The sequence below is a fragment of the Bombina bombina genome, chromosome 9, assembly GCF_027579735.1.
Source record: "Bombina bombina isolate aBomBom1 chromosome 9, aBomBom1.pri, whole genome shotgun sequence".
Taxonomy (NCBI): Eukaryota; Metazoa; Chordata; class Amphibia; order Anura; family Bombinatoridae; genus Bombina; species Bombina bombina.
This window is the reverse complement of record NC_069507.1, coordinates 102,040,323-102,112,411: the sequence shown is the minus strand read 5'-3', so window position 1 is coordinate 102,112,411 and position 72,089 is coordinate 102,040,323. Positions and strand designations below refer to the sequence as shown.

The following is a 72,089-nucleotide window of genomic DNA, read 5'->3' as shown; positions in this document are numbered from 1 at the left end:
GGTCCGCGGCCGCGATGTTAAGCGATGTTAGGCGAGTGTATTGCTGCCGTCGAATGCAAGAAAGTTGGTGGCTTGATAGATAGGCCTCTTAAAAGGTAGATATCTTATCTTGCAAGGTCTACTATTTGGGCGACCTATTACAATAGTTAACACTTACTTTCCTAAGAAATCACAAGGGGCCTTTATGAGAACACTGTCAAATCACATACTAGACAACAAAAAAGGCTCACTCATCATAGGGGGGGATTTTATACCCCTTTAGACCCTAATCTAGACACATCAGGAGGAACATCTAATGTGCCAAAGAGAGACCTCAAAACCGTCAACACTCTCCTTAGAAATTTGTTGATGCACGACGTGTGGCGCTTAATAAACCCAACCAAAAAATATTACACCTTTTTCTGGCATCCCCACCACATCTATTCGCGTCTAGATTATTTTTTTGTAGACCCCACGATTCTATACAAAATTAAACCAGCCGCAATTCTACCAATCACCTGGTCAGACCACGCTCCAGTTGTCTGTACATTGGAGTGACCTGAAACTCCTCTTACTCCATTCCAGTGGCGACTGGATGATCATCTCCTAGAATCTAGGAGATGATCATCCAGTCACCACTGGAATGGAGTAAGAGGAGTTTCAGGCCACTCCAATGTACAGACAACTGGAGCGTGGTCTGACCAGGTGATTGGTAGAATTGCGGCTGACTCTGCAGTGGCTTTTCTAATTCTAATTTGACCAATGTGTCATCTAGGACATAAAAAAAGATTAAGATGGCAGTAATAGCCCAGTATACACAGGGTACTCACATTTATTGAAGGCACTCACTTGTACCTATAGAGACGGGCTGGATTTTAGCAGCAATCCAGCTGGCTGATCCAGGGGGAACTGGCAGGTTCGTGGGTGTTAGAGTGCAGATACTCTAAAGTAGCATAGCAAGGCAGTACCATATATAACACTGAGAGTGGGTTTATATAAAAAATGAATTTATTTAAAACATATAAAAAGGTTTACCACTCATCACAGTGTTAAAAAAGTAATTGGTACATCAGGAATACATGCGACGCGTTTCTCAGTTAAAAACTGTTTCCTCAGGATGCCTGAGGAAACAGTTTTTAACTGAGAAACGCGTCGCATGTATTCCTGATGTACCAATTACTTTTTTAACACTGTGATGAGTGGTAAACCTTTTTATATGTTTTAAATAAATTCATTTTTTTATATAAACCCACTCTCAGTGTTATATATGGTACTGCCTTGCTATGCTACTTTAGAGTATCTGCACTCTAACACCCACGAACCTGCCAGTTCACCCTGGATCAGCCAGCTGGATTGCTGCTAAAATCCAGCCCGTCTCTATAGGTACAAGTGAGTGCCTTCAATAAATGTGAGTACCCTGTGTATACTGGGCTATTACTGCCATCTGTACCACCATTTACCTGCACCATTGGCGCCTCTATCCCTGCTTATACTTTTTAGATCTCCTCCTACTGGATGCTGATAGAGAGCTGCTTCCTTGTTCAGCCAGCTGGATTGCTGTTAAAACCCAGCCTGTGTCTACCGGTACAACTGAGTGCCTTCTCATATTGTGAGTACCCAGTGTTCACATACGTTTTGGTATACTAAAAATCTCCATTAGGGTCTTTCTTGTTTCTTTTTCATAAAAAAAGATTACACCTTTTTCTCGCATCCCCACCACATCTATTCGCGTCTAGATTATTTTTTTGTAGACCCCACGATTCTATCCACAATTAAATCAGCCGCTATTCTATATCCTCTTTCATACGTCACTGTAAGCGGTGCCTTCTGATAGGTGGATAGCGCTTTCACTCACTTTATGGCAACCAATCCAGAGTGAAGGATACGTTCTTCAAAATCAGCTTAGTGCCGTAGCTGTGCTCGACTCTTAAAGGTCAGGTAGATTAACAAAAAGAAGTGAAGAGGAGCACCGGCTGTATAAAACTTAATCTTTATTTCAATATCGTTTAAAAAGAAATGTCAACATGACAGCAATAAAACCACAGAGGTCAGATACAGCTATATCTGACCTCTGTGGTTTTATTGCTGTCATGTTGACAATTCTTTTTAAACAATATTAAAATAAAGATGAAGTTTTATACAGCCGGTGCTCCTCTTCACTTCTTTTTGTTCATCTGATTGATTCTTTCCCATACCTGGAGGCCTATTTATCAACCCGTCAACTGTACTGCATTCGACTGCACCAATACGCTCGCCTGACATCGCCTAACTTCACTGCCGCGAACCTGAATACGCTCTCCATATTTAACAAAAAAGCTGTCAAAAAGCTGCGCACCAAGTACAGGGCGATGAGCAGCGGACTGTTGTTAACCAACAGTCATAGATTTTGCTGCTCTTCGGCTTTTTCACAGCTTTATTTGTATACTGTCACTAAACACCCACACTATACTAAACTGTTTAATCCCTATCCCGCCGCTCCCGGAGCCCACCGCCACTCTAATAAACTTATTAACCCCTATTCCTCCGCTCCCGGAGCCCACCACCACTTACATTATACTTATTAACCCCTAATCTGCCGCCCCCTACACCGCCGCCACCTACATTATGTTATTAACCCCTATCCCTCCGCTCCCGGAGCCCACCGCAACTAAATAAAGTTATTAACCCCTAAACCGCCAGCCCCCCACATCACCATTAATTAACCTATTAACCACTAAACCTAACAACCCACTAACTTTATATTAAATATTAACTCATCCCTATCTTATTATAAATTTAAACTTACCTTTAAAATTAAATTAAACTATATTAAAATAATAATTAATCTACCCTAACTTTTAAGCTAAAATTACATAAAACTACAAATTAAATTAACTATATTATATATTTAAACACCTAAACCTATTTAAATAATTTAAATCTCCACTAAAAAATTACAGTTACAAAAAAACTAAGTTACAAAAAATAACAAACACTAAGTTACACAAAAAAATAAACAGTAAGTTACAAAAAATAAAAAAGAAATTATCAAAGCTTTAAACTAATTACACCTAATCTAAGGATCCTATGAAAATAAAAAAGCCCCCCCAAAATAAAAAAACCCTAGCTTACAATAAACAAAAAAAAATACAAACAACCCGCCTACAGTAAAACCCCCCACCCACACAACCAACCCCCCAAATAAAAAGCTAACTAAAAAAACCTAAGCTCCCCATTGCCCTGAAAAGGGCATTTGGATGGGCATTGTCCTTAAAAGGGCATTTAGCTCTTTTGCAGCCCAAAACCCTAATCTAAAACTAAAACCCACACATTCATCGAAGTGGCAAGAAGTCCTCCAAGAAGCCGGCCGAAGTCTTCATTCAAGCCCGCAGAAGTCTTCACCCAGACGGCATCTTCTATCTTCATCCATCCGGCGCGGAGCGGGTCCATCTTCAAGACATCCGACGCGGAGCATCCTCTTCTTCTGACGGACTAACAACGAATGAAGGTTCCTTTAAATGACATCATCCAAGATGGCGTCCCTTAGATTCCGATTGGCTGATAGAATTCTATCAGCCAATCGGAATTAAGGTAGAAAAAATCCTATTGGCTGTTGCAATCAGCCAATAGGATTGAACTTCAATCCTATTGGCTGATCCAATCAGCCAATATGATTGATCTTGCATTTTATTGGCTGATTGGAACAGCCAATAGAATACCAGCTCAATCCTATTGGTTGATTGCATCAGCCAGTAGTATTTTTTCTAAATTAATTCCAATTGGCTGATAGAACATCTGTAGTGACGTAAGCATCGATCTGTGTCGGATTGAGACTGGCGGATCGTATGTTACGTAACAAAATTCTACTTTTGCCGGTCTGTAGGGTTTGATAACTAAGGGGAATCAAGCTCGCCACAATTAAGCTGCGGAATTCCAGCGTATTTGCGGTTTACGGCTTGATAAATAGGGTCCCATGTGTGTAGCCTCTCCAATATAGATAACCTTACATAGGTATGTGGGCACACTGCATATATAAAATTACATGTGTAATATCCCAGGATAAATTATTTTTCCGTCCTTGGATGAGTGAATAATTGTCCAAGTTCTCAACATAAGCAACATTTAGAATTTGACCTATATGTTTGTTCAACCATAATTTACCTCTTTTACATTAAGTACACCCACATTTTATATATTTTATTTTTTAGAGGACAAAACAGGCTTTCTTTTGAGATCAAATATTTATATATGAACTATAATTTAATAATTAATATAAATAAAATCTGTGTGAGAAATTAAGAAAGTTTATTTTTTAAAAACACGCAAACATTATTTATTGTGAATATCATAACCCACGAGTACAGAAATACCCCCATGTACAGGTTTTATGAGGTTTTGGGAAGTTACAGTGTCAAATATGGGTCCTGCTCATTTCAGTCTTCATACATAGAAATTGGACACATTGATTTAAACAGCACTGAAAGGGTTTATTTATTTATTTTTACTCCTACCTAAAACTAGCTCCCTCAACCCACCCTAGAATTTTAGGGACCGTTAGTTTTGACCAAACAGATTCTTTATTTCCAGCATGTATATCCTTACGAGAAGTTTTAATTGTCCTTATTATTCGGGTATTTAGCACTACCGGCTTTAATGGCTGTGATATAATTTTTACTTTTCTTGTTTTTAACTAGCTTGGCCAAAAAAAATTTCAGCGCATCCATAAAACCCTCGATAATAGCAATTTATTTTAATATACTCTAACATAGAGTGCTGTTTTTTTTAAAAAAAAATCTCTTTCAGACCTAGCTAATGAATATTTATCCCAATTCATCTTGGAAGGGTCCATTCTATATTTCCTGAATGCATTTTAACCTGAGAGGCTAGCTTCTGATGCAGTAGTAGGTAATTGAGAGTCTGATGAAAGCACTAAAGCATCCACGCTGCAGGGAAATTACCCCTTTTATAATAGGGGATCCCACCGGCTGTGGCTCCGAAGCATCCACTCCCAAACTCTCAGGTACTGGCTGAAGATGTCTTCTATTTTAGCTTGAGACAGTCCCTTCATCAGTAAGGACTACTTATGACCTTGGTTCTGGGGAGCATCCTATTACAGTGGCTGGCGTCTTCCATTTGTTTTCATCATCTAGTTTAACTCACTCTTGCCCACATTCAGCACCTGCAAAGGCCTCACAGAGTGTATTCTGTCGTAAAAGAATCCCTGTTTCGCCTCTTCTTTCCTCCTAAGGACCTCCTTCCGCGGAACAGGGGGGCTGACTTGAACACACCCACTGAAGGTAGAGTGGTGCGGATCTGTCGTCCTAGCATCAGCTGTGCCGGGCTATAAACCGTGGCTTAGATAGGAGTCACCCTATAGGCTAGGAGAGCTAGGTAGGGTTTAGATTGCTTTAAAATGAACTTGGTGGTTTGAACCACCCTTTCGGCCCATTCCATTAGCCTGCGGTTAATGTGGACTTGACGTAGAATGAATGAAGTTGTATTCACTGCTGAAGGAACTGAACTCCATGGAAGCAAACTGCATAGCATTATCACTCACTAGCTCCATCGGTATGCCCCACCGGGCAAAAAAACTTTTAAGGCGGGTGATGACAGCCAGACTAGTAGTCTTACTCAGGGGGTGTGATCTCCAAATACCTGGAATAATAGTCGATCACGACCAAGTGTTTCTTTCCATAGAGTCTGCACAAATCTGCGGCAATCTTCTGCCACGGGCCTGCAGGCAGTGGGGTGGAAATTAAGGACTCTCTTCTCTGAGTGGGCCAGCGTTCCTGGCAAAAGGCACATTTTGAAATGCCCAAGTGGCCATTGTGAATTCTGCTTATCATTTCTTGCCGCATGCTGACAGGTATAACAATGCGGTCTTGGAACAGCACCAAACCGTCCAGCTGTGAGCTGTGCCCTCTCTGACTGGTAAGAGCTCAAAAACATCCAGGCTGCCCGGCTCTCAGGCCAACCTCCCTTTATATACTTGATAACTTCCTGAAGATCTGTGTCAAGGCGTGTCTCCCTTCTTATCTGCTCTAACTTCCTTGAAGAAATGGATTTAGATGCCAGAACTGAATCCACATACACTTTTACATCTGACTCAGTCCAAGACCCTTCAGCAGCAGCCAGCGGGAGCCTGGAAAGTGTATCTGCCACTTCCAGTTTTTTCCCTGGCACATGCACTGCCTGAACGTTGAACCTGAGCAGCCTCATCAGAAGTCTCTGACATCTTAGGGGTGTCTTGTCAATATCATAGGAATTCATTAGAGTAACTAATGGTTTATGGTCGGTTTCCAGACTGAACTTCTCCAAACCCACTAGGTAACTTTGGAAGCGCTCACAGGCCCAACCCGCAGCCAAGCATTCTTTCTCAATGTGGGCGTATTTTGATTCTGCAGCCATCAGTGTATGGGAGCAGTAAGCGATGGGCTGTAGTTTGTTCTCATTTAACTGCAGGAGAGCGGCTCCTAACCCATAACTGCTTGCATCAGCACTAACCACAGTCTTTTTGGAAGGGTCATAGAACCCCAGCATCGGGCAGAGCCCAGCAGGGACTTGACCCGTGTAAAGGCCTCTTCTTTAGGTGGTCCCCAGACCCAGGCAACATCTTTTTTCAACAATTCGGTGATAGGGTGTAACACTGTAGACAAATCTGGTAGGAACTTGCCCACATAATTCACAAGGCCCAATACTTGTCTCAGCTCATGTACGTTTGAAGGACTTTTCATCTGTTCAATAGCAAGGATTGTGCTAGATTCCAGCTTGATACCATCTTTATTAATGATGGGCCCAAAATAGCATAATTCTAAAATGGCATTTTTCATTATTCAATTTTAGCCCGGACTCTCTGATAGTCTGTAGCACACAGCTCAACCACTGCTCGTGTTCTTCCAGGGTGGACTCATACACCAGGATATCATCCATGATGACTACCGAGCCTTTGCGATCCCTCTAGGAGGGAACTCATTTCTCTTTGAAAAATTTCAGGGGCAGAGGATATCCCACAGGGAAGTCTGCAAAAGCAAAACCGACCTACCGGTGTAATGAAGGTAGTTAGTTTGCGGCACTTCGGGTCTAGAGGTATCTGCCAGAAGCCGCTGGATGCATCAAGTGTGTAAAAGTATTTTGCCCCAGACAATTTTGGAGCTTTGTCTTCAAATGTCGGCAGCACATATCTCCCTTTTCACAGCCTCATTCAGCTGTTTCAAATCTCTGCAGATGCGTACCTTCCCGTTCTTCTTTGCAACAGGCACAATGGGAGCCTTCCAGTCAGTTGCTTCGGGCCACTTCTTCAATAACTCCCATGTTCTTCATTCGCAAAAGTTCCTTCTCCACTTGAGGGATGAGAGGGAATGGAATTCTACGAGGAGTAGTAATACTGTATGGGACTGCATCAGCTTTAAGTAATATTCGGACTTGCTCCCAGTTCAACACGCCCAACTCACCAAACATGTCTTCCGTAATCTCATTTACTCTGGCCACAAGGCCCAGAATACAGGCTGCTTTCCTGCTCAATAAGTTGTTAACACACTGCCCTCTGATTACATAAACCCACATGGTGAATTTCTTCTGCTTGTACTCGCAGCTAGCGAGAATATTTTCCTGCACAATCAAGTAGCCTCCAGGATTGTGAACCTTCATTCTGACTTTCACAAGCTGAGGCTGTCGAGGCAGTTTCATGAATGCTGCAAGGGACATAATTGTAATGTCTGCTCCTGTGTCAATCTTAAAGGCAACCTTGGCTCCCATCACTGTTCTACAACAGACCCTATACCTGCATCTCTTTAATAGACTCAGTTTTACACACCACTTCTTTTTACACTTCCTACATCTTTTGACTTTAGTGGGGCATAAAACATTTGCTTCATGGGTACGGTTACACCGCGTGCAATGAGTCTGCTGCACCCACCCACTTCTGGGCCTATCTGTTGCCTCGGTCTACCGCTCACACTCTGCCTGTAGCCTGCAGCTCTCCTGAACTGCTGCACTTAATCTACAATACTCTCAGACCTCATGTCAGCACTTTGCTTCTTCACCAGTTCACTCTCACGGGCCATCCTAATAGCCCCATCTAGTATCAATTCCACATCCAACTGTAACTTCAGTGAGACCTCAGCAATACCTATAACTATTCTGTCTCTGATTTGCTCTTCCTTAGCAGCTCCAAACTCACAGAAAACTCCAAACTCACAGAAATCAGCTAATTCATACAGGCTGCATACAAATCCCTCCACAGATTCCCCCACACGCTGGGCGCGTTTGTGGAAACAAGCCCTCTCATGAATCACATTTTTTTTTGGCACAAATCACATTTTTTTTTGGCACAAAATGGGCACTGAGTTTATTTATAACTATCTTAAAATCAAATTCTTCCCCTTCTTGAAATGTAAAGGTATTATACACTGGCTCCACATCTTTCCCCATAGAGTATAGAAGATAATTAACTTGTACTACACCACTATCCTTGTCCAGCTTGGAAGCAATCCTGAAGCATTGAAACTGCTTTCGCCATGTGGGCCATGCTGCAGGCTGGGAGAAATCAAAAGGCTCAGGTGGAGTCAATTTCGACATTGTCATTCATCAGGAAACAGAAGCGCAGGTACGTACTTCTGACACCATGTCATGAGATGCAGGACACAGTATGGAAGGTATAACTTGATTTTATTGCAGAGCATAGAACTAACAGACTGCATAACACATCCAGCTTGATAACTGCGACACAGATTATAATGGACTCAGGCCACGCCCCATTCCAGTGAGATCACACCCCCACTCTCATCACAGAACCCAAGAGAAGCAAGGGCAGGGTCCACAATATGGGAGATCTGTGGGACCCCTGCCGGGCCCCGCCTACAAATTGCAACCGGCAGCCATCAGGATACAAGGGCCAGCAGGCCCGCTGGGAGAGTCACAACCGCCTCCGACCTGGTGTATCATGCCCCTCCCATTAGCTCCACCCTCGCACCAATAAGCACAAACATTTTGAGGATCCTAACCCCTGCCAGCTGTACCACAAAGCACCAACTCAAAAGGGCAAAAATTAAGGACTGTGGACTTACCCTGAGCTAGCACGAACGTAACATGTCTCTGCCACAGGAACGATGGCAGCCCAAACAACCTTAACGCCGCTTCCAACTGATCTACTCATAACATAAAAAGGGGAGGAGGGAAGGGAAAAACCAGCAGCAGAATCAACAGGAAAAGAGGAAGAAGACTTCCCTGCTCAGGCTAATATCAAGTAAGATGAAAACCCACCCCATAACTGCAACAATGTTTTTAACCCTGGCTCAGCCTTGCTCTAGGGTAGGTTAATCCTTAAGACCCTCCAGGTAAAAACTTGTGCTTACATTTCCAATAGTAGTTGCAATCTAACATAGGTTAGAATTCAGTACACATTGAACAAGCACTGGTAGATCAAGTGAACAAGGCTAGTGATTAATTGATTAATCAAGTAGGAGGGTTTACCTCATTAAGATGGATTAACTGTGAAGAAGTAAGCACTAAAGGTGGTATTTTACAAATATATACAGTAATACATTACAGTCACATTGTATGAGTAACTGCCTTTCACTGTGGTCACGTGACTCTAAGAGTGCTGATTGGCTCCATGGTACTGCTTGCGTTGCCAGGCAAGTCCCTGATCCAAGAATGTAAGTTTCACGGGGGGAGCAGGGGGGGGCACAGAAGTTAGAACATTCTATACTGTCCTAACTTTGTAAAGGCACAGTGTTTTTAGAATGACATGGAACACTTTAATTTTGTTAAAGGGTTAATTATACTACTACAATTGGAACATCCTAAGCAGGGGTAACCTCCTTTTCTTTGGCTTGTTAAATAGTGTTATTGGGCTCCCTTACTAGACCCTAAATCTGCCCTCACTAATTTATTTATTATATTACAGGGTCACCTGAAAGCATGTGTGAGATAATGCTGAAACCCATCACATACAGGATTACACTGACTTAGTAGAAACCAATGTTTTCTAATAGTCTTCAATATTATGTTAGTCAACTGATTTAATAGTAACTAAATGATAACATCTCTCATTTTGGTCTTATATAGTATCTCATGCCTTGGAATTTAGCCTCTATCCAGAAAAAAATTGACCAATCTCCATAAGCGGCACATTTACTAAGGTGTCATCTGTAAACATTCTCTTAACCTTCAGGAGTTGACTATAAGATTTTAGCACAGATGGAGGATTGGCGCTAGAGAAATGTAACAAGCTATTAGCTTTTTTCTTATATAAAATCAGACTAAAGTATCTGTCCTCCCTTTTAAAACCTTGTGTCTAGACAATTAATGGATACATCACTCCAGATTAATGTAAATTTAATATGACTCGAAGTTTGATTTAATCCTGTACAAATGCATAAGGGGATCTAAGATCACCCACCTACATTTAAAAAAAAAAAAATTCTATGTGTCCTACAAGCATAGGGATAGATTATAAGTGGCGTGCTAATGATAGCGAGGAACACGATAAGCAATATCTCTGGACCACACTAACATTAGCGTTCAATTTGAAATTACAAGTGCATAGTAAATCCCATTTACCAGAGAAGGGTTAGCTAAATATCGTTCATAAGTTGGAAGTTATAGGCTAGATTGAGCTAGAACTTTTAGCGCAACTTGAGAACTGAAGTAAAGAGTAAGAGGCCTACTTATCAAGCCGTCAAGTGTGCTGCATTCGACGGCACCAATACACTCGCCTGACATCGCCTAACATCGCAGCCGTGAACCTGAATACGCTCTCCATATTTAACAAAAAAGCTGCGCACCAAGTACGGGGCGATGAGCAGCGGACTGTTGTTAACTAACAGTCATCGATCTCACTGCTCTTTGACTTTTTCACAGCTTTATTTTTATACTGTCACTAAAGCACTGTCACTATACTAAACTGTTTAACCCCTATCTTGCTGCTCCCGGAGCCCACCGCAACTCTAATAACTGTATTAACCCCTATCCCGCCACTCCCGGAGCCCACCGCCACCTACACCGCCGCCACCTACATTATGTTATTAACCCCTAATCTGCTGCCCCCTACACCGCCGCCACCAACATAAAGTTATTAACCCCTATCCCGCCGCTCACGGAGCCCACCGCAACTAAATAAAGTTATTAACCCCTAAACCGCCAGCCCCCCACATCGCCATAAACTAAATTAACATATTAACCCCTAAACCTAACAACCCGCTAACTGTACATTAAATATTAACTCATCTCTATCTTATAATAAATTTAAACTTACCTTTAGATTTAAATTAAACTATATTAAACTATTAGTTAACCTACCCTAACTATTATCCTACAATTACATTAAACTATATTAAACTACTAATTAACCTACCCTTAACTATTATCCTACAATTACATTAAACTATATTAATCTACTAATTAATCTACCCTAACAATTAGACTAAAATTACATTAAACTACAAATTAAATTAACTATATTATATATTTAAACACCTAACCCTACTCAAATAATTTAAATCTACACTAAAAAATGACTAAGTTACAAAAAATAACAAACACTAAGTTAAAAAAAACAAAACACTGAGTTACAGAAAAAAAAAAGAAATTATCAAATATTTAAACTAATTACACCTAATCTAAGAGCCCTATGAAAATAAAAAAGCCCCCCCAAAATAAAAAACCCTATCCTATAATAAACTACAAATAGCCCTTAAAAGGGCATTTAGCTCTATTGCAGTCCAAACCCTAATCTAAAAATAAAACCCACCCAACACACCCTTAAAAAATCCTAACACTAACCCCTGAAGATTCACTTACAGTTTTGAAGATCCAACATCCATCCTCCAAGAAGCCGGCAGAAGTCTTCATCCAAGCGGCCAAAGTCTTCATCCAAACCCGCAGAAGTCTTCACCCAGATGGCATCTTCTATCTTCATCCATCCGGCGCGGAGCGGCTCCATCTTCAAGACATCCGACGCGAAGCATCCTTATTTGTTCGACGTCTTCTTCCCGAATGAAGGTTCCTTTAAATGACATCATACAAGATGGCGTCCTTTAGATTCCGATTGGCTTCTTCATTCTGGAAGAAGACGACGAACGAAGAGGATGCTCCGCGTTGGATGTCTTGAAGATGGAGCCGATCTGCGCCGGATGGATGAAGATAGAAGATGCCGTCTGGGTGAAGAATTCTGCAGGCTTGGATGAAGATTTCGGTCGCTTGGATGAAGACTTCTGCCGGCTTCTTGGAGGATGGATGTCGGATCTTTAAAACTGTAAGTGAATCTTCAGGGGTTAGTGTTAGGATTTTTTTTAAGGGTGTATATGGTGGGTTTTATTTTTAGATTAGGGTTTGGGCTGCAATAGAGCTAAATGCCCTTTTAAGGACAATGACCATACAAATTCCCTTTTCAGGGCAATGGGGAGCTTAGGTTTTTTTAGTTAGGTTTTTATTTGGGGGAGGGTTGGTTGTGTGGGTGGTGGGTTTTACTGTTGGGGGGTATTTGTATTTTTTATTTACGGGTAAAAGAGCTGATTTCTTTGGGGCAATGCCCCGCAAAAGGCCCTTTTTAGGGCTATTTGTAGTTTATTGTAGGCTAGGGGGGTTTATTTTGGGGGGCTTTTTTATTTTCATAGGGCCTTAGATTAGGTGTAATTAGTTTAAATCTTTGATAATTTCTTTTTTTTTTTGTGTAACTTAGTGTTTGTTATTTTTTGTAACTTAGTTGTTATTTTTTAGTGTAGATTTAAATTATTTGAGTAGGGTTAGGTGTTTAAATATATAATATAGTTAATTTAATTTGAAGATTAATGTAATTTGAGTATAATAGTTAGGGTAGATTAATATAGTTTAATTTAATTTTAGTATAATAGTTAGGGTAGGATCATTATTAGTTTAATATAGTTTAATGTAATTTTAGTCTAATAGGGTAAATTAATTATTAGTTTAATATAGTTTAATTTAAATCTAAAAGTAAGTGTAAATTTATTATAAGATAGGGATAAGTTAATATTTAATATAAAGTTAGCGGGTTGTTAGGTTTAGGGGTTAATAGTTTAATTTAGTTTATGGCGATGTGGGGGGCTGGCAGTTTAGTGGTTAATAGGTTTAGTAAGTGCTAGTGATGTGGGAGGCCAGGGGTTAATACATTTATTTCGTTGTGGTGGGCTCCGGGAGTGGCGGGATAGGGGTAATAACTTTATGTAGGTGGCGGCGGTGTCGGGCAGCAGATTAGGGGTTAATAACATAATGTAGGTGGTGGCGATGTCGGGGCGGCAGATTAGGGGTTAATAAGTATAATGTAGGTGGCGGCGATGTCGGGGCCGCAGATTAGGGGTTAATAAGTATAATGTAGGTTTGCGGCGGTGTAGGGGGCGGCAGATTACGGGTGTTTAGACTCGGGGCTTATGTTAGGGTGTTAGGTGTAAACATAACTTTTATTCTCCCATAGAAATCAATGGGATATCGGGCGGCAGCGAACATGAGCTTTCGCTGCTTTCAGACTCCCATTGATTCCTATGACATCCGCCACCTCCATGGCGGCGGATTGAAAACCAGGTACGCTGGGCCGGAATAGTGGCGAGCGTACCTGCTAGGAATTTGTTAACTAGCAAAAGTAGTCAGATAGTGCCGAATTTGTATTCGGAACATCTGTAGTGACGTAAGCATCGATCTGTGTCGGACTGATCGTATGTTACGTCACAAATTTCAACTTTTGCCGGTCTGTAGGCTTTGATAACTAGGGCGAATCAAACTCGCCACAATTACGCTGCAGAATTCCACTTATTTGCGGTTGACGACTTGATAAGTAGGCCTCTAAAGGTTAAAAAAAAAAAGTTGCACAAAATACATCAAAAACATATTAAAATAAACTATTACACTCATATATACACTTTTTAATAAAAATAAGTATTTGACTTGAAAGCGCTCTAATGTATATCAGTACAGGTGGCCCTCGTTTTACAACGGTTCAATTTACACCGTTTCAGAATAACAACCCTTTTTTCCAGTCATGTGACTGCTATTGAAAAGCATTGAGAAGCAGTGCATTTATTAAAATAGCCAGTAGGTGGAGCTGTCCGCTTGTGTTGCAGCAAAGCCAAGCAAGCTGAAATTATCAGTTTAACCAGACCTGAGCTATCGAGCAGATTTCAAAGGAACAAGATCTTCCTGTCTATAAATCAGTCCAGATAGGAATGCATAGAAAGAACTGTTTGCAGAAAAATGCAAGTGAAGTCTATGTTGTGATTATTGTATTCATTTTATAATGCTGTTTATCAAATGTTTTTGTTAATTTAACTTAGTTTAATTATATATTCTGTGTTGTGTGATTATTTTATAAGGTTTATAATGCTGTTTAGCATTTAAAGTCTTCATTTCAAAGCTTTAAAAATAATGTATTAGGTATTACTTATGACAATTTTGAGAGGGGCCTGGTACCTATCTCCCTCACTTCCCATTGACTTACATTATAAACTGGGTTTCAATTTACAATGGTTTCGATTTACAACCATTCCTTCTGGAACCTAACCCCGGCGTAAACTGAGGGCTACCTGTATATATTTTTCAAGCTCTCTGAGCTGAAACGTGTAGCTTTTTGGTTGTTCAAGGCTTCCGTAGTCTGACCTGCAAAGAACGCTGTAACTAAGTCCAGATAGAGCGGACGGAGAGACGAAAGCCGATATAACACAGAGGATCCTTTGTACATACGGCATAGTGACAAGCATCAGGGCAAACATACAGTATAAGTAAAGAGTGACACCTCTAATATACAAAACTTTTTATACCAGTGACAAGTCCCCATGTTTTTTCAGCTTGCTAACTATGGACTTTGCACAATAACAAGTCTACTTTTTATGCATGATTTTTTTATGGTCTTAAAGGGACACTGAACACAAATGTTTTCTTTCATGATCCAGATAGAGCATGCAATTTTAAGCAACTTTCTAATTTACTCCTATTATCAATTTTTCTTCATTCTCTTGCTATCTTCATTTGAAAAGCAAGAATGTAAGTTTAGAAGCCGGCCCATTTTTGGTTCACAACCTGGGTTGTCCTTGCTGATTGAACAGCACCAATAAATAAGTGCTGTCCAGGGTCTGAACCAAAAATTGTCTGGCTCCTTAGCTTAAATGCCTTCTTTTGTAAATAAAGAAAGCAAGAGAACGAAGAAAAATTGATAATAGGAGTAAATTAGAAAGTTGCTTAAAATTGCATGCTCTATCTGAATCATGAAAGAAAAAATGTGGGTTTAGTGTCCCTTTAAGTATTGTGTAAAAGGTTTTACTTATAAATGTTAAGATTGTTATATTAATACATTTTGTGATTGACACTTGTTTACTTTTAGTCAGTTGATACACTTATATTAGGCTATCAGAAGATAGAACTTCAGCTGTTGTCTGGACTTTTTTGTTATAAAATAAACAAAAAAAAAACCAGAAAGATGTTTTTCTATGTGAATCATTAACACTTAACACAGTTACTACAGACCTACAATGCAGTGACTCCCAGTAATTTAATGATGATCAGCGGCAAACAGTAAAAGCAGCCACACCACCTCTGGCTTCCTTCACTTGCTGTTCTTCTCAGATTTAGACATGTGCATGGCGAAAAAATTCGGTTCGGTTCGGATCGATTCGGAATTTTTCGAAGTTCGGTTCGGATCGATTCGAATTCGGAAAATTATTAATCGATTCGTTTCGGATTCGTTTCGGATTCATTCGGATTCGAAGAAATTCGGCTGGATTCGGTTCGATTCGGTTCAATTCGGTTCGTAAATTCGGCATTTCGGTAAGTGTTAGGTGGGATTAGACTAGTATTATACTGTATATTAGGTGTTAACCTAACATACTGTACAATACTAGTGTAATCCAATGGCCATCCGAATTTACGAATCGATTCGGTTAGATTCGGAAAATTCGGCAGAATTTTAATTCGGAAATTCGGTTCGATCCGAATCGCCGAATTTGCCGAATTTTCCGAATTTCCGAATCGAACCGAAACGAAACGCACATGTCTACTCAGATTCTCTTCCTCCACTCCCGCCACAACTCAAGCCAGCATAGTAACCAATTAGATCACATCATACAAAAATCAAGCCCTGCATCTGGATCCAATTAGAATCTAAAACACTCCAAACGCAAACAGGAAGTGACTGGACTCAGGCAAAGTTGGAGTGGTGCCAGTAGCAAACGGTTTAATGAAAAAAACATATATAAGAATAGTAGATATGCTCAGGTGGATAACAATGAGTCGCTGTGCACCTGACCACATGCTGGGAGGTAATACGGGACTGAAGACTGTATCACCGGAACAGACCAATGAATTCAGGACTGTCCCGCACAAAACATTTTATTTTTAACTTGTATTATGTGCACTAAACCGGCCATGATCATTTTTTACTTTGAGCTCAGTTAGTACTTGAAAAAAAAATAGTGCGTCACTTGTAAACTGGCCCAAAATTGGTTATCACAGACACATTTTCTTCAAAATTATTCATAAATATATTTGAATAGGATTGGTGTGACATTTGATCCTATGGCAGCCACTTATTTTTGCAGGTAAAAGTTTGCAGGTAAAATCCTGAAATAAAAAGGAATTGCAAAACAGAATAATTCTTAGTAAGTTAAACAAAAATTCCCTCTGTTCATTTATAAAAATATCACTTGTGGTCAAAGTCCTATTGATAGCTCCTAAGCCACTTCCATGCCTAATACAGGTATATCATTTTACAATATCCAGAGTCAAACAAATATTCTTCTGTGGGGCAATGACTAGACACTCACGTTTCTGTAATTATTCTATAATGTATGAACCTCCCTGTTCAACAAAATAGCTTATCAAGATAAATAGATATATTCATGAAAACAGATTCTGTGCTAGCCGCAATATGCCTACCAGGGGGACAGGACATATTTTTATGACTCTTTGACAGTGTGTAAAATACAGGGGTTAAAGTCTCTTGCTGAATTAAGTATTTCTCTATTTAAAATAAAAGAGATTTAGTAGCACAACTCGGTATTCCTCTTTGTGCCTTAGGGAACTACTATTCTGTCCCCAGAGCTTCTATTGAGTGCCATATAAATTGATTTATGGTACACACAGAGCTCACTACTCTATACACACAAAAACACAGGAGGACAAAAGCACTGCAATGGTAATCTATACAGATTCTGCTGAACCCCCCCTACCACTGTGCACTACCAGACTGGTTATTGTGAGAACACAGCCCCCACCTGAGGTTTTGACAGTTGGGGGTATTGGTCACGCTGGCAGTGGCTGCCTCCCTCGCCCTCTTCCCTCCTTGATCAATAGCAGGCACAGCACCTATCTCCTGCCTGCAACAGTTATCAGGGGGAACAATCACTATAGCTAAAGAGCAGCATTTCTGCAGTCATTACTGATTGCCCCAGTCAGCTTTCCCCAGCCAAATTCTGTGAGGTCTGGCAGAACCCAGTAGTAACATTGATCTCATGCCCAGAGCAGACACTTAAGTGAGAACAGCACCAAGGAGCATTGTGGCAGCTGTCAGACTATGAGTTATATCACCCAGGAGGAAACTTGAGTGTGGAACCCAGAGGGGGATTTGCAAGGTGAACTCTGTCTTGCTTTAAGGCAAGTTTACCTGAATAATGCCATGAGATATACTCTTCATATTATACGCAGCTATAAAACACAAATAATCATTTCTTATAAATGCTCACTAACCAAAGCATAAATAGGAATGCAAAATTACACATATAGTCACATATGCACACTCAACATTATTTACTGTGAAAGGACCTTTCAAAATTAATATTTTACTGCTTTTCTTTTTTATTCTGTGCTTAAATAGCAGGTACCCCAGGCATTTTCTATAAGAGGAAACAAACACAATCAACCTTTATCATACTTTATATGCCCTCACCCTCTTTAGCACTATAATGGATCCCCACAATTAAGGGCAAATATTCTGGTCTGTAACCTCAGTCACAATAAAATGCCAATATGTTTATCCAAGTTCATCCATGTTTTCTAACTGCAATGCCAAATCCTTAAAATACCACAATAAGGTAATCAATTTTTTGTCATATTCAACAAACCCCAATAACTGCTGCATATTTCACTCTGCAAAACATAACAAATCTTCAAAAGGATCGCATTAAAAGCAACACATATTCTAAAGTTTTCCAAACAGAATAAAAACATGAATTGCAGTATAACAACAGTAACAGTATATATAATTTCCCCTATAAATAGAAGCCCATATGTTCTCCATATAGCCTATAAAAGCCTTAAAGCTGTAACACATAGCTACTCCTATAATAGTACATTTAATGTAAACCAGTAAATCTTAAGCCCCCAGATGACTTCAGTTACCATTAACAACACATTATTAAACATAACCTTATTTATCCAGACACCGCAATCACCATCAACTATGAAAATGTCATCCTCCCCACCTCCCTATCCAAAATAATAGTGTTTAGCAATGTCTATCAAACTCCAAATCATACCTCTAAAAAATGTACAAAACATGCATACAATATAATTTAGCCCTTATGCAGACTTCAACAATAACAATCACACCTACACACCCCAAAACGGACTTAATTACTGTACCACTCAGCCAGTGTCAGTATGCATGCTAGCCTACAATTAATAAACAATAATTGAGTAATAAATAAATTTAATTGAGTTGCGACGAGCTGGTGGTACTGGTACAGCCTGGTGACGGTCAATGGTCAGTTAGTACTACTGTCTCTTCTAATGGACTTCACTAACTTACTTGTTCACAGAATCACATTCACTGTTCACAACAAATTCAATAATAATTTATAAAAAAATAATATTACATACATGATCATGAACAGTGCCTGCCTCTGCTTTGCTGCTGCCCAAGAAGTTGCCAGCCACCACCGGTCCCGGACCCGCCGTTGTCTTTCTTCAGTCCCTGCGCTGCTCCCACACGTGACCCCACGTGGCCTGCTGCATACAGTACTCCACCTCAACAACGGCTCGGCTCACTGACGCAGCCGCTCCCAGGCTGAGGCTCCCTCCACTTAGTGTTGTGACGTCACGTAATGTCAGGGTTACTGTGCCTTTAAGCAGGGATTTGCATAGGAACTTTCTCAATGGTTGCCTAGGTTATAAGTTCCACCATTTCCTGTGGCTCCTTGCTTAGTATTTTGTAGTGTAATCTACCTTTACCTGAGCCCAGCTTGTGTTCCTATTGCAAGCCTCATTTTGGATTACAATTTAAAGTTTTTATCTATTCTCAGTGGAAGTGGACTTTAACCTTTTTTCACCTACTTCTGAATTTGTTTGCCAGTTTTCAGAAAAGGAAGTCAGTGTTAATTTTTTGCTACAGTTTCCTAATTTCCACTAAACCTTTTTCAACTGCACTGTTACTTGTGCTGAATCAACACTGAATCTGCAGCAGCATCTGCAAACTGCCACTTCTCCCTCTGCTGCAGCTAATTCAGTTTACAGAGCCTCAAGCATCAGACCGGAGATTGCCGCACAGATCAGCTCACTTCTCAATACTCTCCCCCTGCTTTGTTTGCAAGTACCTTTCAGGAGTAACGGCTATCATTGTCAGCTGACCGGAGGGCGGATTAATCAACCTGTACCGCAAGTATCTTTTGTTGCTTTTCTTACAAAGTATCATTTCCATATTTAGTTGAATAACTGCAAGCAAGTCTAATCCTCTTAAAGTGATACTCCTCAGTTAAATGTTACCATACTAAGAGGTGCTGTAAGACTTTGTGTTATAAAATCCTATTGGAGTTATAAGGATTACCAATTTCCTGAATTGACATTGTCAGCACTCTGTATCTTTGTATCTGTTTTCAGTCTGCAACATATTGATTGAAGTATTCGATAAACTGTTTATGCTATTATTTTTACATACCTTATGTGTTTTCAGTGTTCTTAATTAAGGAACATTTGAATCAATCCACATTGGGATATTTGTCCATCATATTGATTTGCACTATTCTTGCTGGGATTTCACTCCTCAATAGTGAACTCATATTTGGAACAGTGTTACATTTAAACATTTTTACTCTGCAATTGAGTTCCAGAATCTAAAGTCAATTAAGTTTGAGATAACCTCACACGTAAACTGCCAGCCCGCCTAACCTCACCTGACCCAGTGACCCGGCACGCAAATGATCATTGATGATTTGATGATTCCACCCTGCCCGGCGCCAGCCTCAGTGACAGTCAGACTGAGCCTGTGACTGACAGTGTAAGTGACAGTCAGACACAGACTCAGTCACTGTCTGAGTGAATTCTGGCAGAGAGGGGGTTAAGGTTGGTATATAAGTTTATTTTAACTTATTTACTACTAGACTAGAGTCTGCTGCAGTCACAGAGTAAGTGGGGACTAAGTCAGTGTGTAGCAAAAATTAAATATCTAATACAACAATATATTTATACAGCAGCAGCAGCCGCCGCCAGCCAGCCAGCTAGCCCTGCCGGCCGGCCGGCGGACCACCAGGATTTTTCCTGGTATCCCGGCTGCCCAATCCGGCCCTGGCCGGCGGCCCACCAGGATTTTTCCCAGTATCCCGGCTGCCCAATCCGGCCCTGATAAAAATACAATAAAAATCACATTCAATATACTATTGAAAGTTTAAAAAAGAACAAAGTCCAAATCCAAAAGAGAGACAAATCTCATAGGGGAAGGCTTGAATAACGATGAGCGGACTCCAAGTGGTCAGAGGACGCTGAAATAGGAAAAAATCCCAATCACAACAGGAAGGAAAACCAAATCTAAGGTGCTTTTAAATTCTTACACCGGAAAGATTCGGCTCAGGTTCCACACAGTGAAGTCCTACAAAGTAACCGGCAAAGACACCAAGACGTACGTAACAATTTTTTCTTTATATGTATAACTTAACGTAAAACAGAATATAAAACAGATACAAACAAAAGTAACATTCTTTTGAGGTGTGTATGGCTGTGAGTGGTGTAGGGCCTAACTCCTTTTATTGATTTTCATAGTTTGGAGGATAGTTTAATATGTATGAATCCCACAGGGATTGTAATTGTGCGTAAAGGTCTAGGGTCTTAATTTTCAGGAAGTGGAATTCCTTTAGGGATATTGTGCGGTTACATTCTTGTTGCCATTGTACTATAGTTGGGATTTTATCAGACTTCCAGATTCTGGCTATGAGTATTTTAAAACAGTTAGTTAGGATGTTAAACAGTTTTTTCTGCGGTGTGGAATTTGTTTTGGAGGTTTTGTTAAAGAGCCAGAGGCAAGAGTCAAGTGGGATGTTAATTTCTAGGCGTTTGCTCGTTTCTCGTGAGACATCGTCCCATGCTGCTTGTATTTTGGGGTGCCACCAAATATGGGCCATGTGTGTGTCTGCAGAACCGCATCTCCAACAAGTTGCAGTGTTAAGTCTATCTATGTTTAGTTCAGTGTTCCATCTGTCTATGCAATATGGGGAGTTTCCAGGAGGGGATTGTTGTAATATGGTATATGTAAGCAAGAGGGCATGTCTCGTGGGAGTATTTTTTGTACAAAGAGATTCAAAAGGTGTCAGCGATCTAAGCATGTTTCTACTTTGTTGGTGGGAAGAAATGTACGAATGGCATTGTCTGTAGAAAAGCCAGTTTCGGAAAATCGGGTAACCCTGCATAACAAATTCAGTCAAAGTGGATGAATGTCGGTCATCCCCTAGGTGATAAATTTGGAGTGATCTGTTAGTTGGGCCTATGATTATTTTTGGGTGAGAGAGGCCTGGTATGAATTCCAAGTTATGGGTCAGTGGTGTGTGGGTACTCTACCAGAATCTTGTCCCAAACAGAGAATGTTTCTGCAGTAGTTTTAGTAGGGTCCCTTATATGTTTGTCCCTGTCTTTTGGAGTCCAGCAAAGAGCGCTTAAATATGTGGATTTGGTAAAACCGTGTTCAAGTTGGACCCATATTTTGTTGGATATGTTGGAGGACCAATCTATGATGTGTTGATTGTAGACTTTTTATTACAAGTATTAAATGTATTTTTTTCTATTTTTTAAATTTCTGTCTGACATGTATTGCTAATTAAGCTGTCCTCGACAGCGCAATCAGTATTTCCTTTCTAAAGGAATTGTTTTGTGCTGAGGGTCCAGAGCAGTTTACCACATGGAATCACAGTGCCAATACCATTCCAGTCTCCAGGCCACTACAAAGCATACATTTTAAGGACAAACTGGCATTGCACCAGAGCAAACTTGCACCCTCCAAGGACCACCATCCACCGATATTGGAAACGCTGATCTCTGTCGATTGAGGCCGGGATTTGGCGATCTCTAGGTTTAGTGACTGCAGCCTGACTATATGTTGGTCCGATCGACTCTGCTCTGTCTGTCACCTTTAAGGTTCCAATAGATACAGTAGTTCTCCCACGGTCTCCTCCCATATTAGGCTGCACTATGGAGAGTTTCTCTTGGGTTGGGGAGTAGATTGGTTTGGTAAGTAAAGGATTCTCCAGAGTCAATATTAAGACAGCAAAGTCATGGTTTGATTCAGGAAGCCCAAAGGCTGCCTCCATGTCTTGTGTCTATATATCTTGACTAACTAAAAACATAATCAGGTATCACACACTTGGTACTGCGAAATGGCAGGGTAACACTCTGCCAGGGGTTATAATAAAGACTTCTGCTACAAAGTATGTTCCAGAATATTGAAGCTGACAAGTAGGCTCTAATTTTGCAGGAACACATGCTAATATTGAATCTGTAGATCTTCTTGAGAGATGGTACAAGATTATATTGAGATATTTAACAGATAGAAGCTTAGACATAAACACATTATTGCGGCCAAACATAAGATTTTAAAAAGCTTTTATTTACAGGACTTTAAAGGGACAGTCAACACCAGAATTTGTGTTGTTTAAAAAGATAGATAATCCCTTTATTACCCATTCCCCAGTTTTGCATAACCAACATTGTTATATTAATACACCTTTTTACTTCTGTGATTACCTTGTATCTAATCATATTCTAACAGCCCCCTGATCACATGACATTTTATTATCTATTGACTTTCATTTTAGCCAATTAGTGCAGTGTCTGCCACAAGCCACGGGCGTGATCACAATGTTATCTATATAGCTCACATGAACTAGCTCTCCCCTGTTGTGAAAAGCAAATAAAAAAGCATGTGATAAGAGGCGGCCTTTAAGGACTTAGAAATTATCATATGAGCCTTCCTAGGTTTAGCTTTCAACTAAGAATACCATTAGAACAAAGCAAAATTGGTGATAAAAGTAAATTGGAAAGATGTTTTAAATGACATGTACTTTAATTTATCCACAACTGGATAGTAACTGATGATGGTGGTAAACACATTATTTTATTTCGTAAACCCAGGTCTTTAACCTTCAGCATCTCTCTATGAAATATTTGGATAGAATCTTTCTTTAACGCCTTAGTGGCAAAGAATATTTTAAGTTTTAGTGTCCTAAAGAACTTATAGAGATCATGTTACAGCTTTAAATAGTCATAGCCCTTATGTGGACAAAAGGAAAGACCTTTTTCAAAAGTTGTACCTGTTCTAGCATCAGGGGTGTATTGGAGATATTTAGAACTACCATTTGTTTCCTCTTCTCATCATGCGCCACACACTCTACTTCTTCTTGTGTGCCACTCTCTCCTGATGCAGCAACATAGATTGCTACCACGCCGCTGTCACCATTGTAGTCCCCCAATGTCACATTTTGAAGAGCTCTGGTTACTATTAGATCTCCTGCCACCAGAAGTTCTCCATCTGTAACTTAAGATTGGGTCATGACTCACATTGTTATAAATCACCTGCAAGGTAATCCTGTTCATCACAGTAAAATTTGTTCCGCTAGAATAGTTTCACTTTTTATACAAGCATCATCAATGGACTTTAGCACCCTAGCAATAGTTTTATCCAACATCCTCAGCACACAACATTCTCTTTAGCTCCTCCTCTGATTTTTTGAGTTTTGCATGCTTTTTCTCAATCTCCTTTTGCAGATCCTCAACTGTCAGGACCATCAGACCAAAGGAGCATTTGTTAAGAATATACTGAAACTTACATGAATCCTGATTATTTGTTAACAGTGTGGGTCACAAGCTAATCCATGAACTTCTAGGGATTTATATATCCCAATGATATTCAGCAAGCATTAATGCATGCAGTCCAAAGGACATGATTTTTTTTTTTATGACAATTTTTGTTTTTGGTCTTACCTGAGACTTGTTGAAAAAGCTATCAAAAAGTTATTAGACTTTTTACTACCAATGTAGTAATTTTGGATGCCTCTATATCTGAGTATGCAAACACTTTTGCCTCATTTGTAGATTGATAATCTTTCACTTTTTTTCTTTCCATGCATAATCTTGTTGCAGTATAAATAGTATAAACATTTTGAAAGATGCCTTTGATAAAGCTGAGGCGAAACGCGAGTCAGGCAGTCGCCTGTCTGTGAGTGCTCTGAATCAGCGGTAACATTGTATGACTTTAACAGACCGTATTAATTTGATAGTTTGCATTTGAATTTGATTTTTGCAGTTGGATCAAGCCCGGACCTTTTTCACAATAATTGTGAGTAGTCATCTATTGAGATATAGTGCAATAAGCCTAAACCCTATCCCACCTATGTGGGGGCTACGAAAACATATTGGTAATTGGTTAGGGACCTTTTCCGACTCAATGGATGTCTCACAATGGGCCTCTGATTCTTATACTGTGTGCATATTGCTATAATTGCTGAACCCACTATCTGCTTTATTGTAAACATTAAGATTAAAGGGACGGGTCTTAAAGTAGGGGATCAAGAACATAAACTTTCGATGTACGTGGACAATGTGCTGCTCTCCCTGAGAAACCCACTAACTTTGCTCCCAGAGGCCCTAAGGGTGTTTGAGGAGTATGGCAGGTTCTCTAATTTTCATTTAAATAAAGCTAAATCAGAAATCCTTAATGTTAGTCTTCCACAAGCAGAATTTAGCCAGCTTTCTTGTGGGTGTCCCTTGCGTATACAAACCCGTACCCTTAGATACTTGGGAATTTGTCTTACTCCGACTACAGAACCTCTTTTCGAGGCAGACTACACGGGCTTGCTCTCTACAATTACAGGTGACCTTTCTTCCTGGACAAACAAACCAGTGTCCTGGCTTGGGAGGATAGGCATCGTCAAGATGAATGTCCTTCCTTGCATATTATATTACCTCCAGACTCTCCCGATCCAATTGCCCACCCACTTTCTGCATAAGCTGCAGAGTGTGATTGAGAGATTTATCTGGAAGGGAGTGAGGCCACGTATAGCAAAACAAACTCTATATATGTCAAAGGAGGGCGGAGGACTGGGTGTCCCTAACCTGATGGCTTATCGTAAGGCTATAAATCTTCAGCACCAGGTAGAGTGGTGCCACAACTCTAAAAATAAAACATGGGTCCAAATTGGTAGAATAATTCTAGGGGCGCAAAACATGGGAACACTAGGTTGGATTACCGCTAAGTTCAGGCCCCAGACACTGGAACATTATCCCCTTTTAAGGGAATTTTTTACTCTATGGGACAGAACACTAGTGGAGCACCCCCATATCTCCTCAAACCCATCACCGCTTACGCCCTTTGTGGGCAACGCGGACACTCCCTTTACAAACGCGCAATCACTGAGAGTAGATAAATCTCAGATAGCACAAGTGAGTTTTCAACGTCTATTAACTAACAAAAAAATTAGGAAGAGGGAGGATCTAGAACAAACAGGACTTGCTCTCCCCTGGTACTTCCATACGCAGCTTCAGCACTATCTAATAACACATAAAAGGCTAGGAAATATAACCAGACAATTGACTATGCTAGAATCCTTGTGCTTGCTACCTAACACACCTAAACATATGATCTCTATTGCATATCGACTGATCCTCTCCCACAAAGACACACCACTACCTAGTTATACAAGAAAATGGAACCGGGAGATTATACCCAACCCAACTGACAAAGAATGGCTCAAGATTTTTGCGGGTCACACGAAGGCCTCAGTTTCAGCGAGAATGCTAGAGACCAACTATAAATTTTTATCTTGGTGGTACCTCACACCGGAGAGAATTAAACAAATTTATAAGCAAACTGACGGAAGATGTTGGCGGGGGTGTGGAGAACAGGGTACCCTCCTTCACATTTGGTGGGAATGTAGGCTTGTTGAGCCCTTTTGGTGTTTGGTCTTGGGTGTCATGGAAGACAAACTCAGCGTTTCCTTAAATAGATCTCCAGGCACCCTACTACTATACGGCCTTCCTAAATTTAAAGATAAACCCACAAAACAGCTTTTCAATATTATGCTTAACAGTGCTAAGTCCCTGATCCCCAGGAAATGGAGGAAGGTAGAAGTCCCATCAATAGATGAATGGACGAATCAGGTTGACAGGCTTCTGCAGCTCGAGAGATTTCGCTATATGAGAGAGGATAAAATAGAGATACATGAGTATATGTCGGAACTCTGGAGGCCTGACTCCAACAATGAGACCAGACATGTAGACAGATTCCCGGAAATGGGAATCTGGCGCTTTGGTGCGATTTACTAATAACCTCCGGGGAGGGGGGCCTTCTGGTTCTCCTCCCTTTCCCCCCCCACCCCTTCCCTACCTACCCTGACCCTCCTTCCCTCCCTCCCTCTTACCTTCTTTCATTTCCCAGCTTTCTTTTCTCTTTTTCCTCTTAGTCTTTTTTCCTCTGTTTACACCCAAATACAGAATTGGTCACTCTTGGTGTGGAGTATGAGTTAAGCACACGCCAAGAGCATAAATCCCCTTCTTGGTGAATAGAATACAGTGGATATTTGCTCTTTGCTTTTTGTTTTATTTTTATGTTATCCTGTTAAGCATTTTGAGATGTATTGCTGAGACTTTGGACCTATTTATACCTTGATGGATGAGTTCAACCTATGAATTATTAAAAGAGGCAATCTCAGACGGATTTTTAGATGGACCTCAAGGAACTTGGCCTTTTACCAAGCTAGTTAGGTATTTTGTCTGAATGACTTCCTAAATAAGTAAATGGACATAGACCGTGGTTTGAATTGTCATCTTTACTTCAATGTGAATGTTGCAACCGAGTCTCGATTAATGATTATAACTTGTTGTATGTATTGTTTCCTTTTTTTCTCGAAAATAAAGCTTTTGAAAAAAAAAAATTAAAGGGATACTAAACCCAAATTTTTTCTTTCATGATTCAGATAGAGCATGCAATTTTAAGCAACTTTCTAATTTACTCCTATTATTAATTTTTCTTCATTCTCATGCTATTTTTATTTGAACAAGCAAGAATGTAAGCTTAAAGGACCAGTCAACACATTAGATTTGCATTACATAATCAACAAATGTAAGATAACAAGACAATGCAATAGCACTTAGTCTGAACTTCAAATGAGTAGATTTTTTTTTTGACAATTTTAAAAGTTATGTCTTTTTCCACTCCCCCTGTACCATGTGACAGCCATCAGTCAATCACAAATGCATACACATACCATGTGACAGCCATCAGCCATTCACAAATGCATACACACTTATTCTTGTACATGCTCAGTAGGAGCTGGTGACTCAAAATGTTTAAATATAAAAAGACTGTGCACATTTAGTTAATGGAAGTAAATTGGAAAGTTGTTTAAAATGGCATGCTCTATCTTAATAATGAAAGTTTAATTTTGATTTAGTGTCCCTTTAAGAGCCGGCCCATTTTTATTTCAGCACCTAGACAGATCTTGTTGATTGGTTACTAAATGTAGCAAACCAATCAGCAAGCTCTACCAAGGTTCTGAACCAACAATGGGCTGGCTCTTAACCTTCCATTCATGCTTTTTCAAATAGAGATAGCAAGAGAATGAAGAAAAGGAGATAATAGGAATAAATTGGAAAGTTGCTTAAAATTGCATGCTCTATCTGAATAGTGAAATAATAAAATTGGGTTTTGTATCCCTTTAACATTGTATGTATGGTTTTTATTCCAGAGACTCAGACAGTGCTACTGTGTTTCTATACATTTTTAAGGGATTTTAATTTACATTCAGTAGGATGTTTTTTAAACGTATTGAATAAATGTTAATTCTTAATTATTTTTTTCGGCTCTACTCACTAGGAGTAGGTAAATCTGTTTGATAAGTGTGTGTCTATTTGATGGTTACTTTTTTCCTTCTTTTTTATGAATATATACCCCTGACCACTGGGGCACCCCCGCACTTCCCTATGGGTTTGTAGTGTATGGGTATTTGAATTATTACAATATATTGATTAGTTCTATAGCTATATTATATGTATAGATTACAAATATGACCTCTTATGATATGAGTTGGCAGAGGTGGGGGTACTCAGAGCCCTGTATAATATATATATATATATATATATATATATATATATATATATATATATATATATATATATACAGGACAAAGGGATATAAAACAGAGCACCATTTCCCCTCAGTGATATAATAAATAATATTCATAGTGCTACTGCTAAACCCACTAACTTTGCTCCCAGAGGCCCTAAGGGTGTTTGAGGAGTATGGCAGGTTCTCTAATTTTCATTTAAATAAAGCTAAATCAGAAATCCTTAATGTTAGTCTTCCACAAGCAGAATTTAGCCAGCTTTCTTGTGGGTGTCCCTTGCGTATACAAACCCGTACCCTTAGATACTTGGGAATTTGTCTTACTCCGACTACAGAACCTCTTTTCGAGGCAGACTACACGGGCTTGCTCTCTACAATTACAGGTGACCTTTCTTCCTGGACAAACAAACCAGTGTCCTGGCTTGGGAGGATAGGCATCGTCAAGATGAATGTCCTTCCTTGCATATTATATTACCTCCAGACTCTCCCGATCCAATTGCCCACCCACTTTCTGCATAAGCTGCAGAGTGTGATTGAGAGATTTATCTGGAAGGGAGTGAGGCCACGTATAGCAAAACAAACTCTATATATATCAAAGGAGGGCGGAGGACTGGGTGTCCCTAACCTGATGGCTTATCGTAAGGCTATAAATCTTCAGCACCAGGTAGAGTGGTGCCACAACTCTAAAAATAAAACATGGGTCCAAATTGGTAGAATAATTCTAGGGGCGCAAAACATGGGAACACTAGGTTGGATTACCGCTAAGTTCAGGCCCCAGACACTGGAACATTATCCCCTTTTAAGGGAATTTTTTACTCTATGGGACATAACACTAGTGGAGCACCCCCATATCTCCTCAAACCCATCACCGCTTACGCCCTTTGTGGGCAACCCGGACACTCCCTTTACAAACGCGCAATCACTGAGAGTAGATAAATCTCAGATAGCACAAGTGAGTTTTCAACGTCTATTAACTAACAAAAAAATTAGGAAGAGGGAGGATCTAGAACAAACAGGACTTGCTCTCCCCTGGTACTTCCATACGCAGCTTCAGCACTATCTAATAACACATAAAAGGCTAGGAAATATAACCAGACAATTGACTATGCTAGAATCCTTGTGCTTGCTACCTAACACACCTAAACATATGATCTCTATTGCATATCGACTGATCCTCTCCCACAAAGACACACCACTACCTAGTTATACAAGAAAATGGAACTGGGAGATTATACCCAACCCAACTGACAAAGAATGGCTCAAGATTTTTGCGGGTCACACGAAAGCCTCAGTTTCAGCGAGAATGCTAGAGACCAACTATAAATTTTTATCTTGGTGGTACCTCACACCGGAGAGAATTAAACAAATTTATAAGCAAACTGACGGAAGATGTTGGCGGGGGTGTGGAGAACAGGGTACCCTCCTTCACATTTGGTGGGAATGTAGGCTTGTTGAGCCCTTTTGGTGTTTGGTCTTGGGTGTCATGGAAGACAAACTCAGCGTTTCCTTAAATAGATCTCCAGGCACCCTACTACTATACGGCCTTCCTAAATTTAAAGATAAACCCACAAAACAGCTTTTCAATATTATGCTTAACAGTGCTAAGTCCCTGATCCCCAGGAAATGGAGGAAGGTAGAAGTCCCATCAATAGATGAATGGACGAATCAGGTTGACAGGCTTCTGCAGCTCGAGAGATTTCGCTATATGAGAGAGGATAAAATAGAGATACATGAGTATATGTCGGAACTCTGGAGGCCTGACTCCAACATGAGACCAGACATGTAGACAGATTCCCGGAAATGGGAATCTGGCGCTTTGGTGCGATTTACTAATAACCTCCGGGGAGGGGGGCCTTCTGGTTCTCCTCCCTTTCCCCCCCACCCCTTCCCTACCTACCCTGACCCTCCTTCCCTCCCTCCCTCTTACCTTCTTTCATTTCCCAGCTTTCTTTTCTCTTTTTCCTCTTAGTCTTTTTTCCTCTGTTTACACCCAAATACAGAATTGGTCACTCTTGGTGTGGAGTATGAGTTAAGCACACGCCAAGAGCATAAATCCCCTTCTTGGTGAATAGAATACAGTGGATATTTGCTCTTTGCTTTTTGTTTTATTTTTATGTTATCCTGTTAAGCATTTTGAGATGTATTGCTGAGACTTTGGACCTATTTATACCTTGATGGATGAGTTCAACCTATGAATTATTAAAAGAGGCAATCTCAGACGGATTTTTAGATGGACCTCAAGGAACTTGGCCTTTTACCAAGCTAGTTAGGTATCTTGTCTGATGGACTTCCTAAATAAGTAAATGGACATAGACCGTGGTTTGAATTGTCATCTTTACTTCAATGTGAATGTTGCAACCGAGTCTCGATTAATGATTATAACTTGTTGTATGTATTGTTTCCTTTTTTTCTCGAAAATAAAGCTTTTGAAAAAAAAAAAAAAAAATTAAAGGGATACTAAACCCAAATTTTTTCTTTCATGATTCAGATAGAGCATGCAATTTTAAGCAACTTTCTAATTTACTCCTATTATTAATTTTTCTTCATTCTCATGCTATTTTTATTTGAACAAGCAAGAATGTAAGCTTAAAGGACCAGTCAACACATTAGATTTGCATTACATAATCAACAAATGTAAGATAACAAGACAATGCAATAGCACTTAGTCTGAACTTCAAATGAGTAGATTTTTTTTTTGACAATTTTAAAAGTTATGTCTTTTTCCACTCCCCCTGTACCATGTGACAGCCATCAGTCAATCACAAATGCATACACATACCATGTGACAGCCATCAGCCATTCACAAATTCATACACACTTATTCTTGTACATGCTCAGTAGGAGCTGGTGACTCAAAATGTTTAAATATAAAAAGACTGTGCACATTTAGTTAATGGAAGTAAATTGGAAAGTTGTTTAAAATGGCATGCTCTATCTTAATAATGAAAGTTTAATTTTGATTTAGTGTCCCTTTAAGAGCCGGCCCATTTTTATTTCAGCACCTAGACAGCTCTTGTTGATTGGTTACTAAATGTAGCAAACCAATCAGCAAGGTCTACCAAGGTCTGAACCAAAAATGGGCTGGCTCTTAACCTTCCATTCATGCTTTTTCAAATAGAGATAGCAAGAGAATGAAGAAAAGGAGATAATAGGAATAAATTGGAAAGTTGCTTAAAATTGCATGCTCTATCTGAATAGTGAAATAATAAAATTGGGTTTTGTATCCCTTTAACATTGTATGTATGGTTTTTATTCCAGAGACTCAGACAGTGCTACTGTGTTTCTATACATTTTTAAGGGATTTTAATTTACATTCAGTAGGATGTTTTTTAAACGTATTGAATAAATGTTAATTCTTAATTATTTTTTTCGGCTCTACTCACTAGGAGTAGGTAAATCTATCTGTTTGATAAGTGTGTGTCTATTTGATGGTTACCTTTTTCCTTCTTTTTTATGAATATATACCCCTGACCACTGGGGCACCCCCGCACTTCCCTATGGGTTTGTAGTGTATGGGTATTTGAATTATTACAATATATTGATTAGTTCTATAGCTATATTATATGTATAGATTACAAATATGACCTCTTATGATATGAGTTGGCAGAGGTGGGGGTACTCAGAGCCCTGTATAATATATATATATATATATATATATATATATATATATATATATATATATATATATATATATATATATATATATATATATATATATACAGGACAAAGGGATATAAAACAGAGCACCATTTCCCCTCAGTGATATAATAAATAATATTCATAGTGCTACTGCTAAACCCGGAGGCGCGCTCAACAAAGAAACGTAATATTATCACATGTGTCTTACACAGAAGCTAGCATTACGCAAGTTCTGGGCGCACGCTCACGCAAGTGACGTAACCTACCTTCCGGCACCTTGACGGAAGTGGGGACACGAGTTTCTCGGTAAAGTGTGGCGGGAAGATACAGGGTTACCGGATCCGTGACGTCATGGCCGATAATTTAGAATTTAACGACATCTACCAGGAAGTGAAGGGGTCCATGGTGAGAAAGAACGGCACGCTTTATGTGACGTTTATTTCAATGTATATGTGCTTAGCACGTTGGTTGGATAACACGTCTGTGTATACGGATCAGTGACCTATGCTAACGTGTATATAATGTTCTGTCATATGTAGGTCAACCCGTTATATAACAAATACCCACGTCACTATTCTTATAAGTAATACTATGTGTATCACTAACTTAGGCATTGTCATAAAGTGAGCGAGGTCCTGGTGAGAATGGCAGCACTTTCAATGAGAAAACAGCTGCTCTATAATAAACAGAATAACTGATTTATTCTAACTTGTTACACGAAGAGATTATGTCAGTTTGTGAGCATCCTTTGCACCACTTACGTTGAGTTGACTAGCTAGCTCTGAACACACAATGACACTAGGCTTGTAGTTGTGCTCTAGATTAGAACATGAGCTGGCAAAGTATTACTAAAAGGTGACCAACTGTGACAGCTTATTTTTTTATTTAAATCCTGGGCACATCAAAGTGCAGAAAGAAAATGCTCTATTTTATGATTGCACTGTCCCCAGCCAATGGGTTAAACACATAGTTAAATTAGTTCCAGAGCAGCAATGCACTACTGGGAGCTAGCTGAACATATCTGGGGAGTCGAGTCAATGACAAGTCAGATGTGGGAAGCCACCAATCAGCAGATGGCTCCCAGCAGTGACTTGCTATGCTGTCCTGACCCTGCCTTAGTGTTCTACATAGAAACTTTTGCCAGTTAATGGCATTATGAAGTTGCCGGGTAAAGGCAGTGTAATACTTTGCAATATTCTATTATTTTATTTATTAATGTTACTTAAAGGGACAGTATCAAGTAAACATGAACTTTTCAAAATTTTATTTCAATTGTGTGTTAATCGTACCATTGGATCTCAAATCTTCTTTCAAGTAATTTAAATAGTTAGTGCATAGACTTACCTTTGTGAGCGATCCGGTTTATTCTCTGCTTCCCCTAGCTTCTTCGTTCAGATTGCAGTCTTGTATTGTCCCACAAAGAGGTTAAAGGGACACGAAACCCAAATTTTTTTCTTCCATGATTCGGATAGAGCATACGGTTTTGTTTTTATATATATATATGTCAAAGAGTTAAAAACTACTAGCCCAGAGGGGAAAAGTTACTAATTTGCATAAATATAGAGAGAAGTTCCCAATAAGCAAAAAGAGGCTGCTCATTGGGTGGTAACTAGCCATAAAACAAGCTATTATGCTATTATTCGTTCCCAGGTTGAGCGCTTCTTTCATTTTATTTATGCAAATTATGACTCTTAGGGAAGTCTCTCTAAGCCCGATGCGGGAATCCAGACGTGGACCCGGTGCTCAGTGTGCCTAGAGGGATATGTCTGCAACTCACTGACAAGGCCCACACTAGACCGAAACGTACGTCTGGGGTTAAGCAGTTTCTCTTGTTCAGAGAGGGATTACCTGAAATTTGGGGCTGTACTGTACTGTTAAGTCAGGATCAGATTGATATGCTACAGGAAAGTTATTCTCTGTGAAAGACACATGTTGAGCAAAAAGAGGCTGCTTCTTGGGTGGTAACTAGTGATAGAACAAGCTATTATGCTATTGTTCATTCCCAGGTTAAGCGCTTCTCTCATTGTATTTAGGGAAAAGTTACTAGTCCACTCAATGTTAAAAATAGGAAAAAGTCAAATTTCTCAGTTGTCCTGGAATAGTGGACCCCTGGAAATTCCAAGCTCTCATTTTTTTTTATTTATGAACAAGCAATTTGCAGCCGTATCACCTGCTGGCTATCCAGCTAAACATCTGCGGAATACTTTATCTTGGGCTTGTAGCTCCTGCTGCTACTTGGAGTTTACAAACAACTCCCTTCTCACACTTCAGTCTGAGGCTGCAGTACATATTGTCAATTCATCCAAATATTTCCAGCCTTAACCCGCATCTTCTCCAGGCCTGCTTCAGTTAAGGTTCTCTCAGGCTGATTCCTGCCAAGTTCCAGAAGTGGGCTCTCAGGAGAGATGCTACATGGCCGGCTGTAATCTAGATATGACAAAGTAATTTTCAACTTCCCCCAGAGACGCTAGCGCACATTCAGGGCCCTCACCATCCTGCATGCTATGCTCTACAGTGGTTGCTTGATATACTCTGGAGCTCATTTATATATGAGCCTAATTGACCAATGCAATAGTAATAAGGCAAACAAAACTCCAGCAGTTTAAAGGAGAGTGCCTCTTGACTGAAAACATCTCAAAACATGTATTATGTACGCAGAACTTTTGTAATGCAGTGAATAATTTCTGTAAAATAAAAAAAATAAAAACACTTTAAATTAATGGCCCTTTAAACATAAACCTTCTTTCTCTCCCATCTGAAAGAGAATGCACAGCTGAATACTCACAATTAATCCATAGCCGATATGGGCATTATTCACAGCAGCAGCTTTTGTAGGGTAGTTAAATGGACATTGTAAACTAGATTTTTCCTTGCATAAATGTTTTGCAGATTATATAGCCCATCTGGGTGTGTTTTGTAGCTGTACATATTCTTTATAGTAGTGTCTATTACATGCATTAATATGAAAATTGGTGTTTACTGTCCCTTTAAATGTGTTGTAAGTAGAGGTGCATTGTTATTAATTGTTCCATGTCAGACAGTGCAAGGCAGTATAATGCATATGATATATGCAAAATCCATTGCATAATTACAGTTTCTAGTTTTTATGTCACAAAGTATATTGTATTTGACAGTAATGCTAAATAATTTAGAGTTAAAAATAATTAAAATATATATTCATTATTAAAAAAAAATCTAAGTATTTTAGATTGTGGATTATTATTGTAACTTTAAATGCAGATACATTCTTTATATTGGTCTGGAAACATTTCATGAAACCTATATTTTTCTAACATTTTTCTAGATTAAAGAATGGAGATGCATATTACTTAAAGGGATATTCCAGTCAAAATTGAAATGCACATAGATGAATCACATATTTGAATAGAAACATATTTGCAATATACATTTATTAGCAAAAATGTTTCTAGTATCCCTTTAAAGGGACTGTAAACCCCTTATAATGAAAATACATTTGTTTTATTGCTATAGAATATCATATCAGCTAAGTCTTAACGGTTTTAAAACATATTAACATCCTTTTTACTGCAATTATTTATCAATAGCCAAGCTCTGCCCACCGTTTGCCTTATTTGGAGGAGCCAAACTGGGCTTTAGTCTGCAGCCAGCAAGGCTAGCTCTGGCTACAATGTTGTATAGAATGCATTGTTTTTCTCTTGTTATCAGGTAAAGCCAATTAGGGACATATATGTAGCAGAGTTAACCTTGGGGAATTCAGACGCAGGTGATATCACCATGCATGAGAGACCCGGAAGTACAGTTAGCATCTAGGACAGGGGTGGGCAACTGTCGGCCTATATTGCCAGCATTATGGCTGAAATAGCATTATGGGATATGTAGTCCATAACATAGGGAGGGCCGATAATTGCCCACCCCTGATCTAGGAACTTAAGGGACCTGGATCGAGATGTAGATATTCAAACCTTTCAATCTCAGCTCTCATAAGCCCAATAAATACCAAAGACCCACCCTTTGAAACTCTTGGGTATGTGAAACTGAAAGGTAATTTTATTAAAAAATAAAAAAACACATTTTAGTACACATATCGCTACTAGACAGGCTAAAATGTTACTCGCCACTGATCCCACCTATCACCTGCCCACACCATGACCCCACCCCCTCTTTGCATATGTTTAGCCATTGTAAAATACCTGTTATTGTGTAGTAATTTTTAATATTTGTTATTGTAAACCGTAACAAACTAAGTAATTTTATTACAATTATTAAAAATATATACATTTACTGTCCATCTGGCTGTTTATAGATGTTGATTTAACATTCACACACTATCTTTCACTACTCGCCAATTGCTATTGGGCAAGTGGAAATTTTAATCTCTGCACATATTATAATATGCCATCAAAAAGACCCAGAGACCCCCATGTTATGAAGCCCGTAAGCCCATCTTTAACATAAAGCCCATATATAAGTTTTTATTCGCCTGTCGATCACTTAAGCAGTAGTGATCACCTGGCGTGCATAAAGGTGCATTCATTTAAGTAGAGGCTCATGGGAGTCCCTACCTGCAAAGTTATATAAATGTACCAAAAGGCCCTGAATAATGAGGATAACCCCTTCTTGTTTGTTTATAAGTTTAGTGAAGGGGGGAACACAAAACCATGTAAGTTTCAATTTTAAAACAAAAAGGCCTGGAGACGCCCTTAAAGGGACACAAAACCCCAAAAAATTATTTCATGATTCTGATAGAGAATACAATTTTAAACAACTTTCCAATTTACTTATATTATTTAATTTGCTTCCTTCTCTTGTTATCCTTTGCTGAAAGTTTTATCTAGGCAAGCTCAGGGGCAGCAGAGAACCTAGGTTCTAGCTGTTGATTGGTGGCTGCTTATACATATTGATTGTGATTGGCTCACCCATGTGTTCAGTTAGAAACAATTAGTGCATTACTGCTCCTTCAACAAATGATACCAAGAGAATTAAACAGATTAGATTATAGAAGTAAATTAGAAAGTTGTTTAAAATTGTATTCTCTATCTGAATCATGAAATAGAAATGTTGGGTTTCATGTCCCTTTAAGACCTCCTGTTTCATAGTCTAGAACAGTGATTTTTAACCTTTTTTTTTGCCGTGGCACACTTTTTTACATTAAAAAATCCTGTGGCACACCACCATCCCCAAATTTAAAAAAAAATCACACATTGTAGCCTAATACAGCATATATATATATACACATAAACACAAACACACACATACTGTATGTATTGTGCTGTTATGCCATGCCTCCTACAAACTACCCCTGCACTGGGAGTAAAAAACAAGCAAAGTTTAAAAAATATGTCACACTGTTGTCAGTCTGCCGTGGCACACCTGAGGATCTCTCACGGCACACTAGTGTGCCACGGCACACTGGTTGAAAAACACTGGTCTAGAAGCCCCTCTTTAAAACAAAAGCCCATAATTAGGTTTTTGAAGCCAGATGATCACCGTGGTAATAGTGATCACCTAGCTTGAATAAATGTCCATTTGAGCATAGCCTCATGGGAGCCCCTATATGTGCACATCAATGTTACAAAATCATAGCCTAAGGCCCCTATTTATATGAAAATAAACCCTTCTTCTTTTAACTAAAGTGTTTAGATAGAAGAAGAAAAACACACACACACACAATTGTTTACTACATTTAGTGAAATTTTAATGATATATACATACAATAATGGTATCATTTGAATTTGCTGGAAACAGTATGTATGTGAGAATAATCTAAAGACTCCAAAACAGCTCAACAGTTAAAGGGACAGTCAAGTCCAAAAAAAACTTTCATGTTTTAAATAGGGCATGCAATTTTAAACAACTTCCCAATTTACTTTTATCACCAATTTTGCTTTGTTCTCTTGGTATTCTTAGTTGAAAGCTAAAACTAGGAGGTTCATATGCTAATTTCTTAGACCTTGAAGACTGCCTCTAATCTGAATACATTTTGACCACTAGAGGGCATTAGTTCACATGTTTCATATAGATAACATTGAGCTCATGCACGTAAAGTGACCTAGGACTGAGCACTGATTGGCTAAACTGCATGTCTGTCAAAAGAACTGAAACAAGGGGCAGTTTGCAGAGCCATAGATACAAGGTAATGACAGAGGTAAAACGTGTATTATTATAACTGTGTTGGTTATGCAAAATTGGGAAATGGGTAATAAAGGGATTATCTTTCTTTTTAAACAACAAAAAATTTGGTGTTGACTGTCCCTTTAAGTTATGTTCTGGGAGTTAGAAATTGCTCAATTTTCCGGGCTAAATTAAATAAAAAGGGGCAAAATAAGTTACGGAAAGTATATTGCAAAGTTGTTTCATTACACATAACTACACTTTAAATAATCATCTCATGGTGTATACTGTCCCTTTTAACTTGAATGAGATAAAATCCAAATGTAATGATTATCTGTGAGTGAATACCTGTGATTAGAACTAAAGCATATTAAAAATAAGATACAAATAGTAATAAGATACTCTATTCTCACTGTATATGTATCCTTTTTCACAGAATGATGGACGTTTACGCCTTTCTCGAGCTGGGCTCATGTATAAAAACAACAAAACAGGAAAAGTGGAGAACATTGCATCCACTGATCTTGCTGAGGGAATATGGCGGCGTGTGGCACTGGGATACGGCATTAAAATCTTGACACAAGCGGGGCATGTGCATAAATATGATGGCTTCAGAGAGAACGTAAGACCTCTTGCATATTATTAGAACACGTCTTAAAAGGGTGCTTAAAATGAGTTTTTCTTTAGTGACTTGTAATAAGTGTTGTGCATTTCGTATAACGCCTATGAATGCTTTTTATTAATGCATATGTATATATGTGTGTGTGTGTGTGTATATATATGTGTGTGTGTGTGTATGTATGTATGTGTATATATATATATATATATATATATATATATATATATATATATATATATATATATATATATATATATGTATATATATATATATGTATATATATATATATATATATATATATATATATATATATATATATATATATATATATATATATATATATATATATATATATATATATATATATATAGTGTTAATAGGACAAGTGCACTCTCACGAACAGTATCACGATTTGCCAGGGTGCATTGCATGAATGTGGGTAATAATAACAAAAGATAGAAGACAGCAAAATATATATATATATATATATATAAAATCATCATGAGCTTTCTTTTAAGTACATGGAAATACTTTTTTTTTTCTCAGGAATACGAGAAGCTGTCTGAATATTTTAAGTCACATTTTCAAGTAGATCTAGTTGAAAAAGATCTCTCTGTAAAAGGCTGGAACTGGGGAAGTGTTCGGTTTGGAGGTGAGACATCATTATTTGTCTCTAGCAACAGTACTTTTCTTGTCCCTTCTTCTTTTTTTTGTAGTGATGTGCTCTCCCGTCCCAGAATTTTCTACTTTTTCTCAATCATTTACTTTTTGCTTATATAACATAGTTGATGAGATTTATACAAAAAAAAAGACAGACGTCCATTGAGTTCAACCTATACAAATCTTAATATACTTACAATAAAATCTCCAGTTGAGCTTAAATTAATCCCATTAAAAGGTGACCCATTAAACACAAGCAATCATATCCAAGAATTCTGTTTCTAGCCAGAAAAGTATCTAAACTATTTTTAAATGTATCTAAGATATTGGCATTCACTAACTAATTAGGTAATGAGTTCGACAATTTGATTGCTCTTACAGTGAGTAAGTTTGATATTGTACTAGATTAAAGTGATAATAAACCCTACATTTTTCTTTCATGATTCAGATAGAGCATCTGTTTTTAAACAACTTTCTAATTTACTTCTATTATCATTTTTTCATTGTTCTCTTGGTATCTTTTGTTGAAAAGCAGCAAAGTACGCTTAGGAGCCGGCCCATTTCTGGGGCACTATATAGCAGCAGTTTTGCAAGAATGTTACCCATTTGCAAGATTACTATATGTCAGCACTATTTCCTGCCATGCATTGCTCTAGAAGCCTACCTAGGTATCTCTTCACCACATAATATCATGGGAACAAAGCCAATTTGATAACAGAAGTAAATTAGTAACTTTTTTAAAAAGGGTGAGCTCTGTCTGAATCACAAAAGAGAATTTTTGGGTTTCATTTCCCTTTCTATTTGTATTTAGTTGCATGCATATGAAAGAATCCTATTTGAATGGACATAACATCAGTCATAAAGTGCATTTCATTACTGAAGTTTGCTTGTTCAGACTTTGAAATAAGTTACACAGACAGTTAATGCTAAATACATTCCATGCAGACCCCGCTAATTAAGGGTGCTGCCATTTTGGAACCTAGGTTTTACTGCAGACACGTGGAGAGTTTCTGCACCTGTGCACACACTTCAGCGTTGGAATGTAGTGAAAACTAGATTTCAATATGCCAGCACCCATATCTAGAGGCAGGGAAGAACCTCAATACTATACTTGTATTTAGTGTTTAAAGGGCCATAAGTTAAAATTACATGCACTAATTCTTTAGAGCATTTAATTTTAAGACTATCAACCCTGCACTACTGTGCGTTTAACTCCCACAAAGGGATTAAACACACAGTAGAAGTACCACTGAACACTGCTTGTCCCAAGCGGAAACCAGTTTATCCAGTCATTAGAGCTAGTTTCACATCAGATTCACGTGACTAGCACTGTTGATTGGATCAGCAGTGGTTTTTGCTTGGGGCCAGCAGTGTTCTGTGGGTCCCGAGTTGTACTTCTACTGTGAGTTTAACCCCTTTGCAGTAGCAAATTATAGCATGCAATTTTTCAACTATTTTGGCCCTTTAATGTTTTTTTTTTTTTTTTTAAGTCCGCTCTGGATCATTAGTGCATTGCCAGTCTGGAGCTGACTTAATACACTTTTCTTTGCAAACAGTACTAGAATACTTTTTATTTTATGTCCCTTTTAAACATGTTAACCTGTCTTCTTGCAATATATATTATATAATAGAGGAAACTTGAAGAGTAGTTTAGAATTTATGCTGAATCACAAAAGAAACACTTGGGGTTTCATGTCTCTTCAAGCTAAATATTGTATACATTTGGTGCTGATTATCTTCTTACTTTCTCTTCCTTTTTTTTACTGCCTGTAAAGCTCATTAAACAGTCTTATTTCTGACATTCTAGGGCAGCTACTTGCATTTGATATTGGGGAACAGACTGCCTTTGAGCTCCCTCTCAGTAATGTATCTCAGTGCACCACCGGGAAGAATGAAGTGACTCTTGAGTTTCATCAAAATGATGACTCAGAAGTTTCTCTCATGGAGATCCGCTTCTATGTTCCTCCATCGCAGGATGATGGTGGAGATCCAGTGGAGGTCACTGTTATTTTAATGCCCTTTATTCCCTTTTCACATTTGGATATTGTGATTTGTTTTTTTTTTAAGTGATGGTAAATCTTTCCCCTTTGTATAAACATATCCGTAATGTTAGCCATCTTTTAGTTTCATTAACCCTTTGAGTGCTAAGCACTTTCCCACCTGGGTGCTAATATTTTCTAAGGTGTTTTTTTTTTTGGAAAAATATATACAGACCCCCAAGACTTACACTGTTGGAAAGGTTAGGCAATTACCTTTCCAACAGTGGGTCTTGGGGGTCTGTAGCTGCTTAGATGCCTGAGATACAGGCTTCCAAGTAGCATGCCCCCTCCTCCTATACTTAACAAAGTTGCGCTGTGACGTCATCACCACGCATCACGTGAAGCCCCGGCAATGCCTGTCACTCTACAGGCACTATCGCCGGGGTAGGAGCGGTTAGGAGCCCCCAGATCTCCCTCAAGGCGGGAGAGTGCTCATGACGGCTGAGAAACTCTGTGACGGCTCAGAGCCGTCATTAGCACTCAAAGGGTTAATCAGTTGTAATGAAGATGTGCTTTAACTTATATTTTAATGTATCACTGACATTCAAATACCCGGCGTTTGAACTGTTCTCCAATCAGTGCTCTAGCTACAAAAAAAAAGCCATATGCCTAGAGCGTTGATTGGAGATCAGTTCAAACCGTTGGCTCATAAAAAAAAAAAAAGTAGTTTTGAAGTGGGTGGCCGGAACATGGGGTATTTGAATTTCAGCGCTACATTAAAAAGTAAAGCGCATCTTCATTACAACTGATTTATTAAACTCCATCTAAAAATCGCTTACATTTCAGATCTGTTCTGCAAAGGGGAAAGTTTACCATCACTTTAATTTTGCTTTACTTACTGTGTTTTTTTTTTCTTTTAAGGCTTTTTCAAAGAACGTTGTATCTAAGGCAGATATCATACAAGCAACAGGTGATGCAGTTTGCATATTTAGGGAGCTGCAGTGCTTAACTCCACGTGGACGATATGATATCCGTATATATCCTTCATTCTTGCACTTGCACGGCAAAACATTTGACTACAAAATTCCCTACACAACAGTATTGCGTCTGTTCCTACTACCACACAAAGACCAGAGGCAAATGTTTTTTGTGGTAAGCAGTTTCATGTTCTTTTTTTTGTTAATTCCTTCATAGTTAATAAGAAGTCATTATGAGTTCTTAATGAATACCTGAAATTAGACATTGACCATGTGTGTATGTCAACATTTAAAGGGATGTTAAACCGTAAATACATGCTAGACATAATGATGTATTCAAAGCAAAGATATGCCTTTAGAATAATATGTAGATGTATTTTTACAATTGTATTCAAATATTAAAAATTTAAGTGTAAAGCTTTAGTTTCTATAAAGTATTGGGCTCGACCATTTTTGAACTAGTTTTCTGTTTTTCTCTGTGCAAACAAACCTGTGTGGAATCCCTTTCAGATTATCCTATGTTTCACACTGCCTTGTTTGAACATTCTTTTATTTTCTGTTTTATGTCTGTCCCCAATTGTCTTTAGCAGGGGGGACCCATAAGAGGCAACTTAGAGATAGAAACTTCAAATTTTAAATGTGCATAGATGCGTTTCCGTTTAAAATTTAAAGTGAAGGTAAACTTTCACAAATGAGTGCCTGGTTTTTACAAATATTAAAAACAAGCCAGAGCAGCGATTTCCCCCGACTGCAGCTCATCTCAATTCCGGCTTTATCCAATCACGGCTTCCCCCCCAGAGCAAACATTGCCTGAGGCCACGCTGTGATTGGAGGAAGCCGGATTTGTCATTGCTGACGTAAGAAGAGATGAGCTGCGGGCGGGGGAATTGCTGCTCCGGCTTGCAAGAAGAAAAGGTAAGTATTTTAACAAAATTGCTGAAATGTAAACTTTCATGAATGAAAGTTTCCCTGTTTTTAATGGCATTTTTAAAAACCTGGCACTCATTCGTGAAAGTTTACCTTCACTTTTTTTAATAGCATTTTTGGAATATACTTAACTTTACGTTATTATTGTTTTAAAGTGGCATACACACATATCCTGTAAGGGCTTGTGCACCAGGTTCAAACATGGCGGCATACATTACTTTACAGAAATCCAGAGGAATTTAGAAAAACAATTTTTAGAGTTAAATGAAAAGGGAACAAAATAATGAGTGTGTTGCAAAGTTGATGTTTTTTAGCTACACATAAAGATTTTATATTACAATCGCATACTGTTTTTTTAATACCATTTTTAAGTAAATACCTAATTCGTATCCAGGAACTGAGGTGGTGGTTGATGTATGGAGGTGAACTAGCTTTGTCTCCTTTCTTCCATAGATCAGTTTGGATCCCCCAATAAAGCAGGGACAGACCCGTTACCATTTCCTAATCCTTCTTTTCTCAAAAGACGAGGAAATCAGTTTGACCCTCAATATGAGCGAGTAAGTTATAACCCGAATCTATCTTTATAGGACTGTTTTCTTGAGTTGCAAAAGAAGAAGGAAAAAAAACCCAAAAAAAAAAAAAAAAACCCCAGTGGATTAACTACTAGTAAAAGATTTCAAAATTGTCTCTCCCTTCGCTTTCTTTCCCACAGTACTATACTCTTTCTTATTTCTCCAACATTGGTGTGTCCGGTCCACGGCGTCATCCTTACTTGTGGGAATATCTCTTCCCCAACAGGAAATGGCAAAGAGTCCCAGCAAAGCTGGCCATATAGTCCCTCCTAGGCTCCGCCCACCCCAGTCATTCTCTTTGCCGTTGCACAGGCAACATCTCCACGGAGATGGTTAAGAGTTTTTTGGTGTTTAAATGTAGTTTTTTATTCTTCTATCAAGTGTTTGTTATTTTAAAATAGTGCTGGTATGTACTATTTACTCTGAAACAGAAAAGGATGAAGATTTCTGTTTGTGAGAGGAAGATGATTTTAGCAGACAGTAACTAAAATCGATTGCTGTTTCCACATAGGACTGTTGAGATGAAGTAACTTCAGTTGGGGGAAACAGTTAGCAGACTTTTCTGCTTAAGGTATGACTAGCCATTTTTCTAACAAGACTGTTTTATGCTGGAAGGCTGTCATTTCCCCTCATGGGGACTGGTAAGCCATTTTCTTAGTCAAGCAAACAGAATAAAGGGCTTAATATGGGCTATAAAACTGGTAGACACTTTTATGGGCTAAATCGATTGCTTTATTTGGGCATTTTATACAGGTTTATGCTGATAATTCACATTTATAAACTTGGGGAACGTTTTTTAACGGCAGGCACTATGTTAGACACCTTTTCCAGTCAGGGAGGGCCTTCCCAGTTGTAGGCTGAGCCTCATTTTCGCGCCATTACTGCGCAGTTGTTTTTGAGAGCAAGACATGCAGATGCATGTGTGAGGATCTGAAAGTAGCTGGAAAAGTTTCTAGAAGGCGTCATTTGGTATCGTATTCCCCTCTGGGCTTGGTTAGGTCACAGCAAAGGCTATAGCTGGGACTGTATAGGGGTTAAATTTGTAAACGGCTCCGGTTCCGTTATTTTAAGGGTTAAAGCTCTGAAAATTGGTGTGCAATACTCTTAATGCTTTAAGACACTGTGGTGAAATTTTGGTAATTTTTGAACAATTTCTTCATACTTTTTCACATATTCAGTAATAAAGTGTTTTCTGTTTAAAATTTAAAGAGACAGTAACGGTTTTGTTTTAAAACGTTTTTTGTGCTTTATTGACAAGTTTAAGCCTGTTTAACATGTCTGTGCCTTCGGATAAGCTATGTTCTATATGTATGAAAGCCAATGTGTCTCCTCATTTAAATTTGTGTGATAATTGTGCCATAGCGTCCAAACAAAGTAAGGACAGTACTGCTACAGATAATGAAATTGCCCAAGATGATTCCTCAGATGAGGGGAGTAAACATGATACATCATCTCCTACTGTGTCTACACCAGTTTTGCCCACGCAGGAGGCCCCTAGTACATCTAGCGCGCCAATGCTTATTACCATGCAACAATTGACGGCTGTAATGGATAACTCCATAGCAAATATTTTATCCAAAATGCCTACATATCAGAGAAAGCGCGATTGCTCTGTTTTAAACACTGAAGAGCAGGAGGGCGCTGATGATAATTGTTCTGTCATACCCTCACACCAATCTGAAGTGGCCATGAGGGAGGTTTTGTCAGATGGGGAAATTTCAGATTCAGGAAAAATTTCTCAACAAGCTGAACCTGATGTTGTGACATTTAAATTTAAATTAGAACATCTCCGCGCACTGCTTAAAGAGGTGTTATCTACTCTGGATGATTGTGACAACTTGGTCATTCCAGAGAAATTATGTAAGATGGACAAGTTCCTAGAGGTTCCGGTGCACCCCGACGCTTTTCCTATACCCAAGCGGGTGGCGGACATAGTGAATAAGGAGTGGGAAAAGCCCGGCATACCTTTTGTTCCCCCCCCTATATTTAAGAAATTATTTCCTATGGTCGACCCCAGAAAGGACTTATGGCAGACAGTCCCTAAGGTCGAGGGGGCAGTTTCTACTCTAAACAAGCGCACTACTATTCCTATCGAGGATAGTTGTGCTTTCAAAGATCCTATGGATAAAAAATTGGAGGGTTTGCTTAAAAAGATTTTTGTACAGCAAGGTTACCTTCTACAACCCATTTCGTGCATTGTTCCTGTCACTACAGCAGCGTGGTTCTGGTTCGAGGAACTAGAAAAGTCGCTCAGTAGAGAGACTCCATATGAGGAGGTTATGGACAGAGTTCACGCACTTAAGTTGGCTAACTTTTATTTTAGATGCCGCTTTGCAATTACCTAGATTAGCGGCGAAAAATTCAGGGTTTGCAATCGTGGCTCGCAGAGCGCTTTGGCTAAAGTCTTGGTCAGCGGATGTGTCATCCAAGACAAAATTGCTTAACATCCCTTTCAAAGGTAAAACTCTATTTTGACCAGAATTGAAAGAGATTATCTCAGACATCACTGGGGGAAAGGGCCACGCCCTTCCACAAGATAGGCCTTTCAAGGCCAAGAATAAGTCTAATTTTCGTTCCTTTCGCAATTTCAGGAACGGACCGGCCTCTAATTCTGCATCCTCTAAGCAAGAGGGTAATGCCTCACAACCCAAACCAGCCTGGAAACTGATGCAAGGCTGGAACAAGGGTAAGCAGGCCAAGAAGCCTGCTGCTGCTAACAAAACAGCATGAAGGAGTAGCCCCCGATCCGGGACCGGATCTAGTAGGGGGCAGACTCTCTCTCTTTGCTCAGGCTTGGGCAAGAGATGTTCAGGATCCCTGGGCACTAGAAATAGTTTCTCAGGGTTATCTTCTGGAATTCAGGGAACTACCCCCAAGGGGAAGGTTCCACATGTCTCACTTATCCTTAAACCAAATAAAGAGACAGGCGTTCTTACATTGTGTAGAAGACCTGTTAAAGATGGGAGTGATACACCCAGTTCCAATAAAGGAACAAGGAATGGGATTTTATTCAAATCTGTTCGTAGTTCCCAAAAAAGAGGGAACTTTCAGACCAATTTTGGATTTGAAGATCCTAAACAAATTTCTCAGGGTACCATCGTTCAAGATGGAAACCATTCGAACGATTCTACCCACTATCCAGGAAGGTCAATTTATGACTACCGTGGATCTAAAGGATGCGTACCTACATATTCCTATCCACAAAGAACATCATCAGTTCCTAAGGTTTGCCTTTCTGAACAAACATTACCAGTTTGTGGCCCTCCCATTCGGGTTAGCCACTGCTCCAAGGATTTTCACAAAGGTACTAGGGTCCCTTCTAGCGGTTCTAAGACCGAGGGGCATTGCAGTAGTACCTTACTTGGACGACATTCTAATACAAGCGTCGTCCCTGTCAAAAGCAAAGGCTCATACAGACATCGTTCTGGCCTTTCTCAGATCACACGGATGGAAGGTGAACATAGAAAAAAGTTCTCTGTCTCCGTCAACAAGAGTTCCCTTCTTGGGAACAATAATAGATTCCTTAGAAATGAGGATTTTTCTGACAGAGGTCAGAAAGTCAAAACTTCTAAGCACTTGTCAAGTTCTTCATTCTGTTCCACGTCCTTCCATAGCGCAGTGCATGGAAGTAGTAGGGTTGATGGTTGCAGCAATGGACATAGTTCCTTTTGCACGAATTCATCTAAGACCATTACAACTGTGCATGCTCAAACAGTGGAATGGGGACTATACAGACTTGTCTCCAATGATTCAGGTAGATCAGAAGACCAGAGATTCACTCCGTTGGTGGCTGACCCTGGACCATCTATCCCAGGGAATGAGCTTCCGCAGACCAGAGTGGGTCATTGTCACGACCGACGCCAGTCTAGTGGGCTGGGGCGCGGTCTGGGAATCCCTGAAAGCGCAGGGACTATGGTCTCGGGAAGAGTCTCTTCTCCCGATAAACATTCTGGAACTAAGAGCGATCTTCAATGCTCTCAGGGCTTGGCCTCAGCTTGCAAAGGCCAGATTCATAAGATTCCAATCAGACAACATGACGACCGTTGCGTATATCAGTCATCAGGGGGGAACAAGGAGTTCCCTGGCGATGAAAGAAGTGACCAAAATAATTCAATGGGCGGAGGATCACTCCTGCCACCTATCTGCGATCCACATCCCAGGTGTGGAAAACTGGGAAGCGGATTATCTGAGTCGTCAGACATTCCATCCGGGGGAGTGGGAACTCCACCCGGAGATCTTTGCCCAACTAACTCAATTATGGGGCATTCCGGACATGGATCTGATGGCGTCTCGTCAGAACTTCAAGGTTCCTTGCTACGGGTCCAGATCCAGGGATCCCAAGGCGACTCTAGTAGATGCACTAGTAGCACCTTGGACCTTCAACCTAGCTTATGTATTTCCACCGTTTCCTCTCATTCCCAGGCTGGTAGCCAGGATCAAACAGGAGAGGGCCTCAGTGATCTTGATAGCTCCTGCGTGGCCACGCAGGACTTGGTATGCAGACCTGGTGAATATGTCATCGGTTCCACCATGGAAGCTACCTTTGAGACAGGACCTTCTTGTTCAGGGTCCATTCGAACATCCAAATCTGGTCTCCCTCCAGCTGACGGCTTGGAGATTGAACGCTTGATTCTATCAAAGCGTGGGTTTTCAGATTCTGTGATAGATACTCTGGTTCAGGCCATAAAACCGGTAACTAGAAAGATTTACCATAAAATATGGAAAAGATATATCTGTTGGTGTGAATCCAAAGGATTCCCATGGAATAAGATAAAAATTCCTAAGATTCTCTCCTTTCTACAAGAAGGTTTGGAGAAAGGATTATCTGCAAGTTCTCTAAAAGGACAGATCTCTGCTTTATCTGTCTTACTACACAAAAGACTGGCAGCTGTGCCAGATGTTCAAGCATTTGTTCAGGCTCTGGTTAGGATCAAGCCTGTTTACAGACCTTTGACTCCTCCCTGGAGTCTAAATCTAGTTCTTTCAGTTCTTCAAGGGGTTCCGTTTGAACCTTTACATTCCATAGATATTAAGTTACTATCTTGGAAAGTTTTGTTTTTGGTTGCTATTTCCTCTGCTAGAAGAGTTTCAGAGTTATCTGCTCTGCAGTGTTCTCCGCCCTATCTGGTGTTCCATGCAGATGAGGTGGTTTTGCGTACTAAGCCTGGTTTTCTTCCAAAGGTTGTTTCTAACAAGAATATTAACCAGGAGATAGTTGTACCTTCTTTATGTCCGAATCCAGTTTCAAAGAAGGAACGTTTGTTACACAATTTGGACGTAGTCCGTGCTCTAAAATTCTATTTAGAGGCTACAAAAGATTTCAGACAAACATCTTCTTTCTTTGTTGTCTATTCTGGTAAAAGGAGAGGTCAAAAAGCGACTTCTACCTCTCTTTCCTTTTGGCTTAAAAGCATCATCCGATTGGCTTATGAGACTCCCGGACGGCAGCCTCCTGAAAGAATCACAGCTCACTCCACTAGGGCTGTGGCTTCCACATGGGCCTTCAAGAACGAGGCTTCTGTTGACCAGATATGTAAGGCAGCGACTTGGTCTTCACTGCACACTTTTGCCAAATTTTACAAATGTGATACTTTTGCTTCTTCGGAGGCTATTTTTGGGAGAAAGGTTTTGCAAGCCGTGGTGCCTTCCGTTTAGGTAACCTGATTTGCTCCCTCCCTTCATCCGTGTCCTAAAGCTTTGGTATTGGTTCCCACAAGTAAGGATGACGCCGTGGACCAGACACACCAATGTTGGAGAAAACAGAATTTATGCTTACCTGATAAATTACTTTCTCCAACGGTGTGTCCAGTCCACGGCCCGCCCTGGTTTTTTAATCAGGTCTGATCAATTATTTTCTCTAACTACAGTCACCACGGTACCATATGGTTTCTCCTATATTTTTCCTCCTGTCCGTCGGTCGAATGACTGGGGTGGGCGGAGCCTAGGAGGGACTATATGGCCAGCTTTGCTGGGACTCTTTGCCATTTCCTGTTGGGGAAGAGATATTCCCACAAGTAAGGATGACGCCGTGGACCGGACACACCGTTGGAGAAAGTAATTTATCAGGTAAGCATAAATTCTGTTTTTTTACTATATTTCTGTTCTGATAGCAAATGTATATTTGAACAACTGGTCAATGAGAAGGAGAAAAGATAGATCACTACACACACTGTCAATAGGGGGCGCTAGAGAAAAGCAAAAAAAAAAATACTATGGTGTTAAACTGCCTTTCAGTGTGAACGTGGTAAATATTCAATGAATACAATACACAATGTGTTGATATATTTACATAACCAAGTCAATAAGAAGGAAGCTCACTGGCTCATAAAGAAATAACCCACAGCTCTCTTGATAGACAGTAACACTTCATAAACCTAAAAACAAAGTGTATTTCTTAGCATGGGAATAGCTGTTTTTATGGAAACAAAAATATTTTTTGGTACAGAATATGCATTTGTGAATTTCTGAACTTGTTTTCTTTTTCCTTTAATGTGTTTCTGATGATTTAGTTTATCTGCTAGAATGTATTTTTTCATTTGAAATAACACATTTATTTTACCAGTGGTATCCCCACCTATACTTAAAATTTCAGTAACTTAGTGATGGTAAATTTCAGACTTTAAAAGGACAGGAAACCCCAAAAATTTAATTCACAATTCGGATAGAATATACAATTTTAAATTTACTTTTATTATCAAATATGTTTCATTCTTTTGTTATCCTTTGCTGAAGGAACATCATTGCACTACTGGCAGCTAGCTGAACATATCTAGTTAGCCAATCACGCAAGACAAATTTGTGCAGGCACCAATCAGCAGCTAGCTCCCACTAGTGTAGGATATGTGAGTATTAATTTTAAACAAAGGATACCAAGAGAGCAAAGCACATTTAAAAATAGAAGTGATTTTGAAAGTGTCTTAAAATGACATGCTCTATCTGATTCTTGCAAGTTTAATTTTGACTTTTCTATCCCTTTAAGAACGTTGCAATGAAAAATATATTAGTGTACAAGCAAAACCACATTTTTATTTTTAAAGTGTAAATATATTTTATAATAAGATTTATAATCCTACTTGGTAGAGTGGGGGGTGTAACAAAGGAATACTAAAATGTTAATTTTTCCATTGTTCCCTCTATGTATTGGTGTTTGAGTAAACAGTGAGAAATAAGATGAAGACTTTGTGTAAATAGAAAAGCTGATGAGGTCTGCTCTTGATACATGCTCAATGCGTTTCATTGGGTTGTGTTTTCAATTAGCAGAGACAACTATTTCATATGCAAAATAAACATAAATGAACAATTTGTGTTTTTTTTTATTTGTTTTTTTTAATACACTCACTCTTCCCAAAATGAGTACTCTCTTTCTGAAATGTTATTGCTAAAATTTTGAGCATGGTAAATAGGGCAAAGTATTTTATCTTTACTGTATTATTATTGCTATTACTTGTTTATGATTTAAAAAAGTTAAAACTGTGTCTGATTCGTATATTGGCTATTGCTGTTTTAGGACAGTTTGTGTTTTTTGTTATAGTTGCTTTTTTTCTTAAAGTTTACCCTTTTTTTTATATTAAAAGGTTTGTCAAATTCTATCATATCTTTTTTTTCTTCTTCTTTTCTCCGCTGACTTGTGCTTTTCCAGCGAAGAAGTTGAAAAGCGCTATGAGGGTAAGCTGAAGAAGGATATGTCAGGCTGCTTATATGAGATGGTCAGTCGTGTGATGAAGGCTCTTGTAAATCGCAAGATCACTGTACCAGGAAATTTTCAAGGGTGAGAGTGGGAAAAAAATCAAACGGTTACAAATAGGTTTATAGATATGCTGTTAGGAAACTAATCAAACAGAATAGGATTATATACTAATTGTGAAGAAACAAAGGGGAGGGTGTGGGGCTGAGAGATCTAGAATAATAGCACATACCTATATACTGTGACATTATGATTTATAAATGTTTTGTTTTTCTTTTCTTGTAGTCATTCAGGAGCTCAGTGCATCACTTGCTCCTACAAAGCCACCTCCGGACTACTTTATCCCCTGGAACGTGGATTTATCTACGTACACAAGCCACCTGTACATGTTCGCTTTGATGAGATCAATTGTGTTAATTTTGCACGTGGTACCACTACCACTAGGTCGTTTGACTTTGAGATAGAGACAAAACAAGGATCTCAATATACTTTCAGTAGCATTGAGAGGTAGGTATGTATGGATAAATCTTACAACATGGGGGCGCCAGAAGGTTCTGTTGGAGACATTAGACTTTGTAAGCACTAGAATTGGGTTGGTTATATTTTTAATGTAGGTTTTATTCACATTGTTTAGTTTAAAATGTATAATTTAATTCAGTGGTGGCCAAATTCCTAACACATGGGGGGTGTAGATCAATTCTTTAGAAGCTTTAAGGGCTATATGTGAATGTATGGCTATTAAACATACAAGTATTCTATTTTCTAAAAATGTCCAGTGCATAGGGCGAGATTTAATTTAAATTTGCCTTGAACCCTCGTATCTGCTGTTTTTCCCCTCCCGAGGGGTTCTTTTGAATAGTTAAATTATTTGCCCACCCACCAGATGTCCCTAAAGCACACATTTTAGTTCCACTTTTTTCTTAAGAGCACACAAGCTATAGCACACAATCTAATTGTTGCTTTTGCTTGGTGGCTGCAATATCTAGTGCAGAGGGTCCCTTATGCGCCACCAGTTGACCATTCCTAATTTAGTTGAAGTCTGAATAATTTGTTTTGTTAGTAACTAAGCAGATTAGGGAGCACATTCATTTACAGGTTGTTGTCGGTAATCAAGTCTACTAAGGCTTACTAAGATTTTTTGATTATTTTCCAATCCCTGCTCTTGTATGCCAAAACAAATCTATGTTTATTTCAGTGTTGTGGAATATCTAGAATAGGGGTGTCAAACCTATGGCTCAAGTGCTTGCTGGTAATTACATTATTTCTATTATGAGTCAATGCTATATATCAGTGATAAATATTATGGATTTAAAATTTAATTGGTGATAAATATTATGGATTTAATTGAAAAATGCAGTTGACTGTTTCAATATTCAGTGTCCCAAGTTGCCTCAGTATTTTTAATTTTCCTGAAACTTGGGTTTCTCTCACCCTTTCCTGGGGAAATTTCCAAATTCTCCCGAGATATAGGCAATCATTTAAAGGGATACTTTAAAATTAAACTTTCATTATTCAGATATAGCATGCAGTTCTAAGAGACTTTTTACTTCTATTATTAAATTTTGCACATTATTTTTATATGCACACACTTTTTAAGGTACCAGCTCCTACTGAGCATTTGGACAAGTCAATATGGTATACGTATACTAGTCTGTGATTGGCTGATGGCTGTCACATGATACAGTGATACATGGGGTGGCAAATGGGAAAAATAAATTTGTCAGAAACAAAAATCAACGGCTTTTGTGAAATTTAGAGCAAGTGTTATAGCATTGTCTTTTTTTTTTATTTATTTATTAATAGGCAGAGAGAAACAAAAAAAAATAGAATCGACAGTATACAAAACCTTGACATTCCAGTGCATAAATTACAAAGAAGATTTCTCTTGTTAAGTGTATCCAGTCCATTACTTATGGAATATATTCTCCTTCCCAACAGGAAGTTGCAAGAGTCCACCCACAGCAAAGCTGCTATATAGCTCCTCCCCTAACTGCCATATTCAGTCATTCTCTTGCAAGCCTCAACATAGATAGGAGGTCGTGAGAGTCTGTGGTGTTTTATACTTAGTTTATTCTTCAATCAAAAGTTTGTTATTTTTAAATGGCACCGGAGTGTGCTGTTTATCTCAGGCAGTATTTGGAAGAAGAATCTGCCTGCGTTTTTCTATGATCTTAGCAGACGTAACTAAGATCCATTTGCTGTTCTCACACATTCTGAGGAGTGAGGTACTTCAGAGGGGGAATGGCGTGCAGGTTTTCCTGCAGATAAGGTATGTGCAGTAAAATATTTTTCTAGGAATGGAAGTGACTAAGAAAATACTGCTGATACCGAAGTAATGTAAGTAAAGCCTTAAATGCAGCGATAGCGACTGGTATCAGGCTTATTAATAGAGATACATACTCTTATAAAAATGTGTTTTAAAACGTTTGCTGGCATGTTTAATCGTTTTTTAACGTACATTGGTGATAACACTGTAATGTTGGTATAGCCTTAAATGCAGTAAAAGCGACTGGTATCAGGCTTATTAATAGAGATACATACTCTTGTAAAAATGTGTTTTAAAACGTTTGCTGGCATGTTTAATCGTTTTTTAACATATGTTTGGTGATAAAACTTATTGGGGCCTAAGTTTTTTCCACATGGCTGGCTTAAATTTTGCATAGAAACAGTTAACTGAAGCTTCCCACTGTTGTAATATGAGTGGGAGGGGCCTAATTTAGCGCTTTTTTGCGCAGTTAAAATTACAAAATGAATCATCCAGATTCCCTCAGCAGTCCCATGAATACTACAGGACATTTCTAAAGGGCTTAAAAGACTTCCAAAATCGTTTATAGGGAAGGTAATCCACAGCTCTGCTGTGGCAGTTTTGTTGTGTCTGTTTTTAAAAACGTCTGTCGTTTTTTTGATCTGTTTTTTGCATTAAGGGGTTAATCATCCATTTGCAAGTGGGTGCAATGCTCTGTTACCTTATTACATGTACTGTAAAAATTTCGTTTGTTTTACTGCCTTTTTTCACTTTTTCAAATTTTGACAACATTTGTTTCTCTTAAAGGCACAGTAACGTTTTATATATTTGCTTGTTAACTTGATTTAAAGTGTTTTCCAAGCTTACTAGTCTCATTATTAGTCTGTTCTAACATGTCTGACATAGAGGAAGCTCTGTGTTCATTATGTTTTAAAGCCATGGTGGAACCCCATCTTAGAATGTGTACCAGATGTACTGATTTCATGTTAAACAATAAAGATCATTTTTTGTCTTTAAAAACATTATCACCAGAGGATTCTGTCGTGGGGGTAGTTATGCCGACTAACTCTCCCCACGTGTCAGACCTTTTGACTCCCGCTTTAGGGACTCACGCTCAAATGGCGCCAAGTACATCAAGGGCACCCATAGCGTTTATTTTACCAGGGGATTCTGTCGAGGGGAAAGTTATGCCGACTAACTCTCCCCACGTGTCAGACCCTTCGACTCCCGCTTCAGGGACTCACGCTCAAATGGCGCCAAGTACATCAAGGGCGCCCATAGCGTTTATTTTACAAGACATGGTAAAGGTGGTGAATAATACTCTGGCAGCAGTATTAGTCAGACTACCTGAAATTAAAGGAAAGCAGATAGCTCTGGGGGTAGATACAGAGCATACAGACGCTTTAAGAACCATGTATGATACTACCTCACAATATGCTTAGTCTATGGGTGATTTTTTTGACTCAGGGAAGATGATTTAACCTGATTCTGATATTTCTACATTTAAAATTTATGCTTGAGAACCTCCACTTGTTGCTCAGGGAGGCTTTGGCTGCTATGAATGAATGTGTACAATCGCAGGGCCAGAGAAATTGTGTAGACTGGATAAATATGCAGTGCCGGTGTGTACTGATGTTTTTCCAATACCTAAAGAGGTTAACTAAATTTTTTTTAATAAGGAATGGGATAGACCAGGTGTGCCGTTCTCTTCCCCTCCCTATTTTTTAGAAGAATGTTTTCTAATAGTTACCACCACACGGGACTTCTGGCAGACAGTTCCTAAGGTGGAGAGAAGAGTTTCTACTCTAGCTAAGCGTACCACTACCTCTGGCGAGGACAGTTGTGCTTTTTAGATCCAATGGATAAAAAATGTTTATTCAACAGGGTTTTATCCTGCAGCCCGTTGCATACATTGCTTCTGTCACTGCTGCTGCGGCGTTCTGGGTTGAGTCTCTTGATGAGGCTTTACAGTTAGCGACTCCATTGGATGAATATATTTGACAAGCTTATGCTAGCCAATTCCTTTGTTTTCTGATGCCTTTGTTCATTTGACTAGACTAACGGCTAAGAATTCTGTTTTTTACTATACTGGCGCGCAGAGCGCTATGGCTTATATCATGGTCAGCTGTCGTGACTTTAATAAATAAGCTACTTAACTTCCCTTCAAGGGGCAGACCCTATTCGGGTCTGGTTTGAAGGAGATTATTGCTTATATCACTGGAGGAAAAGGTCATGCCCTTCCTCAGGATAGGTCCAAATCAAGGGCCAAAAAAGGTCTAATTTTCGTGCCTTTTAAAACTTCAGGGCAGGTGTGGCATCCACTTCCTCTAAGGCAAAACAAGAGGGAATTTTTGCTCAGTCCAAGGCGGTCTGGAGACAATCGGACCTGGAACAAAGATAAGCAGGCCAAGGAGCCTGCTGCTGCCTCTAAGGCAGCATGAAGGAACGGACCCCTATCCGGTAACGGATCCTATAGGGGGCAGACTTTCATTCTTCGCCCAGGCGTGGGCAAGAGATGCCCAGGATCTCTAGGCATTGGAATTTATATCCCAGAGATATCTTCTGGATTTCAAAGATTCCCCCCCCCCCAAAAAAAGGGGAGATTTCGCCTTTCACAATTATCTGCAAACCAGATAAAGGAGGCATTCTTACATTGTGTACGAGATCCATCCAGTTCCAAGAGAGGAACAGGGACAGAGTTTTTACTCAAATCTGTTTGTGGTTCCCAAGGAGAGGGAACCTTCAGACCTATTTTGGATCTAAAGATCTTAAACAAATTCCTCAGAATTCCGTCATTTAAGATGGAAACTATTCGTACCATCTTAACTATGATCCAGGAGAGTCAATAGAGGACTACAATGGATTTGAAGGATGCTTATCCTCACATTGTGATGCATAAAGATCACCATCGTTTTTCAGGTTTGCCTTTCTAGACAGGCATTACCAGTTTGTAGCTCTTTCCTTTGGGATATCTACAGCCCCAAGAATCTTTATGGAGGTTCTGGGGTCGCTTTGGCGGTCCTTAGGCCGCGGGGCATAGAAGTGGCCGCTTATTTAGACGACATCCTGATACAGGCGTCAAACATCCAAATTGGCAAGTCTCATACGGACGTAGTACTGGCATTTCTGAGATCACATGGGTGGAAAGTGAACAAGGAAAGAGTTCTCTATCCCCAATCTCAAGGGTTTCCCTCCTAGGGACTCTGATAGATTCTGTAGAAATGAAAATTTACCTGACGGAGTCCAGGTTGTCAAAGTTTTCAAATTTCTGCTGTGTTTCATTCCATCCGCGCCCTTCGGTGGCTCAGTACATGAATGAAATCGGCTTAATGGTAGCGGCAAGGGACATAGTACCGTTTGTACGTCTACATTTCAGACCGCTGCAACTATGCATGCTCAGTCAGAGGAACGGGGATTACACAGATTTGTCCCCCTGTTAAACCTGGACCAAGAGACCAGAGATTCTCTTCTCTGGTGACTATATCGGGTCCATCTGTCCAAGGGTATGACCTTCCGCAGGTCAGATGGGACAATTGTTACAATAGATGCCAGCCTTTTAGGTTGGGATGCAGTCTGGAACTCCCTGAAGGCTCAGGGATAGTGGACTTAGGAGGAGACCCTCCTTCTACTAAATATTCTGGAACTGGGAGTGATATTCCATGCTCTTCAGATTTGGCCTCAGTTAGCAACTCTGAGGTACATCATATTCAGTCGGACAATATACACGACTGTGGCTTACATCAGCCATCAAGGGGGAACAGAAGTTCCCTAGTGATGTTAGAAGTCTTACAATAATTCACTGGACAGAGACTCACTCTTGTCTATCAGCTATCCATATCCCAGGTGTTGAGAACTGGGAGGTGGATTTTCTAAGTCGTCAGACTTTTCTTCCGGGGGAGTGGGATTTCCTCCGGAGGTCAAGACCAAGCAGGAGAGGGCTTTGGTGTTTTTGACAGCGCCTGCGTAGCCACGCAGGACCTGGTATGCAGATCTGGTGGACATGTCATCCTTTCCATCACGGTCTCTGCTTCTGAGACAGGTCCCTCTACCTCAGGGTCCTTTCAACCATCTAAATAGAATCAATCTGAGATGGCCTGCCTGGAGACTGAACGCTTGATGTTATCAAAGCATGGCTTCTCCGAGTCAGTCATTGATACCTTAATACAGACATGAAAGCCTATCTCTAGGAAAATTGAACATAGATATGGTGTAAATATCTTATTGTTATGAATCCAAGGGTTACTCATGGAGTAAAGTCTGGATTCCCAGGATATTATCTTTTCTCCAAGATGTTTTTGAGAAAAGGGTTTTCAGCTAATTCCTTAAAAGGGACAGATTTTTACTCTATTTTTTTGCACAAGCGTCTGGCAGGTATTCTAGACGTTCAGGCATTTGGTCAGGCTTTGGTTAGATCCAAGCCTGTGTTTAAAACTGTTGCTCCGCCATGGAGCTTAAACCTGGTTCTTAAGGTTCTTCAAGAAGTTCCGTTTGAACCTTTTTTGTTCCATAGATATCAGTCTTTATCTTGGAAAGTTCTTTTTGGGAAGCTATTTCCTCGACTCGTAGAGTCTCCAAGTTATCTGTGTTACAATGTGATTCTCCTTATCTGGTCCTTCGTACGGATAAGGTAGTCCTGCGTACCAACCTGGGTTTTTTCCTAAGGTGGTATCTAACAAGAACATCACTCAAGAGATAGTTGTTCCATGCTTGTATCCTAATCCTTCCTCAAAGAAGGAACGCCTATTACACAATATTGGACGTGGTTTGTGCTTTAAAGTTTTACTTACAAGCTACTACAGTTTTCATCAGACGTTCACCTTGTTTGTTGTCTATTCTGGACAGAGGAGAGGTCAAAAGACTTCAGCAGCCTCTCTGTCTTTTTGGTTAAAAAGCATAATTCATTTAGCTTATGAGACTGCTGGACAGCAGCCTCCTGAAGGGATTACAGCTCATTCTACTAGAGCTGTGGTTTTCACTTGGGCCTTTTTTAAATGTGGCTTCTGTTGAACAGATTTACAAGACAGAGTCTTGGTCTGAGCTTCATACTTTTTCAAATTTAACAAATTTGATACCTTGCTTCTTCGGAGGCTATTTTTGGGAGAAAGGGTTTTTTACAGGCAGTGGTAACTTCCGTTTAAGTACCTGCCTTGTCCCTCCCATCATCCGTGTACTTTAGCTTTGGTATTGGTATTCCATAAGTAATGGATGATCCGTGGACTGGATACACTTAACAAGAGAAAACATAATTTATGCTTACCTGATAAATGTATTTCTCTTGTAGTGTATCCAGTCCACGGCCCGCCCTGTCACTTTAAGGCAGGTAATTTTTTTCATTTGAACTACAGTCACCACTGCACCCTATGGTTTTTCCTTTCTCTGCATGTTTTCGGTCGAATGACTGAATATGGCAGTTAGGGGAGGAGCTATATAGCAGCTTTGCTGTGGGTGGACTCTTGCAACTTCCTGTTGGGAAGGAGAATATATTCCATAAGTAATGGATGATCCGTGGACTGGATACACTACAAGAGAAATAAATTTATCAGGTAAGCATAAATTATGTTTTTCTCAACATATGTAGCATAGTAGAATGGAAAGGCACAGTCAGGTCAAGGAAAATAAAGAGAGGGAGATAGGCTTCCTGACAATAGTCCATGGCTTACATTCAGTTTGAAAGTGTCTTCCTTTTATATTAAGGGAAACTCATCTCCACTTAGCCTATAAACCTTCTTCTTCTTTTTTTTTTTTTTTATAAATTGTTTTAAACAACTACTTAACATTGGTTATCTAGAACAGCGGATCAGTTGGGGGTACGTGAAAATATTGTTGGAAGTGTGGGGGAGGGTCGCAGGGCACTCTCAATGGGTCATCAACTAATAACCATCATGGGACTGTGGAAGGAAGGAAGGAAGGAGCGCTCAGCCAGAAAGTGACAAGTGAAGTCCTGGCCTGGCATATAGGCAGATGGGAGCCCCTGCACCTGAAATAAGTGAACTGGATGTGGATGACTCCGGTCCACATACTAATGACCACCCTGTTTCACCAGACAGCTTTGGCTCCTGCTCCACCCGTGCCGTGCACAAAATTTTGACTGCGAGTGCGCAGTTAGAAGCGGCACTGCAGCCTCATAGCTGCGTGGACACGTGTGCCTTCGAGGTTGTGATTTACACAGTCAAGGCGGGTCTGCATCCCCAAATAGTTTTATAGTCAGTGCTGGTAAGTAAAGTACTGCTGCTAGTGCTTGCTTGATTCAGATTGCTTCACTTCCAACTAAAAACGTCCATAGTGGCTGGGTGGTTAATATCGATCTGATCTCACAAATTTTAAATATTTTTACGATCATTACACTTTGATTCCCCCCCCGGGACGTTTTTAGGGGAAACCAGGCAGCTATATAACTTACCTTAACTATTTATTATCAGGGTATTGTCCGGTATTAATAAACTATTATCTGGGTTTATCCTAATAATACATAGTTTATTAATACCTGACAATACCCTGATAATAAATAGTGTATTAATACCGGATAATAGTTTGTTTTTACCTGACAATACCCTGATAGTTTTAAATAAAAAAAAAACTTTTTTGAGGGATGGGTGGGGGTAATGAAGAGAGTGGGTACTCATTAATGAAAAGCCTAATCAAGGGGTACAGGAGACAAAAAAGTTTGGGAACCGCTGTTTTAGAACACCCTATGCCATTGTCCGGCTTAGGGGTGATAGATATTAAAAAGACATAAAAATTGTGAACTTTAGTATACATAACCGCACATAGTCAAACAAAATGGTTAACAATTAGGGTACATAGTAATTGATTTGTGAGGCTTCACTAGGATAAATTAAATTCTTTCAAATATGAGTCTTAATACTGTTTTCATATTTAGATTAATCCGTCCATATATTCCATTCACCTCTTAGGTTCGCCTCTAACATATATGTTGTATTTTTAAAAGGATATAAAATCTGCTTCTTAGTCGGGAGGTCTAAGAACTCTAAATAGAGCCTCCACTTCCCAATGAAGCGTGACACTCGTGTAGATTCGTCAAAGTATCACATTGTTCACGTAACAAATATGTTAATATCAACTGTTTGAGAAATGCAATAGAGGGCGCTTCGCTATGGAGCCATCTGCGAGACACACTGCATTGTCTTTTTATTACGCACATGTTAATTATGCAATTCAACTGTATTGAGTGGTCCTTTTTAAAGCAATAGAATGGTCAAACGTTAAATATGCACAGGTGTATTTCAAATAGAATAATTTTTGCAATATACTTCCATTAGCAAAAATTCTTCTAGTAAAAGTTATTACTGTTTTTCAGCAGGATACGCACATATCCTGTGAATGCCTCAGAGAGCTGGCGGTGGTGTATATTGCTTCTAAAGACAGCATTTCTGCTGACTCTCTAAGCAGGCATGATGTTTGAATACTGGTGCAGGCCTTCACGGGATATGTGCATATGCCACTGAAAAAAAGTAACAACGTTTTACTAGAAGCATTTTTGCTAATGAAAGTATATTGCAAAAATGGTTCTGTTTTCAAAATGAAATGCTCCCATGACTTAAATTTGAATACAATTTCCTTCTCAGACATTTTTTGTTTGTTTGGCTATACTCCTTTTATTGGAGGAAAAAACAAACAGCCAATCTGTTTTATCACTGCTGAGTTCACACTTTTATTTACTGTAACCTCATGAGATTTCTTTGAAAAGTATAAATATAGTAAACCTCCTTAAAGGGACACGAAACCCAAATTTGTTATTTTCTGATTCAGATAGAGCAAGCAATTTTAAACAACTTTCTAATTTACTTTCATTATCATATTAATTTTTTTTTTGTGTTCTCTTGGTATTTTTTTTTTTTTTTGCTGAAAAAAGCTCAGGAGTATGCACGTTTCTGGAGAACTATATCTCAGCACTTTTGTAAGAAAGTTATCCATTTGCAAGGGCACTAGATGGCAGCACTGCCATGTAGTGGTCCAGGCACCTACCTAGGTATATATTCAACAAAGAATACCATGGGAACAAAGCAAATTTGCTAAAAGAAGTACATTGGAAACTTTTTATTTTTTATTGTATGCTCTAAATCACAAAATCATTTTTCTGGGTTTTATATCCCTTAAAACTGAGAGAGGAAATAATGTGACTTTACCTGCACATGCTAGGTGTCCTGGGACAAGCATCCTGATTGGCTGCTTAACGTCCCTTTACAGTGGGATATGGCTACTGAAGAAATTTTGAGGTAAAATGTTCCTTTATACATAAAGATGTTCAGGTGATATTTTCTAGCAATACAGATACACTGCATCACTTTCAATGTTCAACATTTTCGTATTATGTCCTTTACACTTATTGACTCAACATTTCACAGACACTCTGGCACTGTCCATCAGTTTACACACAGCAGTCTGTTATGCAAGCTGTTGAATAATCAATTGGTTGACCTGTTTCAGCAATTGGTGTTCATCTTGCTGAACAAGTATTAATTTATTCATTAATCGATGGGGACTGTGTGTGTAATGTGTATCAGCAGAAGCACTTTTTTTTTTTTTTTTTTTTTTTAAAAAAAAAAAAAAAAAAAAAAAAAAAAAAGCTTTCCTTGTTTATATTACATGATACTGTTAGAAAACCCTTTAGCCAAACTGCTTGGCCCGGAAAAAAGATTTGGGTTTTGAAGTAGTATATCTATTTGCATCTGTAAAATGGAAAATTTGGGATGGAACAAAGTGTAAACAACAATCTTATGTCATTTAGGCAATATTTACGTTCTAATATAGCTTATAAATTTAACCTAATGGTGACGTTTAATACTTTTTCCATACGTAGTACCCTTAAAATATAGTACAGTACTTTAATCAGAAAGTACTAGAATATAGGACTATTTGCATTTGAGAACACCCAAACCGAAGACACCGGCAGATAAAAAATAGTAATTTTTTTATTTAATTTTTTTTTTTAATGACAAGTTTTCATTTCAGAATAAGTTTGGAATTCCGTATTTGTAGATTTGTACCTGTATTTGCTTTTATGTATTTTCTTTTCTTTTTAGAGAGGAATATGGAAAGCTTTTTGACTTTGTGAATGCCAAGAAACTAAACATCAAAAATAGAGGACTTAAAGAGGTTAGCATAGTTTTCATGTGAATTGTTTGCATAGCATATTGTATTTTATTTTCTCACTACTCTGTTCTCTTCCTTTCTCACTGTTGTTTTTTTCTGTTAGAAGTCGCAGGTCAGCTTTTTCTTCCTCAGATACAGGTTACATGTGGTGTGCTGTGTGTTCTAACCTGTGTGTGCATGAGATCTTAAAAGGAAGACAAGATAACATAACTAACTTTTTTTAAAACAGTAGAGCTAAAGTATGTGAAAGACTTGTATGTGAGCAGAGATGTAAACTTCTGCAGCATGGTGAAAGGGTAAAGGGAAACAGAAAAAAATGAGTAATTTAGTAAGTTGTATTTGCATGAAGATAAGTTCCAAAAATGTTATTACAGCACTAATCTGCACATGATATAGTGGTTTTATTGTGTGTTCCACTGCAATGCTTGAATGTTCTTGTGGACTTTAATCTATGATGTTCTGCTGAGACCTGACACATCTTGTCTGACCTTCCACAGTGTTTGGTGTTTATGCCTCTTCCTTTCTGTCATAGGGTATGAAACAATCATATGATGAATATGCTGGCTCTGATGAAGATCAGCACGATGCATATCTTGAAAGAATGAAAGAGGAGGGGAAAATTCGGGAGCATGCAGACAGTGATGACTCTGGTGATGAGACTGGTAAGAAATGTCCAAAAGATGTAGAACGGAAAGTCACAAATATTAATCTCACGGGTGAGATTAATATTTGTAATACCCCAGTACATTTTATGTTTGTGCATAGGTAGATGGTTTCATTTTAATAAGAATTATTAATTATTTGAATATTTTTTTTTATACAACCTTCACAATTAAAGGGATAGGAAAGTCGAAATTAAACTTGCATGATTCAGATAGAGCATGTAATTTTAAGACACTTTTTTTTGTTCTCTTGGTATCCCTTGTTTAAAAAGAATACTCACATATACTACTTTAGTGGGAGGTAGCTGTTGATTCGTGCCTGCACACATTTGTCTCTTGTGATTGGCTAACTAGATGTTTTCAGCTAGATGCCAGTAGTGCAGTTTTGTTCCTTCAGCAAAGGATTACAAGAGAATGAAGCAAATTTGATAATAGAAGTAAATTGGAAAGTTGTTTAAAATCGTATGTTCTAAGTAATGAAAGAAAAATTTGGGGTTTTCTGTAACTTTTAACTGTTTTTTGTAAGGTTGAAAAAGTAAATATTTATAAATTGCATACAATAGAAAATGACTGAGAGTCTGAGCTTCAAGGTGAAAGTTTAAAAGTCCAACATTTATTCAAAGTTGTTATAGATAACCAGTCAATGAAAATGTTGGTCATGTTTTAAAATAGGAAAAATACAAAGGGGTTTGCACTTTGACCCAAGCATCATGCACATTCTATACTCCCATGTCTAGATTATGTGTAGACTATTTGTATAGATAAGTAGACCTGGTGCCACTGTAACCTACATGAATCCATGCTTCAATTAGCACTGTCAAAATCATGCACGTCTTCTGCTCTCTAACTCATTTCTATAGACATATTCAGTATATGTAGAATAATGAAAAAAATAAGAGCCAGTAGTAAAATTTGGTCAGTCTTGACTCCCTGGGTCCAGAATTTATTCAAGCTCTCCTAGTTAATGAAATATTTTTAAAATGTTATAGAATATGGTGCAGATCCAACATTGGAATCTAACATGCTGCTTTCTTTTGCAGACGAGTCCTTTAATCCTGGAGAGGAAGAAGACGAAGTGGCAGAAGAGTAAGTGAAAAATTTGTGAATGGAAATAATTTACTATGAATATTCTCTCATTTGATACTACATACACAGCTGTCCCGTGTACAAGCGGCATGGAAAAAAGGGTATTGCTAGAAGACTTTATAATGTAAAGGGGAGCAGTTATGTTGAAAATTTGGATTTCAATCTGGTTTGACCAACATTGAAATTATATCTTCCAGCTTTTGACAGATGCAGATATCCTCTTTCTTATTGCTGCTTTTAAATTATTTTCTATCCCATTGAGTCTCCATGAATGATTGCTTTTCTCCAACATAGGTGTGTCCGGTCCACGGCGTCATCCTTACTTGTGGGATATTCTCTTCCCCAACAGGAAATGGCAAAGAGCCCAGCAAAGCTGGTCACATGATCCCTCCTAGGCTCCGCCTACCCCAGTCATTCTCTTTGCCGTTGTACAGGCAACATCTCCACGGAGATGGCTTAGAGTTTTTTAGTGTTTAACTGTAGTTTTTATTATTCAATCAAGAGTTTGTTATTTTAAAATAGTGCTGGTATGTACTATTTACTCTGAAACAGAAAAGAGATGAAGATTTCTGTTTGTAAGAGGAAAATGATTTTAGCAACCGTTACTAAAATCCATGGCTGTTCCACACAGGACTGTTGAGAGGAATTAACTTCAGTTGGGGGAACAGTGAGCAGTCTTTTGCTGCTTGAGGTATGACACATTCTAACAAGACGATGTAATGCTGGAAGCTGTCATTTTCCCTATGGGATCCGGTAAGCCATTTTTATTCAGACAGTAAATAAGGGCTTCACAAGGGCTTATTAAGACTGTAGACATTTTCTGGGCTAAATCGATTCATATATACACATATTTAGCCTTGAGGAATCATTTAATCTGGGTATTTTTGTAAAATAATATCGGCAGGCACTGTTTTAGACACCTTATTCTCTAGGGGCTTTCCCTAATCATAGGCAGAGCCTCACTTTCGCGCCGGTATTGCGCACTTGTTTTTGAGAAGCATGACATGCAGTCGCATGTGTGAGGAGCTCTGATACATAGAAAAAACTTTCTGAAGGCGTCATTTGGTATCGTATTCCCCTTTGGGCTTGGTTGGGTCTCAGCAAAGCAGATACCAGGGACTGTAAAGGGGTTAAAGATAAAAACGGCTCCGGTTCCGTTATTTTAAGGGTTAAAGCTTCCAAATTTGGTGTGCAATACTTTTAAGGCTTTAAGACACTGTGGTGAAATTTTGGTGAATTTTGAACAATTCCTTCATACTTTTTCGCAATTGCAGTAATAAAGTGTGTTCAGTTTAAAATTTAAAGTGACAGTAACGGTTTTATTTTAAAACGTTTTTTGTACTTTGTTATCAAGTTTATGCCTGTTTAACATGTCTGAACTACCAGACTGTGTTCTGAATGTGGGGAAGCCAAGATTCCTTCTCATTTAAATAGATGTGATTTATGTGACACTGAAAATGATGCCCAAGATGATTCCTCAAGTGAGGGGAGTAAGCATGGTACTGCATCATTCCCTCCTTCGTCTACACCAGTCTTGCCCACTCAGGAGGCCCCTAGTACATCTAGCGCGCCAATACTCCTTACTATGCAACAATTAACGGCTGTAATGGATAATTCTATCAAAAACATTTTAGCCAAAATGCCCACTTATCAGCGTAAGCGCGACTGCTCTGTTTTAGATACTGAAGAGCATGAGGACGCTGATGATAATGGTTCTGAAATGCCCCTACACCAGTCTGAGGGGGCCAGGGAGGTTTTGTCTGAGGGAGAAATTTCAGATTCAGGGAAAATTTCTCAACAAGCTGAACCCGATGTGATTACATTTAAATTTAAGTTGGAACATCTCCGCGCTCTGCTTAAGGAGGTATTATCCACTCTGGATGATTGTGAGAATTTGATCATCCCAGAGAAACTATGTAAAATGGACAAGTTCCTAGAGGTCCCGGGGCTCCCAGAAGCTTTTCCTATACCCAAGCGGGTGGCGGACATTGTAAATAAAGAATGGGAAAGGCCCGGTATACCTTTCGTCCCTCCCCCCATATTTAAAAAATTGTTTCCTATGGTCGACCCCAGAAAGGACTTATGGCAGACAGTCCCCAAGGTCGAGGGAGCGGTTTCTACTTTAAACAAACGCACCACTATACCCATAGAAGATAGTTGTGCTTTCAAAGATCCTATGGATAAAAAATTAGAAGGTTTACTTAAAAAGATGTTTGTTCAGCAAGGTTACCTTCTACAACCAATTTCATGCATTGTCCCTGTCACTACAGCCGCGTGTTTCTGGTTCGAAACGAGGGTTCTCAGATTCTGTTATTGATACTCTTGTTCAGGCTAGAAAGCCTGTAACTAGAAAAATTTACCACAAAATATGGAAAAAATATATCTGTTGGTGTGAATCTAAAGGATTCCCTTGGGACAAGGTAAAGATTCCTAAGATTCTATCCTTTCTTCAAGAAGGATTGGAGAAAGGATTATCTGCAAGTTCCTTGAAGGGACAGATTTCTGCCTTGTCTGTGTTACTTCACAAAAAGCTGGCAGCTGTGCCAGATGTTCAAGCCTTTGTTCAGGCTCTGGTTAGAATCAAGCCTGTTTACAAACCTTTGACTCCTCCTTGGAGTCTCAACTTAGTTCTTTCAGTTCTTCAGGGGGTTCCGTTTGAACCCTTACATTCCGTTGATATTAAGTTATTATCTTGGAAAGTTTTATTTTTGGTTGCAATTTCTTCTGCTAGAAGAGTTTCAGAATTATCTGCTCTGCAGTGTTCTCCTCCTTATCTGGTGTTCCATGCAGATAAGGTGGTTTTACGTACTAAACCTGGTTTTCTTCCAAAAGTTGTTTCTAACAAAAACATTAACCAGGAGATAGTCGTGCCTTCTTTGTGTCCGAAACCAGTTTCGAAGAAGGAACGTTTGTTGCACAATTTGGATGTTGTTCGCGCTCTAAAATTCTATTTAGATGCTACAAAGGATTTTAGACAAACATCTTCCTTGTTTGTTGTTTATTCTGGTAAAAGGAGAGGTCAAAAAGCAACTTCTACCTCTCTCTCTTTTTGGATTAAAAGCATCATCAGATTGGCTTATGTGACTGCCGGACGGCAGCCTCCTGAAAGAATCACAGCTCATTCCACTAGGGCTGTGGCTTCCACATGGGCCTTCAAGAACGAGGCTTCTGTTGATCAGATATGTAGGGCAGCGACTTGGTCTTCACTGCACACTTTTACCAAATTTTACAAGTTTGATACTTTTGCTTCTTCTGAGGCTAATTTTTGGGAGAAAGGTTTTGCAAGCCGTGGTGCCTTCCATTTAGGTGACCTGATTTGCTCCCTCCCTTCATCCGTGTCCTAAAGCTTTGGTATTGGTTCCCACAAGTAAGGATGACGCCGTGGACCGGACACACCTATGTTGGAGAAAACAGAATTTATGTTTACCTGATAAATTGCTTTCTCCAACGGTGTGTCCGGTCCACGGCCCGCCCTGGTTTTTTCATCAGGTCTGATAATTTATTTTCTTTAACTACAGTCACCACGGTATCATATGGTTTCTCCTATGCAAATATTCCTCCTTAACGTCGGTCGAATGACTGGGGTAGGCGGAGCCTAGGAGGGATCATGTGACCAGCTTTGCTGGGCTCTTTGCCATTTCCTGTTGGGGAAGAGAATATCCCACAAGTAAGGATGACGCCGTGGACCGGACACACCGTTGGAGAAAGCAATTTTTCAGGTAAACATAAATTCTGTTTTTTCATGTGTTTTCAAATATTTTTACTATAGATTTGATAGCAACCCCTCTGTCAGCTCGTCTAGTGCGGGTAGTGATGAGGATGAAGAGGACAAGAAAAAGAAAGCGAAAAAACCTAAAATTGTAAAAGAGAAGAAACCACGCAAAAAAAAATCAAAGGAGGTAATTAGTAGGATCTTGCTAAGTCCAACATTTTGTTTTATTTTCTTCTTTCCAATTTGTGTCGCTGACACCAATATTACAACCGTTTCTTCTTTACACTAGGGAAAGAAGACTAAAGACCCTGCTGCCCCCAAGCGTCCTATGTCTGCATATATGTTGTGGTTAAATGCAAGTCGTGAGAAAATTAAAGGTGATAATCCAGGGATTAGTATCACTGACCTGTCCAAAAAAGCAGGAGAGATCTGGAAGGGGATGGGCCGTGACAAGAAAGAGGTGAGATTATTATTATTATTTATTATCGGTTATTTGTAGAGCGCCAACAGATTCCGCCGCGCTAGATTCTGCTGAGGGGGGAATGAAATGGACTGTTTCTTCACTGGAGTGTTGTACTGTAAAGGAATATGAAATCCAAAAATGTTCTTGTGTGATTACTGTGGTGTCATAAAACCAGAGAATTTATCCCTAGAGTGTTCAAGTAGTTAATTGTTAAATTTACAAACATATTTTAAAATATAGACTAGGCCTCTGGCCTAGTCTTTGTCTAAGAAGGACACTCCCATGTAGCCTTTTGATATCATTTTAAAAAAAGTTTCCAATTTACTTCTATTATCAAATTTTCTTCATTCTCATGATGTTGTGTGTTGAAGAGATACCTAGGTAGGCATCTGGAGCAGTACATGACAGCAAATAGTGCTCTTGCAGAATGGATAACATTTTTGCAAAACTGCTGCCTTATAGTGCTCCAGAAATGGGCTTGCTCTTAAAGGGACACTGAACCCAATTTTTTTCATTTTTGATTCAGATAGAGCATGAAATTTTAAGCAACTTTCTAATTTACTCCTATTATCAAATTTTCTTCATTCTCTTGCTATCTTTATTTGAAATGCAAGAATGTAAGTTCAGATGCCGGCCCATTTTTGGTGAACAACCTGGCTTGTCCTTGCTGATTAGTGGATAAATTTATCCACCAATAAAAAACTGATGTCCAAAGTTCTGAACCAAAAAAAAAAAGCTTAGATGCGCTCTTTTTCAAATAAAGATAGCAAGAGAACAAAGAAATTGATAATGGTAAATTAGAAAGTTGCTTAAAATTGCATGCTCTACTGAATCACGAAAGAAAATTTTTTGGGTTCAGTGTCCCTTTAAGCTTACACCGCCCTGCTTTTCAACAAAAGATACTAAAAGAACGTAGAAAAATTGATGATAGAAATAAATTAAAAAGTTGTTTAAAATCGTGTGCTCTATCTCACTGGTTTTCAGGATTACCTTGGGTGAGAGCAGGTAAAATAACTAGGTTTACTAATCGGCTGATTATTTCACCTCTGCTGCAGTTCAGATATCCTCATAATGTGGCCTGTTAGGGAGGTCTGAGGACAGGTTTGAAAACCAGTGATCTATCTGAATCATGAAAGGAAAAAATGTGGGCTTCATTTCCCTTTTAATTATTTGTTAAATTAAAATGGCATTGATCTCTGCAATTCCAAGAATATTGGATCTTTTTGTCTTTTCTGCAACACCATCTCTCCGTTTACTATGAGAATATCTCATTAATTGTTGAATGAAAGGGTGATCTATATTTTTTGATGGAATATTTGGCTTTACATACAATAAAGTCAAACATGGTGGACATTTAATGACAGATGTATAGAGGGACTGACAAAGATCTTAAAAGGGTAATTTTGTACATTTATCACTTGCCACAGTCCGTCCTTTCTTTTGTTGAATGTCGAGCATAGCATTTCTTTGGACATAGCCTAGCACTTGCAGTTCGTAGTCAGAGTTGGCATCATTTGTTATGATTTTAAAAAATGTAATCACTTATAAAAGTTTTTCACTTCCCTTTCACATTTTCTAAATAAGATACATTTTAATTCCAGGTTATATGTGTATAAATTGTGGAATACTGGTAATCTGAAAGAGGTTTGAAACCCAATTTTTTTGTTCTTTCATGCTTCAGATAGAGCATACAACTTACTCCTATTATCAAATTGTCTTTGTTCCCTTTGTATCTTTATTTGAAAAACAGGCGCTGAACCAAAAATGGGCCGGCTTCTAAGCTTAGATTCCTGCTTTTCAAATAGGAGTAAATTAGAAAGTTGCTTAAAATTGCATGCTCTATCTGACCCAGTAAAGAAAAAAATGTGGGTTATAATATTCAGTGGAGATGCATTATTACATAATATGAAGTTTACTTGCAGAAAATCATTCATTATAGGTGGTATGAATAACCAACATGTTATTAGAGAACTTAGTGTATTAGTATGATGTGTTTTTATAATGCGCCCACAATTTCCACACCACTATGTACATAGGTAGAGTTACACAATGACACTGTTTTATGGTAAAGAAGAAGAAATGGATACATAAAGTAAAACAATATACAGCTTGAGGGGCCTGTGCAGGTCTGGCCAATCTGTGCATATATGTCAAATTTACAGTAGATAAAATACTTGTGGGCTCTCTTTGAAATTCCCTTTGCAGATATTACTGTAAAATATAAATGCTGTTTATTTATATTATTTTATGCTTACATAGGCAGTCATTATGTCTGTTTATATTAGGTTCTAAATAGATGCTGGTAGTGGTGAACATATTACTTTCAGAAATTTGTTGCTGGAATGGCAAGTAAAGAATTTGCTGGTCTATAGAGTATGCAATAATGGTTACTTTTCCCTCCCCCTCCAAGGAATGGGACCGCAAAGCAGAGGAAGCTAAACGAGATTATGAAAAAGCAATGAAGGAATATAATGAGAACGCACCTGCTGCGCCTTCTGACTCTACCAAGAAGTGAGAAATGTCTTTCACTTAAGATGTAACAATATATATATATATATACTCTTGAGTCTAATTTTGGCTATTTTTACAACTCCTCAGGGAAAAGAAATCAAAAACCGAAAAGAAGAAACCTGAGAAACCAGAGAAACAAGAGAAGAGGAAGTCCACAAAAGTATCATCATCACCAGCAAAGTCATCTCCCAAAGGTGTCTCAGAAAGCTTCAAGAGCAAGGAGTTTGTGTCTAGTGATGAGAGCTCATCTGACGAAAGCAACAAAAAGGCGAGACTTGGTTTCTATGATACAGAATTCTTTTTGATCTGAGATTTCTGTATTTTGTTTCTTACAATATTCATTCTTTTTTTCTTTTTTTAGGGCTCAGATGAGGAAGCAGCCAGCACACCACCTTCATCCAATGAATCCGGATCAGATTAACCCCCCATACACACATAGTGGGACCCTCATTGTGAGGGATCTGCTAATATTGATTATTTTGTTGTTGCGATGATGAGAGACATGAGTGTATTAAGGATTGTAGATATGTATAAATTTCAGTGCGTCATTGAAATGTAAGGTTAAAACACAGATATGTTTGTATTTCCTCCATCTCTACCATCCATCACTCAGCTCTATCTCATTTGCTATTTTTGTTAATTTGTAATAAAATATTCTCTTGGTTTCCTTGTTGTTCTGGAGATTTTATTTCTGAATGTATTTATAAGTAAATTGCTAATTTGATCCTTCACACCCTCCCTGTGCCCCTCAGCACTTATCAGACGCCTTGTGGACGCTAAGTGTATGTAATTTAGTTAAGGAACCTTAAGTGTGGTCTCCAGAGTGCAAGTAAAGTGCATGGATAAATCGGAAAGCTTTAGAGAAAGGGAAGC

At 39.0% G+C, this 72,089-nt stretch overlaps 1 protein-coding gene across 1 annotated transcript; it reads left to right on the top strand.

Annotated features, from left to right (window-relative positions):
• The first annotated feature begins 32,207 nt into the window (after positions 1 to 32,207).
• On the top strand, positions 32,208 to 71,882 carry SSRP1 (structure specific recognition protein 1). Its single transcript, XM_053692277.1, has 16 exons — positions 32,208 to 32,317; positions 38,442 to 38,627; positions 39,171 to 39,276; positions 41,092 to 41,282; positions 42,185 to 42,415; positions 43,621 to 43,724; positions 51,379 to 51,507; positions 51,709 to 51,930; positions 62,713 to 62,785; positions 63,315 to 63,444; positions 64,485 to 64,530; positions 68,300 to 68,429; positions 68,532 to 68,702; positions 71,116 to 71,216; positions 71,304 to 71,484; positions 71,578 to 71,882. Exons 1-16 carry the CDS (start codon positions 32,264 to 32,266, stop codon positions 71,635 to 71,637), a joined length of 2,115 nt encoding a protein of 704 aa, XP_053548252.1. The 5' UTR covers positions 32,208 to 32,263; the 3' UTR covers positions 71,638 to 71,882.
• Positions 71,883 to 72,089: the final 207 nt, after the last annotated feature.

What these genes read in the sequence shown, in the direction of transcription:
- SSRP1 (XM_053692277.1), top strand. Translation starts at nt 32,264, where the DNA reads ATGGCCGATAATTTAGAATTTAACGACATCTACCAGGAAGTGAAGGGG. An exon ending in AAAATAGAGGACTTAAAGAG is followed by an intron (nt 62,786 to 63,314) that starts GTTAGCATAGTT and finishes TTTCTGTCATAG; the next exon opens with GGTATGAAACAATCATATGA. An exon ending in GCAAAAAAAAATCAAAGGAG is followed by an intron (nt 68,430 to 68,531) that starts GTAATTAGTAGG and finishes TCTTTACACTAG; the next exon opens with GGAAAGAAGACTAAAGACCC.